This window comes from Erinaceus europaeus, chromosome 19, assembly GCF_950295315.1.
Source record: "Erinaceus europaeus chromosome 19, mEriEur2.1, whole genome shotgun sequence".
Lineage (NCBI taxonomy): Eukaryota > Metazoa > Chordata > Mammalia > Eulipotyphla > Erinaceidae > Erinaceus > Erinaceus europaeus.
Window position 1 is genome coordinate 38,508,558 of NC_080180.1, and position 62,764 is coordinate 38,571,321.

At 43.1% G+C, this 62,764-nt stretch overlaps 1 long non-coding RNA gene across 1 annotated transcript; it reads left to right on the plus strand.

Annotated features, from left to right (window-relative positions):
* The first annotated feature begins 31,529 nt into the window (after positions 1-31,529).
* Positions 31,530-37,479, plus strand: LOC132534638 (uncharacterized). Its single transcript, XR_009546365.1, has 2 exons — positions 31,530-31,995; positions 36,614-37,479. It is a non-coding gene; the product is annotated as an uncharacterized LOC132534638 (long non-coding RNA).
* The last annotated feature ends 25,285 nt before the right edge of the window (positions 37,480-62,764 follow it).

Genomic DNA, 62,764 nt, shown 5'->3' on the forward strand with positions numbered 1-62,764 from the left:
AAGACCAAAAGGCATCCACCATAATAAACAACAGCTGTGAGGCCACTGCCTGATTTATCAAAAGGAAAACAGACATGTGGACATCCAGCATTAAAAAAAAAAATGTCTCTATGACTGGAAGTGAGATATAATAGGTGGAAAATTCAAATTTTTGTAAATATTAAGAAGGTTTTCTGTAGTTACTCCATTAACACTTTAGCCAACTGAATATTGGGGAGGCAGTCCCCCTCTTATTTTATTTAATTGAGCCTAAAGGTTATAGTATAGGGAATATTGTAATGAGAGTAATGTTCAAAAGGGAACAAAAATACATTTAATGGGAATGTCTATTGAAGCAAACCAGAAGAGCATGTGGCTCATAACCTTTTTTGAGCTTTTTTTCAGTCTGAGTTGTAGTCTACATGAATTTAGAAAAGTTGAGACAAAAACGTATTTTTGTTTACTTTTCCTGAGGACATTGGTGTTTATGCCATGGGGGTTAACCCCAAGAGTCTGAATAGCAGGTGTCTTAATTAAACTAGCAAGGGAGGAGCCAGTCAAGTGCTCTCACTATGGCATGGGACGAGTTAAAAATTAAGAGGCTTATAAAAGAGGAGGGAAGTATATAAAACTTATGGATGAGAGTGACTTTAGGAGTCAGCACACACCCATGAATAAAATATATGAAAAGGAAAATTTTTTAGTTTTAAATCTTATAATATGAGCAGTTGGTTTTTATTATGTGAGCAGTTGTGAAGACTATATCTATAATCATTTACTTAGGAGGAAGAAAACTTGTACCAAGCTAAAAGTTCACTAGACTGGGGAATGTTATGCATGTATAAACTATTGTACTTACTGTTGAATGTAAAACATTAATTCCCCAATATAAAAAAGAAAAAGAAAGTTCATTAGAATTGATGACTCAATGGTTAGAATTGGCTTAAGTATCTTCATATGATTTTAGAAGGATCTCTGTTTATTAAAATATACCAGTATATTATAGAAAGTCTGTACCTAATATGTTGACATGATTAAAATGATTACTATTTCTTTAGCATTATTCTAATATCACTTAAAATTTGTAAGTAAAACATATTGCACCAAAGTAAAAGACTCTGGGGTGGGTGGGGGGGAGAATACAGCTCCAACCAAGAAGGATGACAGAGGACCTAGTGGGGGTTGTATTGTTATATGGAAAACTGAGAAATGTTATGCATGTACAAACTACTGTATTTCCTGTTGAATGTAAAACATTAATTCCCCAATAAATAATTTTTTTAAATTAAGTAAAATATTAAAACTTAGTTTGTTGTTAGGATCTTTACTCATCACAAATCTATCACATCCTTGGAGTGGCTATGAGCAAGGGTGGGTACAAGACTTTATTAATGGATTTCACACTTTGATTTTGATATGTAACTTAAAAGGCTAAGATAAACCTCATAGCTTAAATGTTTAAAATAATCTTTTACTTTTACCTCACTTTGAAATAATAATATTAGACTGAATAATTTTGTTAAATCAAGAATTGCCAAACATTAAAACTTTCATCAGGCCAGGAACACCATGTTTAACTTAAGTGCTTTTGTTTGTTTGCTGGTTTGTTTTGTCACTGCCCTGGCCCTGTCATGAGAACAGACTATCCCCCGCCTACCTAAGGGGGGTAAACCAGTAATGATGATTTCACATAAATACATATGAGGGTACACACTGAGCTGTCAAAATGACCAGCCTTCTCTGGAGTAGGCTGAACTCTACGCCTACTGAATTACTTTTTATGGACAGGCTAAATAGACTTGTCATTGCATGTCTGGGAACAATGTCTCCTCCTCCTCTCAATTTCTCTCTGTCCTACCCCAAAATAAATAAATCGGATAAATGTAGGAGCGGTGGATTCCTAGTGTAGGCACTCAGATCCAGTGATAACTCTGAAGGCAAAAAAGAAAAAAGAGAAAGAAAGAAAGAAAAGTCTGGCATTACATTTCAGGACATAATTTGTGTGAGTGAGGGTGATTTTCAGACACCTATCTTATATGAGAAAGTGTATTCATGTGCCAACAACTATATTATAAACCATTAATCTCACAATAAAAGAAAAGGACAATCTTCTTCTAGCCTTTGCCCTTCTTCCGTAGCCAGTCAACAGCATCAGGTTGAAAGCTGTCAGGAGCTGCTTGTTGCTGGCTTTGAAAGTGACTGGGATCCATGTGGTTTCAGTCGGCTAGGAAGGATCATCAGTTTCCCCAGTGAATGGGTACTCACGGGATGCACCACGAGAAGGTCTATCCAATGCATCCCGAAAAAAAAGGACAATAAGACACTACAAACCCAGATGACATTTGCAAATCAGACACTTGACAAAGAGCTTCATCCAAAATATGTAAAGACTCATGCAACTTACCAACAAAAGAACTAACAACAAACAGAAGATATAAACTGATGCTTCTCCAAAGAAGCTATACTGATAGTCTTAGACAAAGATGTAGATCCTTTCATGATATTACAGGGAATGAAAATTACAATGACTTATCACCTCACACCAGTGAGAATGGTGCTTTGCTTTATTTTACTATTATAGTCTTTCTCCCTACACAGATTTATTGTATTTTGTCCAGAGATCCAATATCCTAGGGCTATGGGTGGGTGGAGGCCAGAATCTTTAAAGGTCAAAAAAATTAAAGATGTCTTCAGATTGACGGCTCACAAGTTTGTTGTTTAGTTTCTTTTATTTAAAGTCTTTTAAAATATTTTTTATTGGGCGGAGGGTAGATAGCATAATGGTTATGCAAACAGAGTCTCATGCCTGAGGCCCCAAAGTCCCAGGTTCAATCCCCCGCACCACCATAAGCCAGAGCTGAACAGTGCTCTGGTTAAGAAAAAAAAAAAAATTATTGGGAGAACTAATGGTTTACAGTACATACAGTTTTTGATACATGTATATTCTTCCAAATACACTCATCTCCAACCTAGGTGCTCTTTCATCATCATGCACCGAGACCTGAAAGCCCCCCAACCCCTACCCTAGAGTCCTTTGCTTTAATGCAATACAGCAAACACAGTCCAGGTTCTGCTTTATGTTTCCCCTTTCTGTTCTTATTTCTCAGCTTCTTCCCATGAGTGAAATCATCCCAGACCTAACCTACCCTTTCTGGCTTATCTCAATTAACCTGTCTCCATGCCCCATCCAAAATGAGGTGAAGAAGGTGAACTCATCAGTTTTAATAGCTGAGTAGTATACCACACCTTTGTCAGCCGATCACCTATTGTTGGGCACCTAGGTTGCTTCTAGAGATACTGTTGGATAGTATGCCACCTCCCCCTGGCTTCTGCTTAACCATATGCCTATATAGGCATTATGATTAGTAAATCCCTATATAGGCATATGGTTAAGCAGAAGCCAGGGGGAGGTGGCATACTATCCAACAAGATACAAAGCAAAAGACTAGAGCACTGCTAAGTTCTGCCTTACAATAGTGCCAGGTATTAAACCAGGGACCACAGAGCCTTAGGCATTAATTCCTTCACATAACCTTTATGTTGTCTCCCCAGATCATTTTATACTTTCATATTAGATTATAGCACATACATGTTTGCATAGCTCTGTGTTCCCAAGGTGCTGATGAATCATTTTTAAATCCTAGCATCATAGACAAAGAAAACATTTTAATTGTCTATCCCCACACCACAAATCCAATACTTCATTTCGACCTCTCAACAACATTATTTTTCAACACTGGGAATTTTAACTTTGGTTTCAGAAATGTACAGTGTCATGCTATGTTTGCAGAACCTATATGAGAATCTCAAATAACAGCAACAAGACGTGTGTGTGTGTGTGTGTGTGTGTGTGTGACATGAATAGAGATGTAAAATTTATAAATATGAGAGGATTTCTATACTTACCTGGAACTCATTTAATACTTTTAAATTTTATTTATTTATTTATTTATTTATTTGCCTCCAGGTTTATTACTGGAGCTTTGGTGCCAGCACCATGAATCCAGTGTTCCCAGAGGCCCCTTTTCCCCCCCTTTCCCCATTTTATTTGATAGGACAGAGAAGTTGAGAGAGGGAAGGGAGATGAGGGAAGATTCCTGTAGACTTGCTTCACCACTTGTGAAGGGTCCCGGCTGCAGGTAAGGAATGAGGGCTGGAACCCAGGTCCTTGTGGGGATCCTTGCACTGATCCTTGCACTTAGTATTATGATATCCACTTACTAATCTATGTGCTTACCTGGTGCACCACCACCTGGTTCCCACTTTTTTTTTTACTTTTCTTCCTTTCTCTTGGGACATTGGCTCAGAGACTTTACATATGGGGAATGAGGTGCCATAAATCGACAAGCAAGAATCATATATATATTTGGCAAATCTGTCTTTCAACTATTTCCAGAACAATTATATAATCAGTTGATAAACTAGAGTGTAAGAAGCAGAAGATACTGAAATTGTGGAGTGTGTCCTTTTATGTGCTGTGTCACCATTAGGATGAAGGTCAAGAAGGGTAGGACACTGGCACTGACTAAGTATGCAAGAGTGGGGGAAATGAAGAACCACAAAAAACAAAAAACAGTGCTATATTTTATTTATGTATTTTATTTTCTATTGCCACCAGGGTTATCACTGGGCTCAGTGCTGGCACTATGAATCCGCTGCACCCTGCACCCATTTTTTTTCTAATTTTTATTAGTGATTTAATAACGATTGACAAGGCGTGAGGGGTACAATACAATCCCCACCTCCAGAGTTCCATATCCCATCCCCTCCATTGGGAGTTTCCCTATTATTTTTGTTCCTCTGGGAGTATGGACCAAAGATCTTTAAGGGCAGCAGAAGGTGGGAGGTCTGGTTTCTGTAACTGCTTGTCTGCTGGACATGTGTGTGGACAGGTGATCCATACACCAGCCTGTATCTTTCCCTAGTGGGGCAGGGCTCTGGAGAGGTGATGTTCCAGGACACATTGGTGAGGTTGTCTTCCCAGGGAAGTCTGGGTTGGCATCAGGGTGGCATATGCAACTTGGTGGCTGAAAAGCATTAAGATATAAAGCAGAACAAATTGTTTAGTAACCAGGAACCTAAAGGTAAGAATATAGCAGATGAGATTTGGGGTCTTCATGTTGGAAGAAGTTAGGAAGTCTATTTGAGGTATATTCCAAGGGGCCCATGACTTTACTAATTTTTGACTGAGCCCAAGAGCTAACATATAGCTGGGCTAGCAATATTGTCTGGTAAGCTGGTGTCAGAGTTGAGAATGGGACTAAAAAGCTGGATCAAGGCAGAGAGAAGCTCCCAAATATGGAAAAAGTATATAAACACCATGGAAAGTAAACCCCATCACGCTGACCTAGGGCCCCTGTCTACTCATATTTACCACAGGAGCCTCTATCACCCATGCATCCATGTCACTCTGTAACCTGAATTCCCTGATCATAGGTAGGAACATTCTAGGCTGCTCTCATTTCAGGCCAGTCTTCCTCGAGTAGCAGAGTATGTTGACCCATATGTTGGGGGCAATCTCTGATATCTCCTCAGCAGCCCTTCTCTTCTGAGATGTCCCAATTTCAAGTAGGAAGTGAAGCCCTTTCCCCACCTGCACCTATTAGATACAGAGAACTGTGGGGGTAGCAGTGGGCACAGTCAGGGGATTATATTACAGCTATGGGCACATTCTATGTGTGACACACATTCACTAAATATTAACAACTAGATGCAGTGGGCACTGAGCAACTTAAATCCATGCACCTTATCATTATTCCACCTTGGCTTCTGCACTAGCAGGTCTGGCTGATGGAACTATCCTGATTGGCAGCACTATGCTGAGCTACACATAAGACATGCTGGTGGATGTCCACTGGAGAAGCCAGTGCCTACTCTGGGCTATGACATTTAAAGAACAGCATTTCACCTGGCTTGTTACTTGACTTAATATCTGTGTGTTTATCTGTTTGACATCAGTAAATAGGTATGAATCCTCCTGCAGCTAATTCTATCTCTGTGTTTTTCAGGGATGTAAAAAAAAGAGGTTCTCATTAAACCCATCTGAGTTGTGTTTTCTCATTCTTTTCTGTGATAACTATAGTATAAGGTGCAGTGACTTATCCTAGATTGATCAAGAAATCAAAGTTAAAATATAAGCCTCCAGTCAGGAAGTGTCTAGTCAGTAGCACAGAGCTCTTGAATCTATACATAAAATATAAATACATATTTTAGTAATATCTGGAGCTTCCCTGCTCCTTGCTAACTCTTGTTCTTTACTTAAAAAAAAAAAAAAAACAGAGAAGCAGAATTGCAAAGAACAAGGGAAAGTGAGGGAAAGAAAATACAGCACTGATGCTTCTGTCAATTGGTGGACGCAGGGTTTGAACCTGGGTTGTGCTCATAGTAAAGCAGGGCTCTCTGTGCAACTATGAGAGGACTGTTTTGCAGACAGACACAATCAGGAACCTGTCCCTTCTGCAGAAGTCCTGGTGACTTTTCACACCTAGCACCCACATTTTATCTCAGGGTGTTTCAGGCAGCACTTTAAAAAAAATCTATAAAATGGAAAGAAATATTGACAAGACTATAGGATAAGAAGGATATATTTCCACACAGTGCACAACCCCAGAAGTCCATGTCCAATGCCCTCCCTTGACAGCCTCCATATTCTTTACCCTCTGGGTGTATGGACCCAAGATCATTATGGCACGCAGAAGGTGGAAGGTCTGGCCTCTGTAATTGCTTATCCGCTAAACATGGACATTGGCAGGTCAATCCACACTCCCAGCCTGTCTCACTCTTTCCCTAGTGGGGCAGGGATCTGAGGAGGCAGGACTCCAAGACTCATTGTGGGGTCGTCTGCCCTGGGAAGTGACATTGGCATCATGGTATCGTCTGGAACATGGTGATTGAAAAAGAGTTAAGATATGAAGCAGAATAAATTACTGACTAATCATGATCCTAAAGGCAAGAATATTGCAGAGGAAAATTTGGGGGTCTCCATGGTGGAAAACGCTAGTGGGTCTATTTTAGGTCTATTCCAAGGGGCCCAATGCAGGCAGCACTTTAAAGAGTCTCTCTTACAGGCATAAACATACACTTGGAATCCTCATTTTGTGGAATAAGTTGCATCTTAGCAAAACACAAATTCAAGCAACTCATGAAGCTGAGCTTCAGCTGAAGCTCTCAACAATGATGACTCGGTGCATAAAGTTTGGACTCAGAAATTGCATACTCCCTGCTCTTTCAGATGAAGAATCAAACTACAAGCTCTTCTAGTGTGTATGGAAGAAGTCACAGTGAGCTTAGAAGGATCAAGTGTTTTCTCTTCCCTCTTAAGAAAAGAGAAATACTTAATACTCAGTGATCAAAAAATAAAGTGTCCTCACATGGGCTTTTCTATTGAGTCTTCTAAGTCACCAAGTTCTGGAGAGGGCTATTTAATCCTGCAGAGCTAACTCTACCATGGGCTGGCTGTTGTAGCTAGTAAAATTTTGTCACAGGAAAAGCATTTATTGTGGTATTTCTAAATTTTTGTGGTGGTGGCGGTTGTTGTTGTTGATGATGTTGCCTCTGGTCCCTGGGACTCAGTGAGGGCACTATGAACCCTGCAAGCCACTTTGTTCTTTTGCATTTGGTTTTCCATCTTATTTGATAGGACAGAGAGAAATTGAGAGGGGTTTTGGTGCCCAAACTGACACAGGGACCTGCAGCACTGCATGGAAGTGAATAGAAGCCAACTGGCACATGATCCCGGGATCACTGAGGCTGAGGATGAACACAGCTGTGCACAAAGCAACCTAGGTCCTTTCAGAGTCAGCGTGTGCGACTTTGTCATGACTGACTGTGTGATTTCTCCTGGTCTCTAGGGTGAAATGGCGCTTCTTTGCTTGTATGTTTTTCCACATCCAGGGCTTCGTGGATAGAGAAATGGAGAGAGAGACCACAGCCCTAAAGCTCCACCCAGTGCAGTGGGGGCTGTGCTGGAACTTGGGTTGTGCTCTAGGCAAAGGGGGCACCTTGTCCAAGTGAACTACTACGCTGGGCTGAAGTGCTTTTGTTTGTTTGCTGGTTTGTTTTGTCACTGCCCTGGCCCTGTCATGAGAACAGACTATCCCCCGCCTACCTAAGGGGGGTAAACCAGTAATGACGATTTCACATAAATACATACGAGGGTACACATTGAACTGTCAAAATGACCCGCCTTCTCTGGATTAAGCTGAACTCTACGCCTACAGAATTATTTTTTATGGACAGGCTAAATAGACTTGTCATTGTATGTCTGGGAACAACGAACGAGGCAAAGACATTTCCCTATACTGGTCTTTTCTAGCTCTGATGGGACACTCACCTCCGACTGAAGCTGGGGGCTCAGGCAGGCAAGTCCTATGCTCTGTCAGCTGAGTCCCCTCAAAGCAGCCTGTGTCTACTTGGGCAGTTTTCTTGCTGTTCCTTCAGCTCAAGGCCTTCACAACACCTAGCTCACTGCTAGGAGGTCTGTGAAGGGGACATTCACATATTGTGACTTCTCTCCTGTGCTCATCACTCCTTGGCTAAACAACACAGACCCATGAAACACTGCACGTCACTTGACATACATTTCAAAATTCTATATATTTTTTATTTTGATTAGTGATTTAGTAGTGATTAACAAGATAGTAAGAGAGCAGGGGTACAATTCCATACAGTTCTCAACAGCAGAGTTCCATGTTCAAAATATTCTTTTTTTCCAGGAATGAAGACTGTGCATCCACGTGTTGGAACTGAGGTTTATACTGTATAGAAAGTGGCTTATTTCATCCTGAACATTTTTGCCCCTGGGGAAAACAAACAGGAAGATCAGCTTCCTGTGAGAAACCAAATCTTCTTTTAATTCCCGGCAAAACCATATGGCAGAGCTGGCCTTTCCCTCTCCCTTTCTTCCATCCTTTCTCTGTCTCTCTGACTCTCTCTGTTTCTCTCATAAGACAAAATGAGGAGAGAGAGAGAGAGAGAGAGAGAGAGAGAGAGAGAGAGAAGAGAAGGGCCATCCTGAGATGTGCAGTACCTCTTACTGAAGCTGGGGGCTCAGGCAGGCAAGTCCTGCACTCTGTCAGCTGAGTCCCCTCAAAGCAGCCTGTGTCTACTTGGGTAGTTTTCTTGCTGTTCCTTCAGCTCAAGGCCTTCTCAACACCTAGCTCACTGCTAGGAGGTCTGTGAAGGGGACATTCACATATTGTGACTTCTCTCCTGTGTTCATCGCTGATAGGGTAAACAACACAGACCCAAGAAACACTACACATCGCTTGACATACATTTCAAAATACTATATATATTTATTTTGATCAGTGATTTAATAGTGGTTAAGAAGATTTTAAGAGAGCAGGGGTACAATTCCATACAGTTCCCAACACCAGAGTTCCATGTTCAAAATATTTTTTTCCAGGAATGAAGACTGTGCACCCACATGTTGGAACTGAGGTTTATACTGCATAGAAAGTGGCTTATTTCACCCTGAACATTGTTGCCCCTGGGGAGAACAAACAGGAAGATCAGCTTCCTGTGAGAAATCTAATATATTCTTTTAATCCCAGGGAAAGCCATATGGCAGAGCTGGCCTCTCTCTCTCCATTTCTTCCATCCTTTGTCTGTTTCTCTGACTCTCTCTCTGTTTCTCTCATAAAACAAAATGAGTTGAGAGAGAGAGAAATAGGGAGGGAAAAGAAGAGGGAAAGGGAAAGGGAGAGGAAGAGCGAGAGACAGAGAGAGAGAGAGAGAGAGAGAGAGAGAGAGAGAGAGAACAAGAGCCATCCTGAGATGTGCAGTACCTCTTACTGAAGCTGGGGGCTCAGGCTGGCAAGTCCTGCGCTCTGTCAGCTGAGCCCCCTCAAAGCAGCCTGTGTCTACTTGGGCAGTTTTCTTCCTGTTCTGTTTTGAGAGTGCTATTTTCATTGTGAATGCTCGTCCTTGTTGTATCTATTCACAAGCTGTTTTTCTAACCTATGGCAAGTTTATTCTTTCAGAAGTTTGGCAAGTAAGCTTGGCAGCAGGAAAGAGTTTACTTGGATGAGGGTCAATTCTTGATTGGGAGCCTCACTTCCTCAGCCCCACCCTCAGCATCTCCTCACTTCACACACACACAGCACTCCACAGATCCTCCATGAGTTCAGGATCATGGCGGGGCGGGGGACAGGAGCAGAGTCTGAAATTCCCAAACAGCAAGTCCAGCAGCAGGAGAGAGTTTCCACACTGGGGTCCTGACTCTGTGTGGCAGAGATGACAGGGGAGTGTGAGTGTGACCCACCCAAGTGGCTCCGTGTCCCCTTCCAGGTGATGCTCTATGAGGCAGTCACCTCTTCTGTGAACCTGCTGAGTACACAGTCCACGGAGGGTGAGACAGTGAGGACATAGCAGAGCCTTCAATCCCTGGGACACAGCAGGTCTCTAGTGGAGGCCGGCTCAGCTCTGAAGTCAGCCTGTTGGGACAGAACCCTGCTCCACCACTCACTGGTACAGAGCTGGCATGACTAAACCAACCTGGCCTAGTTTGTCCATGTGTCTAATCATGACAACACCACAACAGTCCCTGCCTGACAAAAGTTCTCGTTATGCCTCCCTCACAGCTTCTCTGAAGGAACCACCTAAGTAGGCATTTCTGCTAACAAAAAGAGATCGGTTGTTGTCTTCTGTTTTTTCCACAAAGTGAAGACAACGATCACACTGATTAGAATGACTTGGTACCAGCTTTGACACAGGCAGCAAGTAGTGTAGCAGTCAGAGTGGTCCCTCTCAGCTCCTTCTCCAGAGTCCTGTGATCTGGTCTGTGTCTGTCTAACTCTCCAGTTTCTACTACATATCAGTGTTCTTTTAGGTCTCTGTATTAGTAGACAAGACGTGGCAGGATGTAGAGATATAAAGAGGGCATCTGTGAATACTCAGAAATATGTGTCTTAATGAAACTAATGTGGGGAATAGGTGGTAGCACATCTGATTAAGCACACATAGTCCAAGGATCCACACATAGTCCCTGGCTCCCCACCTGTAGGGGAGAAACTTCACAAGTGGCAAAAAAGGTCTATAGACATTTACCTTTCTCTCTCCCTCTCTGTCTCCCCTCCCCTCTCAATTACTCTCTGTCCTATATAACAAAATGGAAAAACTGGCTGCCGGGAACAGTGGGTTCATACTGCTACAGTGATAACCCTGGAGGCAAAAAAAAAGTGTCCTCGATAAATGCCCTTTTGACATAAGACAACTACATTTGGCCGTGGAAGTGGGTGGGAGGTTGGGAAGTGAGGGTACAGTCCCTAAAATGAAAATATTCTGTGAAGTCACAGATACAATTTGACCTGTAGACACACACACACACACACACACACACACACACACACACACACTTCTTCTAAAAGCATCCTATGTTTGATTAGAAAACAAGGTCTTTATTAAGATAAAGTTAGCCAAACCTAGTTCTCCTTGATGGGGTCTTCCGACAGCCATCAAGACTTATCCTGATGTCCTAAAGGTCCTCAGAACACATCTCTGCAAGGCATTTCCTCACTTCCTGGGTCCAAGTACCAGTTCTATGGCAGAGCTCAAGTTCACAGCCTATGGAGTTTCTATGTTCCAAACAACACCCATGATGTTTGCCCAAAGAAGGAAATAGTCTTAAACAGAAGGCTCAGAGGGGAGGAGGCTTCCACCACAGTGCCCCCTCATGCCCTGCCCCCAGCCCTGCTGTTGCCATAGTGTAGACCAGACATCATCAAACAGACAGGACACATGGTTCTCACCACGGAATGTGGAACAGACACAATAAATAGATCAGAGGAAAAGAAAGATTAAACAGAGAGAGAGAGAGAGAAAGGGAGAGAGAGAGAGAGAGAGAGGCAGCATGCAGCCCTTTGTGTTGTTGGCTGCTGATGGTAAGGCCCAGGCCCACATCTGGCTGCTCAGGTCTGTCTCCCTGCCTCCTCCTCCTCTTCCCCTCACTGCATGGTCTCTGCACCAACAGGGACACCAGGGCCCCTTGACTCTACACTCATGTCACAAGGTGAAGTGGGGACTGAGCAGAGACAGGGAAGAGCAAATCTCAGTCAAGGACTAAAGCATCTATTTCCCTAGCAGCTGGCCAACACTAGAAAAGAACTGAGTCAGGCCGGGTGGTGACACACTTGGTTGAGTGCATATATTACAGTGTGCAAGGACCCAACTGAGTTCCAGGCCCTGGTAGCCACCTGCAGGGGGAAGCTTCACAAGGAGTGAGGCAGGTCTGCAGGTAGCTCTCCCCCCGCCACCTCCTTCCCTATCTTTGCATTTTGACATCAATGATAACTACAAAAATAAAACAAGGGCAACAAAAGGGAATAAATAAAAAATAAATATTAAAAAAAAAACCATTCTCTAGGATGGTAAAATTGGGTAAATGTGTGTGTGTGTGTGTTTTCCCAACTTTCCTAAGTTCCCTAAATATCCTAAAGACTGGTGTGATGCTTCAGTTTTATGGATCCATTTCATTTGGAAAGGAGGCACAAGTGTTGAGGCAAGATGATCAGAGACTTTCCAACTAGCTATGGGAATGCTCTGAAGGATCCTACAGCTTTGGATTCAGCAAATGTTCATCTCTAGTCACTGCCAGATACTTTTGGTCACAGGGACATATAAGGGCCGGAGACCCCTATCATACAAAGGTGCTGGATTTTCCAACATTAAGGGCAAAACCTGGGGCTGACCTCCCCGTGACCCCTGGCCATGACTGCCCCGCCCAGGTCATGCCTGCCCTGCCCTGCTGCCCCACCTTGGCCATGCCTGCCCCACCCTGCTGCTGTGACCTCCTGGTGGCCATTATGATGGGGACCGACCAGAAACATATAAAAAGCGCAGCCGGAGCTGGGGTTTTTGTCCACATGCCCTGGAAGCCTTCGGTGACCTGTGGCGGACCCTAGCTAGACGACCTCCTTCTCCTCGCAAACACTTACACTCGCTCTCCATCTCTCTCTCTCTCTCTCCCTCTCCCTCACCCATGCACTCTCTGACCCGCCTTTCCCTGTACCTTACCCTCCACCCACTCCCTCTCCCTCTCCCTCTCCCTTACCTCTCCCCTTCCCCTCTCTTTCCCCTCCCCTCCCCTCCCCCTTCCCTCCCTCCATTCTCTTTGCTATTCCCCCATCCCCTCTTCACACCCCGTCCCCTAGCTAGTGTGTATATACTGTAAATAGTTTTTTGGGTTTGGGGTTAGGGTGAGGGGTGGGTTTCGGTTTGGGTGGGTTCTGTTTGTTTAACAGACAGACAGATTTAGTGAGTGTAGCTAGTGTAGTTACACTATGGACCAGCCCCCTCCTTTGGGAGAGGACATGGTCCCCAGGTACCTTGTCCTAGGTGCCATCGGGACAGGTACCTTTTCCGATGTGATGCTGGTCCGGCATGTCCGCAGTGACAGGCACTACGTTGTCAAGATGAGCAAGCCTGGAAGGTCAACACTGGCGGTGGCGCGCTGGGAGAAGACGATCATGAGAGGTTTGGAGCATCCCAATGTTATGAGGGTGCTGGACAGCATTGAGAGGCGAGGCAGGGTATGTTTGACCATGCCCTATGTGAGCGGGGGAGACCTGCGGCTCTACCTGAGTAACAACGCACCGGTGGGGGAGGAGGAGGCCAGAAGAATCTTTCTGCAGCTGACCTCGGCAATGCATTATTGCCATCACAAGGGCGTGGCGCATAGGGATTTGAAGCCTGAAAACATCTTGATGGACAGTGATAGGGGCAAGGTCATCGTCACCGATTTCGGAATGGGACATTACTTTCTCGAAAAACCAATGAGAGGCCTGTGTGGAACTCCTGGGTACATAGCACCCGAGGTATACCTGGGGCACAACTATGGACCCGGGGTGGATTTATGGGGCCTGGGAGTAATACTCCACGAAATGCTTAAGGGTCACCGGCCAGGATGCGGGCCATTTGAAGAAAAGAGTAACACCCTCTCCTCCCAAGTCCAGCACCTACTGGAGGGTTTGCTACAGAGCAGCCCAAGGCGGCGAATGGGGTGGACCCAGATCTTGTGTCACCCCTGGGTGACCCAGGGCTCCGGGCCAACAGGGGCTCACCTGGAACCCGAGCCCGCTGATGAGCCCACCGCGTCCAGCATGCCCTTCGTCGCCTTGTGGCAAAACCGTGATTCTGCACCACCAGCCCCAGCCTCGGAGGCCAAAGCCCAAGCCCGGGAGCTTGGCAGCCCCTACAGGAGATGGAGCATGCCAAAGTTAGGCAACTGGCACCTTGCCTCCACACCCATCTCCGACCTTGCCCCCCCGCCGGGGAGTCCCAACATTGGGTCCACTGCCCTCACTGCTGGCTCTGTCGTCCCCTCCTCCGAAGATGTCCCCCGCTCCAGCCAAGGCCCAGCAGCCAGCCACACCTCGCCCTCCACCTGGATCCCAGTGCGCCACGGTAAAGGCCGAAGGCTGCTCAACGGCTTGCTACATCTCTGCTGTTTCTGCTGCTCTGGACCCTCCCGAACAGGCAGGAGGGCCCGGGTCCAGCCGGCCAGCATTTGAGGACACAGAGCCCCTCTGCAGGCTGGTGAGTGCCCACAACCGCAGCCCCTGGTGACAGCCCCCACACTGAGTCTCAATGGCCTGTTCTCTCCTCTGCAGGGGTCACGCTGGGAGCAAAGTGTTGGCCCTGTCCCCAGCTCAAGCAGGGGCTTCAGCTTCTGCACAGCTGGCCAGCATTTGAAGACCCAGAGCCCCTCTGCAGGCTGGTGAGTGCCCACAACTGCAGCCCCTGGTGACAGCCCCCACAATGAGTCTCACTGGTCTGTTGTCTCCTCTGCAGGGGTCACGCTGGGAGCAAAGTGTTGGCCCTATCCCCAGCTCAAGCAGGGGCTTCAGCTTCTGCACAGCTGGCCAGCATTTGATGACCCAGAGCCCCTCTGCAGGCTGGTGAGTGCCCACAACCGCAGCCCCTGGTGACAGCCCCCACACTGAGTCTCACTGCTGCTGGGAACTAATTAATGGTCCTGTATCCAGCTCAACCCCTGGCCTCAGCTTCTGCGGAGCTCTGTCAACTGCTTCTGCTGAGGAGTCTGCTGATGGGTTGTGGGGCTGAAAGTAAAATCAAGTAAAATAAAAGATGATTATGCTTTAATCTGAGTGGTGGTGCTTTTTTTTTTTTTTTAATTTGAGCCATAGGGTGGGTGGCACACTTCCTCTCAGGCCTAGGGTTTGTCCAGCACTGCCCAGCTGGCTTCCTGGTCCAACTTGTGTGTTTGTCAGGAAGATGCCACAGTGCCCGAGTCAAAGTACAGGCTGCACACATCATGATGGCCATGACACATGCAGTCCTCCCTCACTGCTCAAAGGGTCTCTCCTCCTGCCTCAGACCCCAGCCTGGCCCAGACTCAAGGCACCTTCCATCTGGCTCCCAGGGCTCCAGTGGCTGGTGCAGGTCTCCATCAGTTTCAATAAGTCTGTGTGATTACATACTTGTTAGTAGGGGGTATTACTAGTTTATTTGTGCTCAGTCTTCAATACACAGCTTCTGCAACCACTCACCTGTCTTTTCCGGTTAATGTGTCTAAGCCCTGTTAAAGTTTTTTTTTTTTTTTTTTTTTTTTTTTACAGATAGCATTCTATGGAATCTGCTCACATTCTGAAGCCATGCAACAACCATGTCCTCTTTTCCATCTGATGCCTCTCATTTCACTTAGCACATTTGATATTTAACCAGGATGTTGCATATCCAAAGAATAGTTATCTTTTCAGTGCTGAGCCATGCTTAATTTTAGAAGTGCCTCCATTTCTGCACCAGCCTACAAAGTTGAAGGGAGCGTGGGTACCTTAAAATGTGTTGGCAGTTACAAATAAAATGCTATCCATATTTCTGTAAATGACTTTCCATGAACACAACGTATTTGTCTTGGCTAAAATCTTCTGGGTGGTTAGTAACTCTGAATTCATTGACCAGCCAAAATAGTTGCCAAAGTTCACGTATCATTCTCATGTGTGGCTTGAACCCAGGTCCTAGCACACTGCAATGTGTGTGCCTCCCCAGGTGCATTACCACCTGGCCCTTATGCATTATCAAGATTTTCAAGAAAATAATTAGTATATTTACATTATAGCAATAATAAGCTAAGAAATAGCTGCATTCCCAGTGTCTTCTAGCTACATTACAATTTATTAAAATGGGTTCATTGTTCTTAACAGCTGCATAGTATTCCATTGAAAGCTGTGGTATACAGACACATAGGAATACTACGCAGCTATTAAGAACAATGAACACACCTTCTCTGACCCGTCTTGGATGGAGCTAGATGGAATTATGTTAAGTGAACTGCAGTTGGCGTATTGCACCCAAGTAAAAGACTCTGGGGTAGGGATGGGGAATAGAATACAGGTTCAAAAAGGACGACAGAGGACCTAGCGGGGGTTGTATTGTTACATAGAAAACTGGGAAATGTTATGCATGTACAAACTATTGTATTTACTGTCAAATGTAAAACATTAATTCCCCAATAAAGAAATTAAAAATAAATAAATAACATGCTCTGCTAAGATTCATTTGATATTTAAAATGCATTCACTGTAACTTACAGGTAGGTCAGTTGATTTTGATTTTACAGGTAGGTCAGTTTGATTTTGATTTTGTTATTTTTGAAAATAACAATTAAAATTATAAACCATCTAGGGCCTCTTATGCTTTATTGATACCTTTGTCCTTATCATTCCTGGTCAGAAATAATTATAGGTGATACTGATTTATGTCTGTACCGAGATGGATTAGAAAAGTTTCATTTTAGGGGCTGGGTGGCAGTGCACCTGTTTAAGTACACATATTACCAAGCACAAAGACCGAGTTCGAATCCCCATCCCCACCTGCAGGGGGAAAACTTTACAAGTGATGACACAGGGCTGCATGTATTTCTCTGTCTCCTTCCCTCTCTTTTTCCCACTCCCCTCTCAGTTTTGCTCTGTTCTACCAGGTAAGGAAAATAGAGGTGTTTTTTTTTAAATTTAAAATATCTTTCTTTAAAAAAATAATGCATTTTATCTGTCACTGGTTAGAGACAGGGAGAAACTGACAAATGAGGGGGCCATAGAGAGATAGAGACTCCTGCAGCCCTGCTTCACCACTCACGAAGTTTTTCCCCTGTAGGTGGGGACCGGGGGCTTAATCTAGGTCCTTGTGTCGTGTAATGTGAGTGCTTAACGAAGTGTGCCACTGCCTGACCCTTAGAAAATTTTCTACATCTTATCTAAATTAATTTAGTGCTCTAAGTGGCCATAGTGTGCGTGTATTATAATACCCTTCCTGACATGGATATTCTGGTACTGAACAGGGTGCAATCCCGAGGGCACTGTGCAGTGACCAGGCTGGTGAAGAAAGCTGAAGCTCTCAGTTGGCATGGTAACAAAATTTATATGGACTATCACAGATCTAACTTACTGAGGGTCAGACTTTGAAAACTGTTCTTTTGAAGGGAATAAAAAACTGCATATAATAAGCAAAGGAGTCATCAGTGTGAGTTTTTGAGGCTCTGAATGTCAGGTTTCTCATTCCATTTGTTGTTCAGTTTTTGTGTTCAGAATAACAAATCCATGCCAGTCACTCTTTTAAGTGTGGTGGGTTTGACTCGGTGTGCATAGAGATGGCAGTGTGAACATGAATGCCTAATGAAGGGCTAGAATATCATGAGAAACATTTTGAGAAACATAAACCCATAGGGGTAATGGACATAATAGAAAGTATATGGATTTTTTTTTCAATTTTTCACTCTCGTGTCTGTATATAAAAGTTGATATTCATCCCGCAGTATTTTTTCAGACTTAATCCATTCAAGAAAGCTAAAGCATAAGAAACCTAAAATTACCACCATATATATATATATATATATATATATATATATATATATATCCCAGGAAAGCCCTTGATACTGTTCTTGTATTCCTGTTTCAATAAAGTTAAAATAAGTGTGATATCAAGGTCAAAGGAGATTAGCACTATTTCAGTGGCACTTTCTCAGACTAATCTGAAGTCACAACACATCCAAATAGTAAGCGTAATGACACATGTCTTATGAAGAGGCCATCCTGTAAATTGGGTATCAGGATAAACCACAGATGAGTTCACCAACATTGGAACTAAAATCACAGCAGTTACCATACAGTTTATCCTGTTTCTGAATAGGCAGTGAGATGAGAGAAAGGGTCATACGATGCAGTGTTATGGCTGACAGGATAACAGAGCAATCTGCTACCTTTATTTCCTATCCAAACCTTGCTGAAAACTGAGGTATACAGTTAACTCTCCACTTTCCCTAAGCTCTTGATTCCACGGGTCGGTATATCCCCAGGATGTCTTCAAGATCCACACACATTCTCACTTTAGACAAAATCATTGATTCTGATGTTCCCAATTCCTGTCATCATTTAAATTGTGAAAAATGGCAGTGTAGACTTTCCCACTAAACAGAATTTACGTGCCCAGTAATTCTTGTGGTGGATACCAGCTTTGTTTATGTGTTTGTTTGTTTTTTCTCTTCTTTATTTGTTGGACAGAGACGGCCAGAAATTGAGGGTAAGAGGAGATAGAGAGGGGCAGAGAAAGACACCTGCAGCTCTGGCACTGCTTCACCATTTGTGAAGCTTTCGCCCTGCGGGGGGGGGGGGGAGCACTGGGGGCTTGTGCATTGTAACATGTGCAGTTCACGAGGTGCACCACTGCCCAGCCCCACCAGCTATTTTCATTCCACAGGTTTCTATTCCAACACTTAGCAAAACTGAGTGTTGTGACCATAGAGATATATTACTGCATATTGTGCCTGCCTTGCCTTGCACTTGGCCCAGATTTGAAGCCCCAGCATCAAACAGGAGTTAATATGCTATCAGAAGAAGCGGTGGTGCTGACGGAACTCTCTCTCTCTCTCTCTCTCTCTCTCTCTCTCTCTCTCTCACTGTCCCTCTATCTGAATTATGAAGTAGACTATAACGGTGACATCCCACAAACACCAAACCTTGTCTCTAGACACACAAACAAGAGTGCTTATATTGTCATTCTGCTCAGTTCTTTCATATATCAGTACATATTCCTTATGCTTATTTAAAAATAATTACCTCATTGCTCTTAAGTAAACTTTAAATATAACTTTTTGTCTTTAAAATCAAAATATAATATATAGTAAAAATGCAAAATATTGTTAAAAAAGCAAAATGTGTATGACACTCAGATGAGCTATCATTCTATTTTAAAGCAGTTACTATTCAAAAATGGCTGTTTTTTAATCTTTTGTTTATTTATTTCTCCCCTTTTGTTGCTCTTGTTTTTTGTTGTTGTTGTAGTTATTATTATTATTGGTATCTTCCTTGTTGGATAGGACAGAGAGAAATGGAGAGAGGAGGGAAGACAGAGATGGGGAGAGAAAGCAACCTGCAGGCCTACTTTACCAACTATGAAGCAACTCCCCTGCAGGTGGAGAGCTGGGGGCTCGAACCCAGATCATTATGCTGGTCCATGCGCTTTGCTCCATGTGAGCTTAACCCACTGCACTACCACTGACCTCTCCGCGTTTTTTTGTTTGTTTGTTTGTTTGTTTTAATAAATCTAGAGATCTAACTCCAGAAGCTATTTACTTAGAGGGATATTTTATCTCATGACCATACGTTCATTTCTCCTATCTCATTATCAAGGCTATGACACTTAGCATATAAAGTATTTGTCAGCAAGGGAGTATCTCTCAGTCACATAAATACATAGAATCTTATACCTTCTTTTAAACATTTTTACTAATTCTACTACACAGTTTTGATATTTTATAAGTATAGTTAATTCTCATTTCTATGCTAATTTTATATGTTCCAGTAAGTCTGACTTTTTAAAAAATATATTTATTTATTTTCCCTTCTGTTGCCCTTGTGTGTTTTTTTTTTATTTACAGATATTGTAGTTATCATTGTTGTTGTTACTGATATCTTCATTGTTAGATAGGACAGAGATAAATGGAGAGAGGAGGGGTAGACAGAGACGGGGTAGAGAAAGACATCTGCAGAACTGTTTCACTACCTGTGAAGCGACTCCCCTGCAGGTGGGGAGATGGGGGCTGGAACCGGGATCCTTACGCTGGTCCTTGTGCTTCGTGCCACATGAGCTTAAACAGTTGTGCTACCACCTGACACCCAGGTCTGACTTTTTACTGTTATTTTCACTAAGGGAGGGTACTGTCATGCTTAGAAAAATCTTTGCTGCTTGAATTCTTTAAATTATATATCTGATAGAGACAGAGAGACATACAGAGGGGAGGGGAGCTAGAGAGGGAGAGAGACACGGAGAGACACCTACAGCAGCACTGCTTCACAGCTTGTGAAACTTTTCCCCTGCAGGTGGGGACTGAGGCCTTGAACACCTGCAGATCTGCCTCACCGCTTGCACATTGTAACATATGTGCTCAACCAAGGGCCTCACCACCTGGCCTCTGGCCCTGCTTGAATTTTAACTATATTTTAGGCAAGAATCATTAGTAGAGTTATACTTGAGGCAAATATAAGTTATTATCAGTCTCTCCTTCAAATGACCACAGATAAAAACAAACGGCATGTCAAAAACAAGACAAAAACCTGTGAAAGGATTGCTGACCTTTAAGACCTAATAACATCAGTCTGGCGATGAAATTAGCTTCTGCCTTTGCTCTGCCATCACCCAGATCCTCTCCTAACCCTTTAGTGTCACCAGGTTCCATACAGTCTCAGCTCAGGACTCTGGTCCAGTCATTTATTGGACCTTCATATTCATTTCTCTACTCATGTGTCATGCATGGTTTTTCTTTCTTTCTTTTTTTCTTTCTTTCTTTCTTTCTTTCTTTCTTTCTTTCTCTCTCCCTCTTTATTTATTTCTTTCTCTCTTTCTTTCTATCATTCTCTCTTTCTTTCTTTCTCTTTTTCTTCTTTCTATCTTTCCCTCTTTCTATCTTTCTCTCTCTTTTTCTTTCTTTCTTTCCATTTTTCTGGCCTACAGGTTTATCACTGTTGTTGTTGCTGCTGCTGCTGTTGTTGGATGGGGCAGAGAGAAATTGAAAGAAGAGAGGAAGACAGAGATGGGGAGCTCTGCTTCACCACTTGCAAAGCTTTCCACCTACAGGTGGGGAGCCGTGAACTCGAACTGGGATCCTTCCGTGGTTCCATGCAGTTCACATTATGTGCGCTTAAGCCAGTACGCCAACTCCAGACCCACAGTCATGCAAGCTTTGCAAAACACTCTGTCTCCTGATGTCATGAGAATCAGATATGGTGTCTACTTCTGTTTGCTTTCCTTATTGCTCTGCATCATTTTAGAGAGTATAGCACAGTAACTCAGCTTTAGCTCACCAGAATTGTTTTCAAGTGAACTACAAGGTACAGACAAATGTTTTTAGGGCAGCAGGATTCTCTATTTTAAGTAGGCTGGAAAATATGAAACTCAGCGAAAAGCGATACCAAGGACTGTGAACAGGGTGATGCCTATATAGTATTTTCATGGAAAAAATGCAAAAGTCTATACAGTTATGAAGATATACACATATTTATAACTTGTATTGTGAGATATGGCCTCTATATTTTTTCTCTTAACGTTTTTTGCTGTATTACAATGCCAAAGTGCTTTCCAGGTGTGTTTCTAGGAAATTTTGTCATATGTATTCTAGAAATACTACTTGTCATAGTTTATTACACATAGTGTTTTATCAAATATATGCTAGAATTTACTTACAGGGGCTGGATGGTGGTACACCCGGCTGATGGCACACATAGTGCACAGGACTGTGGTGTAAGCCCCTAGTCCTACCTACCGGGGTAAACTTCAATGCTACAAGTCTCTCTATCTGTCTCTGTTTTTTTTTCTCTCTCTCTCTCTGGTCACGTCTATCTCTTTTCCTCCCCTCTTAATGTCTCTCTGTCCCTATAAAAATAAATAAAAATTTATTAGTTACGTATCCGAGATTGTTGTAAATTAATATATTCACATTATCTAAGGTATGCTCAATGTCATAACAAAACAAACAGCTTTTCAATATGTTACATGCTTATTTTCAAATTCAAAAGGTAGTTAGTCAGTACCGTTATACTAGTGAACAAGGTTATCCTTATTATCAAGAAACATTCACCTAGGCTTCTGATCATTGCTATTATAGTTAACTGTAGGATGACTTACTTTGTAAATTATTTTTAAATCATCTAGAAAAAAATGGCAATAATCAACATTGCTCTATAATTTTGAGAATGGATAAACTCTGCTGCATTGGGTAATTATACTCTCTCGCCAAACTATTTTCCAAACAGTGTCTTGACACAGTGCTAAACATGTCCCTCAGACTCATAGCCTACTAACTACAAAGACAAAGGAGATTTTTAAGCCTAAAACAAAAGTATTCCATTATCCATTTAAATTCACTTGGACCAGATAAAAGTAGTCTTCCTGTTAGTGTTTCAGTTGATGGCCAATAGTGTTGCCTGATTCCATAGTGCTGTTCCTCTGTCATTTCTGTCACTAGTTGTCTATGTCCTATCTTCATTCTGGGTTAGCCAGGCAAAGGTGCATGTTTCCCCACACATTATCCTTTCAGAGGATCGATAGTGGTCCCTCCACTGAGGAAAAGTAGCTATAAACATGTTTCCATGGGGATATTTTGAAATTTTGTACTTTGGAAGGAGTGCATACTTTAGTGCCTAGTCACTTTGTGGCTTCTCACTTCTCATCTGTTTTTTCCCTCCGTCACATTCTCTGCTCCTTATGGTAGGAGTCCTTCATGTTTCCACTCTCATTCAGCTCCTCCATCACTTGTGACATTAACAGCTGGCAGTGCAGAGCTTTTGGCCTGCAAGTTCTCCATTCGGGGGCATCCTAAGTAATTACCTTTGAGATTTCCATTTCCTCAGCACCCCTCAGACTCCTTTCCTCATGAAATATGAGGTACATTCTCTGATTTCAACTCAGCTGAGGTATCACACTGGAAGCAGCAACTTTAATTATTCAGACGTTTGTGATATTATCCTTGAACACTAACTTCTACAAATCCAACGAAAGAGAACTATGAACTTGTGTATGATACCAATGTTGAGTAACCTCTCACTGTCTCATCTTTTCAGAGAGTGAGAGAGATAGAGAGAGGAGGGGAGATGCCACAGCAGTTCTCTCCCATCCTTGTACCTCCCCCAGTGCCAGCCATGGTGCTTCCATGTGGTGTGTTGCTGACGCTTGAACCCAGGACTGCCCTTGTTGTGAGACATTCACTCTCTTAGGTAAGCTAGGTGCTTGCTCCAGTCCTCTGTTTACGCCATAGGAGAGGAAGAAGTGTGTAGAGGATGAGGACTTATTTGTTTTCACAGATGGTTTAATCCAAAATCTGAGGGAAGGCTTTGCAAGTGGTGAAGCAGTGCTGTAGGTGTCTCTTTTTCTCTCTCTTTTCTCTACCTCCCCTACCCTCTCAATTTGTGTCCATCCTTATCCAGTTAATGAAGATAATTAAAAGAGAGAGAGAAATAAAAATGCATAATTTATGATCAGCATGAAAAAAATGCCAGTGGGGGAGTCAGATGGTTGCTCAGTGGGATAAGCGCAGGTGGTACAAAGCTCAAGGACCAGCATAAGGATCCTGGTTTGAGCCCCTGGCTCCCCACCTGCAGGGGAGTCGCTTCACAAGCAGTGAAGCAGGTCTGCTGGTTTCTGTCTTTCTCTGTCTTCCCCTCCTCTCTCCGTTTCTCTCTGTCCTTCTAACAATGATGACATCAATAGCAATAATAAGAACTACAACAACAATAAAAAACAAGAGGGAAAATAAATAAATATTTTTAACAAAGGATTTAAAGAAAAAATCATGCCATCAAAGAATAGCTTGTATTAGGGAATGACATGCATAACACTGGTGGAGGCATAACTACATACTCATAGACATTTAAATACAGATACAGAGATGAATCAATATGATGACGGCTAGAATAATAAATAGACATCTAGCCATATTGTCGGGTGGATCACTGTGTAAGAATCCAATGCAGTCGGGGCCACGTGGTGATGCACCTGGTTGACTGCACATTTTACAATGGGCAAGGACCCAGGTTCGAGACCTTGATCCCCACCTGCAGGAGGAAAGCTTCATAAGTGGTGAAGCAGTGCTGCAAGTGTCTCCCCATTTCTCTTCCTCTCTATCGCCCCCTTAACTCTTGATTTCTGGCAGTCTGTATCCAATACATAAATAAAAGTAATTTATAAAAAATTAAAGAGCCTAGTGGGGGTTGTATTATTATGTGGAAAACTGTGAAATGTTATACACATACAAACTATTGTATTTACTGTCAAATGTAAAACATTAAACCCAATACAGAAATTTTAAAAATATAATAAAAATAAAAAGATAATATGAGAAACACATTTTTAAAACTAAAAAAAAATTTAAAAAGAACCAAAGCAATAATTTCTTTGAAACGTTTTAGTAATTTAACATCTAAGAATCCTAAGTATTGAGGCTAGGTGGTAGCACACTTGGTTGACTGTATACATTATAGAGCACAAGGACTCGTGTTCAATCCCCCATCCCCACCTGCAGGGGGAAAGCTTCACAAGTGGTGAAACAATGCTGCAGATCTCTCTCTCTCTGTCTCTCTCTCTCTCCTTCTCTATTTTCCACTCCCTATCTATTATTCTCTGTCTCTATCCAATCATACATAAATAAACATGTTAACAATATGATCTTAAATACTTAATTTTGGGGGGGAAAGAAGAAATGGCCAGTTTCTGGTGATGTTCTTTTTCCATACTTGGCACCTTTCACCACATTTGGAATGCAAAAATACTTCCACCTTCAGTGTTCCTGAGAATTTGAGAACTTGATACTTTCTGATGAAATATGTAAAATCCACTAAGAAAGGCTTGTTAGAAATCCTCCTTAGCTTTGGGGCAATTTCTTAGGTATGTGCTTCATGTTTCCTGGATGTTGATTGAGAAATGGATTTTTATTTATGGATCACTTTCCCTCAAGGAAAATGAAGGAATCTCAAAAATGAAAATGGTTATTCTCTTTTAATTTTTTAAAATTTATCTATGACTGGATAGAAACACAACTATTGAGTAGGGTAGGAAAAAGACAGACAGACACACAGATAGATAGAGAAGAGGGGGGAGAGAGATGGAAAGAGTGAGAGATAGAGAGAGAGAGAACTGAAGCCTTTCTTCAACAATTGTGAAGCTTTCCCCCAAAGGTGGGGACCAGAGGCTTGAACCCAGGTCCTTGAGCCTGGTGATGTGTGCAGTTAACTAGGTCCACCACCACCTGGACCCCAGATGATTATTCTCTACGTAGTCATTCTAGAAGATACTAAAGGAGACTCCTCATGATATTACATGCTTTAATGAACCCTAGTAGTCTTCCAAATAATCTTATTAGAACATGGACTTTTTGAAAACATCCCAGCATTAATCAAGGCATTAATCAATGCATCCTATGCTAGACTTTTCCATGAATAAATTCAGAGAGTTGATAATTTATGGACAGAGTGAGCTAAAATGTAGTCAGCAGCAATGAACATTGTTGTGATGCTACACACTAACTCACCATAGGAATGTGGACACACTTAGCATATGTCTGATGTCAGGCTGGCAGACTGATGTCAACCAAGTTACTTAATTGCAGGTGGCTGGAAGTCCAGCCCTTTCTTTTACCTGAGCTGTTACTGCACTTCACTGCTGTAGTTACTGGTGGTTCCTGTGGTCTGTTGGTCCAGCTCCCAGCTTTCCTAGGTGCTCGCCCAGTCATGACTGCTTCTCCCATGGCTCGTACACACATGAATCGGAGCTTTGAGTATTAACTTTTCTCATGGCTCTGCCCTATTCTTACCCCTGCCAATGATTACGTATTTTGCTGTGCCTAAAATACACCATTCCATACTGCTGAACCCCCCTGTACTAAATTCTGTTTTAAGCCATGCCAACAGCTTCCACACTCCTACCAAAGTCCTTTAAGTTTTTAATTACAGCAAGAGCATTTTCGTCTTTACTTATGTAAATTTATTTAAGATAAAGACTAATCACCGAAACCTCCTTCACTATGGTGGTGGCTGATTTTTTTTGTTTTTTTAGATCTTATTTATTTATTTATGAGAAAAAGAAGGAGAGAGAAAGAATGAGGCATCACTCCAGTACCTGTGCTTTGCAGGGGTTGAACTGAGGACCTCACTCTTGAGAGTCCCATGATTTATCCTTTGCACCACCTCCCATACCACAAAGGTAGTGGATGATTTCGAACCTAGGCTGTGTCCGTGACAAAGCAATACACTACCAACTGAGCTATTTTACCAGGCCATCAATGGGGATTAAAAAGAAAAAATCACGGGAGTTGAGCGGTAGCACAGCGTGTTATGCTCACGTGGCGCGAAACACAAGGACCTGGGTAAGGATCCCAGTTCAAGCCCTGGCACCTCACCTGAAGGGAGTCGTTTCACAGGTGGTGAAGTAGGTCTGCAGGTGTCCTTCTCTCTCTCCCCTTCTCTGTCTTCCCCTCCTCTCTCCATTTCTCTCTGTCCTATCTAAAAATGGTGACATCAATAACAATAATAACTACAACAACAACAGGCAGCAAATGGAGTATATATATTAAGGGCAACAAAAAATAAATTAATTAAATTAAATAAGGAAAATAAACAAATTAATTAACATGCATACACTATGTCAAAATGTTACAAGTAGAAGGTATTTCTCCAACAGCACAGGCCATTGTGTTAAATAAAGTAGCCTCGGAGGTTCCAATTCTATATTTCACAGCAATGCGTCCTACCCCTCTCATATATAAATACAAATATTTTAAAATTAAAAAAATATGATCTTGGCCATTCGCTGACCTCTTTGTAAAACCATATCCTCAAATATTCTCTGAGTGTTGCCTCTGTCTTTAAGCTCAGTTCAATAGTTAATTCTCATTTCTTTCTTGACCTTTGATTTACTTAGGGTGACTTCACATGTCCAGCTCAAGAATTTCTGATTCCTCACTCTTAAATAAAGCTCTTTTCTTTCTCACTTAACTGTGTGATTCATTTTTCATTGTTTTCGTGAAGCTTCATTTTAGAGCACTCTGAGATTCACAGCAGATTGAGAGAACAAAAGACTGTGCCTAAATGTAATAGACTCATAAAATCACTAAGAGGGCAGGAGAGAGATCACAAGGCTAGAGCTCCTGTCTTCCTGCCCGAGGACACAGAGGCTCAGGTCCTGTCTCCACCACCACCAGGAGCCAGAGCTACAGGGTGAACTCCTCTCCCTACAGCCCCTTCTCACTTCCATCACTACATATATTTTTAAAATACTTATTCATTCCCTTTTGTTGCCCTTGATATTTTATTATTGTTGTAGTCAGTATTGTTGTTGGATAGGAGAGAAAGAAACTGAGAGGAGGGGAAGACAGAGAAGGGGAGAGAAAGATAGGCACCTGCAGACCTGCTTCATCGCTTGTGAAGTGACTCCTCTGCAGGTGGGGAGACGGGGGCTTGAACCTTGCACTTTGTGCCGCCTATGCTTAACCTGCTGCACTACTGCCTGACTCCCCATACATTTTTTTGTACTTGTATTGTTTTTTTGTTGTTGTTGTCCATATTTTTTTATTTAAGAAAGGATTAATTAACAAAACCATAAGGTAGGAGGGGTACAACTCCACACAATTCCCACCGCCCAATCTCCATATCCCACCCCCTCCCCAGTAGCTTTCCCATTCTCTATCCCTCTGGGAGCATGGACCCAGGGTCATTGTGGGTTGCAGAAGGTAGAAGGTCTGGCTTCTGTAATTGCTTCCCCGCTGAACATGGGCGTTGACTGGTCGGTCCATACTCCCAGTCTGCCTCTCTCTTTCCCTAGTAGGGTGGGTCTCTGGGGAAGCTGAGCTCCAGGACACATTGGTGGGGTCTTCAATCCAGAGAAGCCTGGCCAACATCCTGGTGGCATCTGGAACCTGGTGACTGAAAAGAGAGTTAACATACAAAGCCAAACAAATTGTTAAGCAATCATGGACCCAAAGCTTGGAATAGTGGAGAGGAAGTGTTAGGGAGAAGAACCTTGCACTTTGTGCTGCCTATGCTTAACCTGCTGCACTACTGCCTGACTCCCCATACATTTTTTAAAGGGAGAAGGTAAAATATATCTTAATTATACAAAATTGAGTATACTGCTCCCATTGCTATTTTCTTTTTCTTTCCTTTTTTTTTTTTTTTTTTTTTGGTACGCATGTTATTTTCAATGTATTAAACAAGTTTAAAATAAATGGAAAGTCTTTATGGAAACTTCACATTTCTGTTTACATTATATACAGGTCCTACTTTCTGGCCTGCACTGTGTTCACTTTTTTAAAAAATATTTCTTGAAATGTTAAAATATTTGTAACATTTTCTCTATTCTATTTTGCTTGCATGATTTATATGAAGCTAGATATTAATTCTATATCTGCTTCTCTCTTAATTTTTTTCTAAATATGTGATTTAATTTAAGATTTTTTTCTTTTCATTTCTTTTTAAATATTTATTTATTCCCTTTTGTTGCCATTGTTGATTCCTTGTTTTAGTTATTTTTGTTGTTATTGATGTCACTGTTATTGGATAGGACAGAGAGAGACATGGAGAGGGAAGAGACAGACAGAGAGGGAGAGAGAAAGACACCTACAGACTTGCTTCACCACCTGTGAAGCGACTGCCCTGCAGGTGGAGAGCCGGGGGCTCGAACAAGGATCCTTGTGCCAGGCCTTGTGTTTCACACTACGTGCACTTAAACGGCTGCTCCACCGCCCAACTTCCAAGATTTATTTTTTCACTTTGGCTTTTCTGAAATTTGAAAATGCTGAGCCTTGGTATAGGTTTTGGAGTATTTATCCTGATAAATTTTTCTCTGTGATTTCCGGAATGTGGTTTGGTATTTGATATTAACGTGGGCCAATTCTTTTGGTGTGTTTATTTCATATTGGAGGATTAATATTTTTAATTAAATTTTTATTTATAAAAAGGAAACATTGAATAAACCATAGGATAAGTGGGGCACAACTTCACACAATTCCCACCATGAGAACTCTGTACCCCATCCCCTCTCTGATAGCTTTCCTATTCTTTAACCCTCTATGGAAGCGAGTCAGCTATGTAGGTGACCCTATAGTGATTATTTTCAATGTGTTTAGTTTCTTACTAGTCAAAAATCACAGAACACGTTCTTCTTGTGTTCTACAGGTATTTTCAGTATGCCTTTATCTTTCTGATTTATTTTCAACTTGGTGAGTCACTTACTCAAGAGAAAAATCTTGGGGGCTGGGTGGCCATGCACCTGGTTGAGTGCATAAATGATCGTGTTCAAGGACCTGATTTTGGGGCTTCACACCCCACCTCAGGAGGGAAGCTTCATAAATGGTGAGGCAAGTGCGACAGGTATTCTCTCTCTGTGTGTCTCTCCTTCTCTGTTCTCGCTGTTGCTTCTCAATTTCTCTCTGCCATAACAAAAATGAAGAGGGCAAAATAAAAGCAAAAATCGTCATTCAGGAGAGTGGATTTCTCATGCACACTGACCCCCAACAATAATGTTAGTGGTAAAGAGACAGAAAGTGAGGACTTTTAAATATTTCATGTATGGTTGAGGATTTAGGTTTAATGTATTGCATAAGGGGTTCATTTAATTGTATTGTGTTGTGTTGTATTGTATTGTGTTGTATTGTATTGTATTGTATTGTATTGTATTGTATTGTATTGTATTGTATTGTATTGTATTGTACTGTATTGTATTTAAAATCTCCTGTCAGTACCTGGACTCCAATGCCCTAGGTTGCCACTTTTTTTCCCTTATAGACAAACTAGCAAAGAGGGAGAGAGCCAAATAGACCATGGAACAGAGGCTTCTTCCAATCCAGTGGGCCCCAAGTTAAAGTCAGGTCACCAGATGGCAAAGCGGGGCACTAGCCCATTAACCATTCTGGCAAGCTTCTAAGAAGTGAACACACACTTGGAAACTTCCTATTTAGGTTCACATCCATTTAAGATTATCATAGACAGTATCTTTCATTCTTTTTGTCTCTGATAACCTTGCTCTTCTTGCTCATAATACAGCAGAAGAAGACACATCCTTATGCTTAAACTACATCTGATAATGATGTAGCTGAAGCCTTTTATTTTATCTCTATGTTAAAATCAAGTAGTTTTCCTAATCATGTATGTTAATAAAATGTTTATATACAAACTGGGTTAATTATGTATCACATATAGACAGTCCTTCAGTTTTTCAAATCTGAAAATCTTTGATTATTTTAATAAATATTTTTCATGAAGGAAATGGGTGGTGGTGGTAAGACAGAAAGAGAAGGAACAGAAAGAGGAAGAGGAGGGGATGGGGCGTGGGGAGGATGAAGAGGAACCTGTGACATCACTCTGCCACATGTGATGCTGTGGACTGAATTTAGGAAACTTGCTTGAAATTCCAACCCTTAATCCCCTATACCACCTCCAGACCTCCTTATTTTCCTATTGCTTTATAAGCTTCCCCTAAGGAAAATAGAGATATTACATGTGTTAGCTTTTATTTTCTAATTATCTTTATTTATTTATTGACAGAGACAGACAGAAACAGAGAGGAAGGGTGAGATAGTGAGATACCTGCAGCCCTGTTTCACTACTTGTGAAGCTTTCCCCCTACACATGGGGGCTGGTGGCTTGAACCCAGGTTCTTACACTTTGTACCAGGTGTACTCATCCAGCTTCTCCACCACCCACACCAGATTTGCTTTAGGACCTACCATTTTAGTAATTCTTTTATATTTGCCCTATATATCTCCCTTTCCAATGGATTTATTTTGTTTTATTATTTCTTTAGTCTCATTAGGTGGTTTTTTTGTGTGTGTCTGTGTGACACACTCTAGAAGTACTTGTTAGGCTTATGGCATTTCTCTTTAACTTTCTACTGTTTACATGAAGTAATATACCACATGATAAAATAAGAATCTTATTACAATATAATTTTATTCCCTCATATATTTGTTTTCCCAAACTGTCTGTATCAAATTCTGTAAAAAAAAAAAAAAAAAAAAAAGTACTACAAAGATTTATCCCTTAAGTAGTCACTTTTTCTTTCTATGTTAATGGGAAATAGGATTCAAACTCATGCCTAGGAGTGAGTCATGTGCTCTTATGCTGAACTCCCACCTTAACTTAACTTTAAGCATAATTTCAAAAATATGTATTAACATCAGAGAAAGATGGATGCAGTATAAGAAGCAGAGCATTAGTCTGTCACATGTAATACTAGGATTGAACTCAGAACCTGCTTTCATATCCAATGTTATAAGTGTAAAAGGCAGTAGCCTTGAAATTCCCTTTTTATGCAGTTGTCTGTTAAGTGCTTTTAGTATGAGTTGCTTGTAGTATGAGGTGGAAAATTCCTTGCCCCTTCCCCCTTGAATAAGCAGGACCTAATCAGTGAAGGCCACCCATTGTTCGAAGGACCCTGCCTGGGGACAAGCCTTATCAGGACCTCATCAGTGAAGGCCACCCATTGTTCGAAGGACCCTACATGGGGACAAGCCTTATCAGGACCTTTGAACAGACTTTGTGGTGTGCTGCCTACCAGATGGGTGGTCATAGCCGATGGCAGGAGGATGTGGCGACCCTGCCTGGTTGAATTCTATTGGTTGTGTGATCTTACTATATTTGAAAATAGCCCGCGCTTTGCTTTATATGGACCCCGCTTTTTGCTAAGTTTGAAATGATTGGATCTTGTGTTTGCTATAGCCTGTTATTGGATGTAGGTTGATAAGGTGATGTGCTCCCTCTCCCTGAGTGTAGTCTGAATTCCTATAAATTGTATGGTTTGAGCCCTGTTCAGGGTCGAGTTTGGTAGACTAACACCAGTCACCATCTCGGCCCGGATTGCAATTCGTCAATAAACATCTTTGCTTCCTTACAGTGGATGGTGGTTTGATTTATGCTCGCTAACATTTGGAGGCTCCAGCGAGATCCCTCAGACGGGTATTCCTGAGGACACCCCATCCTGGGTCCGGACCCTCGGAGGCCTTGGAAGTCCTGCCCGGCGCCGGTAAGTCAGGCCTGAATTTTGCATGGTACCATTTCTTTTCCAGCTCTGCACCTCCGGAGGATCAGTGAGTCAAGCTTGATTTTTGTGTAAGTCCCCGCGGGGCCTGGGGGTCTGTGGATTGCGGGACGCCGCGTTAAAATCCCAGACTGCAGCGCTGGGGAGTGACGACTCCCAGGCTGCTGGGGTAAGGATCTGGAACAGGGTCCGCCCCGGGACCTGAGACAGGGTCCCCTAAGGATCTGGAACAGGGTCCGCTTCCGAACTGTCTCTCGTGGCCACTCTGTGTTTGTCTCCTTCACCCTCCTCACTTTGGCAATTCGCGAAAAGGCTGAGCCTGTTAGTGCAATTGAGGGGGTCTGGCCGGAGCTACTCTCCGGTGACTCCTGAAGGCCTAACTGGCAACATTCCTTAGTAGCGGCGGCTGGAATGGTAATTGCCCAATCTTGACTGAATGGATGGTCTGCTGCGTGTGTGTGAATGTTATGTGCCTCACGGCCTGAAAAGCTACGGGGCTTGAGTGGGCTCTAACCTGCGTGTCCGTGGGGTCGTTTCAGCTAAGTGGGGGTTCTCAATGTAGTTGAGACCTAGACCGGGGATCATACGGTCACCCCTAAGCTAAGACCCCTTAAGGTCCCGCGAGGGGCCCGGCCAGGCGAGCATCGTTGTGTGCCTGACATCCGTCAGATGTCAGTTCCTTTTCCCCACTTACAATCTTCCTTGTTGGTCTCGCAGCATTTGCGGTTTGTCTTTTTGTTTGTCTCCTTCCCTTATTTTGTGTTACGGTACCACAGGAGGTTAAAGGTTAAAAAATTTTAGAAAAACTGGAGTCTCCATTAATAAAAACGTCTTGCAACCTAAAAAGGGAAGAAGGTCCCAAGTGGACACCCTTTGGGTTGATAGGGAAAAAGTGTGTGAGAATGAGAAAATGGTGTGCCAGCTGGCTGTAAGAAAGAGTATAAAAAGAACCCGTGAAATCTGGGGTGTTAGGTATTGTCTGGACATTTGTTAAGCGCGCTTGTCTGTCTGTGTGTGTCTTGTCTGTTTGTCAGTCTGTGTTTCGTGTTCACTTACTTTCACTTTGCAGGAATGGGCCAGGTGGCATCTACCCCACTGGACCTGGTTACTCATAGTTTGGGGGTAGGAGTGCATAAATATAAACTCATGACTTTTTGTTCCTCAGAGAGGCTCACCTTCGATGTAAGATGTGTTTCTGTGCTTTTTTGTGTCCCTGTGTCTTTTTGGTCAACATTAAGAAATCATCTCAGAGCGACGGGACCAGATTTGGTTCCGGCGTGAAGTTGCCAGCTGAATTTTGCCTTGTCTTTGTCTCTCTTTTAAGCCTGAGTAGCAGAACCATGTCCTCAGGCTAGTCCAGGCAGGACCCTGAGGGTGCCACCCCGCCCTCACAGGAGTCAGGCTGGCTGGTCACAGCAGGGGCCTGGAGCTGGGCCAGGCAGCAGCTCTAGTGCAGGGGCGACACCCCGCCCTGCCTCGGTGTGGCCGTGACCTGGGACGGGCCCATGGGTGCAGATGGGTGATAGTGCTAGCATGTGTGTGGCTTTACCCATGCCCCTGGAGCTGACTGGAGCTGTCTGAAAACTGTCCTTGGTCCTCTTGGGCTCCTCGTGGAGAGAAGCTGAAAGAATTTGTTTCTTCCTCTTTGTTTATTTAGGGCTAGTTAAGGTTGTCCTAGGAGCTATTGGATAAAAGAAAAATCTTAGTATATAAATGTGAGATGTTTCATCTTGAAAAATTGTGTGAGTGCAGATCTAAATTTGTGTTTGACCAGGTATGTTGCTAAGATGTGTCTGTACTGGTTAAAAGCTGCTCTTTTCCCCTAAGCAATCAGCCCAGATATATAAATGATAAAAAGGTGGCTATGAGATGTCTTACATGTTTATATGTGTGTTTTAGGTTTGTTTTTGTGGCCTAAAAATGTTAATCTTAAGGTTAAAAGTGTAAGTAACTTTAAAGCTGCATTCTTATCAAAGTTCTTTAAAAAAGAGTTCTCAATACAGTTCTTATGTGGTAATATAAGGGTAAAAATTCATTTGCTAAGACAGCTAAAGATTTAAAGTCTTAAGTATTTAATGTGACAATTCATCTTCTCCAAATTGATATGCAAATTATCTATTTTATAGATATTGGTCCACAGCAAATTTGGCATTTGTCTGACATTGAAAATGCTTTGAGAAGTCACTAGTATGTGTTAACTCTCTAAGTAATTAGTTTGTTTAAAGTTTAAGGAAAAATTTAGTTAAACTGAATTTGGTTTAGAGATCCTGGTCATAGAAATTGCTACAGTAGGTTAAAAAAATAACTTTTAAATGTATGCTCTTTAAAATTCAAACAGAGTCTCTCAAGTTAGGTATCACACACTGAAGATGTGTCTCTATCTCTTGTGTGAAAAATGGCAGAAAGGTTATTGACATGTAAACATTTTAAAATACCTTCTCAACTAAAGAAGTAGAACTGGCTTAGGTGAGTGAAAAATAACACAGTGGTTATATTAATGATTTTCTAGCCTGAGGCTTTTGCTCTGGTTTTCCTCTTTATATCTTTCTGCTTTTAAAAATTATCTGGTTTGTTTTAAGACACTGTCAGAGATTTATTCTTGACAAATGGTATTTTTGGTCTGATAGAAGATTTGATTTGGCAAATCCTGATTTAACAAAATTATTATTTTGAATATTTAAGTTATGAGGTTTATTTTAGCCCTTTAAGTTGCCATATTAGAGTTCTAAGGGGTAAAATCTATTAAGAGTTTTATATCTACACTTATTCATGATAGCTTTGTGATGAGTAAAGATCTTAACAAAAACTGTTTTGATATTGTGCTTAAATTGTCCAAGCAGTTTAAAATAATGCTAAAAAATGGTGATCATTTTATTATGTCAACACATTAGATATTGACTTTATATACTATACTGGTATATCTGTTTGTTAAAAAGACCTTCTAAAATTACATAGAGATGTATAGGCAAATTCTGGTCATTAGATTGTCAGTTTTGGTAAACTCTTAATCTGGTTTTGTGTATGTCTTACTGGTTACAAATGTAAGAGTACGGCAGTGATACCCCTTCAATCATACTGCCAGGTTCTCTTAGGGGGTCTCCAAGAGGCAGTAAAATGGCCCACAGATTTCTCTAAGGTAAATAGAATGACACTAAATTTGGCCTTTTGTTGCTCAAATCTGCCCCAGGTGTTAGAAAAAAAGTTACAGAAGACAGAAAGATTTTAAAGAAAAGCTGAGAGATTGCTCAGAGGGTTTTTAAGAAGTTGGTAAATGTTTTGACATTAGACTTTGGAAAGAAAGAAAGGAAGAAAGAAAGAAAGAAAGAAAGAAAGAAAGAGAAAGTTGGGGCAGTGCCCAGAAGGAAAAGGAAAGTCAGAAAATTGGGGGCTAAGGGTAGAGAAAGATCAGTGATGTTACTGCAAAGAAAAAGGACACTGGAAGAAAGGCTGTTTTATCAACAAGCCATTTAGACTGCTTGTGGATGAACTTAAAGGCATAAGCCGGGGAGTGCTGACCCAAAAACTTGGGCCATGGCACAGACCTGTTGCCTATTTGTCAAATATTGGACCCTGTAGTTGCTGGATGGACAAAATGCCTGAGGACAATAGCACCTGTGGCACAGCTGGTAAGGAAAGCAGACAAGCCATCACTGGGGCAAGTCCAATGCCCACCTAACCTGCTACCAAGTTCTGTTCCTAGACCAGCCATGAGTGAAATTCAGTGCTGCCACTGGCCTGAACCCTGCCACCCTGATGTTGGAGACGGATCCTGAGGCTCCCTACAAAAGCATGACTGCCAAGAGGTATGCCTTTGCTACATGGCGTGTGCATGGAGCATGTGGGGAGAGAAGATTCCTGACTCCCACCGGGAAGATGATCCAGCAAAAGAACCTACTGGAGGCCGCATGGACCCTGCAAGAAGCAGCCGTGACCCATTGTTCCGGACATCAGATAAGAAACTAGAGGGCAGATGAAGCCACTTGTGCAGCTACACAACAAGCAGAGCCAGCCTTGACATTGATTCTACTAGGCTCCCTGCTTCCAAAGGACCCTGGATACAGTAAGGAGAAATAAGATGGGCAAGAGATTAGGACTAGAGACTAAATAGATTTTACAGAAGTAAAATCAGAGACTTTTGGGTATAAGTAGTTGCTGATATCAAGTTGGGTAGAGGTTTAACCAATAAAGTCTGAGGGGGCATAGATAGTGAGCAAGAAAATTTTAGATAAAACAGTGCCCAGGTGGAGAGTTCCCTCTCACCATTGGTTCTGGTAAACAGACATTCACTGTTTTTGTGTCTCGGTTAGTGGCCCGAGAAATGGGAACAAATTGGAAATTTCATTATGCTAACGAGCCCCATATCCCTGGGCAGGTAGAGAGATAAATTAGACCTTAAAGGAGACTTTAACTAAATTAACCCTTGAAACTGGCAGGGGATGGGTATCGCTCCTGGCTCAGGCCCTTCTGAGAGTACACTGTCTCCCATTGTAAACAAACTGTCTCCCTTTGAAATGGTTTTTGGCAGACTGCTGCTGTCATGATCTGTGATGCTCTTGTCTCTGATCTATCCCACAACTGTTACCAAGTTCTTACAGATCTCCAGCCTATATTGCAGGACAATTAGAATGCTGTGCTACAAGCCTTTGGGAAGGACCCTGTCACCTGCTGCCTGCTCCACAAGGCACACCCAGTGAGAAAGACCTTATATTGTGATCCTGAGTACACCAACTGCTGCAAAGGTTGCCGGAAAGTGCCACTAGATTCATCACACTCCTTTGAAGAGGACAGTTGCTGATACCACTGACCCAAAAGAAAAAAAAGATGAAGATGAATCAAAGATTTGATTCTCGGCTAAGACAAGTGGGGAATGTAAAAGGCAGTAGCCTTGAAATTCCCTTTTTATGCAGTTGTTTGTTAAGTGCTTTTAGTATGAGTTGCTTGTAGTATGAGGTGGAAAATTCCTTGCCCCTTCCCCCTTGAATAAACAGGACCTAATCAGTTAAGGCCACCCATTGTTCGAAGGACCCTGCCTGGGGACAAGCCTTATCAGGACCTCATCAGTGAAGGCCACCCATTGTTTGAAGGACCCTACATGGGGACAAGTCTTATCAGGACCTTTGAACAGACTTTGTGGTGTGCTGTCTACCGGATGGGTGGTCATAGCCGATGGCAGGAGGATGTGCCTGGTTGAATTCTATTGGTTGTGTGATCTTACTATATTTGAAACTAGCCCGCGCTTTGCTTTGAATGGATCATGCTTTTGCTAAGTTTGAAATGATTGGATCTTGTGTTTGCTATAGCCTGTTATTGGATGTAGGTTGATAAGGTGATGTGCTCCCCCTCCCTGAGTGTAGTCTGAATTCCTATAAATTGTATGGTTTGAGCCCTGTTCGGGGTCGAGCTTGGTAGACTAACACCAGTCACCATCTCGGCCCGGATTGCAATTCGTCAATAAACATCTTTGCTTCCTTACAGTGGATGGTGGTTTGATTTATGCTCGCTAACAATAAGCATGCCGTCAACTTCCATTCTCCCTCAGTTATGGTTTTCTTTTTCTTTTCTCTTTTTCTTCTTCTTTTTTTTTTTTTTTTTGTGTGTGTGTGATTGCTTCACTACTCGATATGAGCATTGGCAATCTCATCAATACCCCTAGCCTGTTTTTTTCTTTCTATTTATTTACTTATTTATTTTCCCCTTTGTTGCCCTTTGTTGATGTTGTTGTAGTTATTGTTGTTGTTATTGATGTCATTGTTGTTAGATAGGACAGAGAAGTGGAGTGAGGAGGGGGAAGACCAAGAGGGAGAGAGAAAGATAGACACCTACAGACCTGATTCACCACCTATGAAGCAACTCCCCTCAGGTGCGGAGCCAGGTGCTCGAACCAGGATCCTTATGCCTAACCTTACGCTACGCGCCATGTGCGCTTAATCCACTGTGCTAATGCCGACTTTCAGTTGTGGTTTTCTTCTTTCTTTTCTTTTTTTTTTTATTTCTTTGTTTATTGGATAGAGACAACCAGAAATCAAGAGGAAGGGGCAGTGATAGAAAGGGAGAAAGACAGAGAAACACCTGCATCCCTGCTTCACCACTCGTAAAGCTTTCCCTCTGAAGGTGGGGAAGGGGGCTGAAACGGGCTTCCTGTGCATTGTAACATGTGCGCTCAGCCAGGTGCCCCATCACCCTGCCCCCAGTTGTAGTTTTCTATCAGAGAGAATGAAAGACGCCAAAACCTAAGCATGACTCCATGAATTCCATGATTTAGTCTGTGCTGGTTTCAACTGTGGTCCCAGCTCTCAGACACAAAGCTTGGAGCATTCAGGCACATGCTCTGGCTTCTGGTGGTGCTGGGTATTGAGCCTGGAAACTCAGGCCCTCAGGCATGAAAGTCATTTGCATAAACATGATGCTCTCTCTCCAGCCCAGGTTCACTTCTGTTTCAAAGAGATTAAGAAAAAGAAGAGATTGGTGGTGGGAATTGTGTGGAGTTGTACCTTTCTTATCCTATGGTTTTGCCAATGTTTCTTTTTTATAAATAAAATTTTTAAAAACGAAAAAGAAGAGATTGCTCAATTTCTTCCTGTTTTCAGGCATTTGCATGACATTAATCACATATTGGCTTAGAAATTATTTTTCTTAGTACCATATTCAGTGAACCAGAAGGGAAAAAAAAGTTGTGTTCTAGCCTGAAGAAAATAATTTTTATAAGGCTTTGCTTGAAAAAAAAAGTTTTTCCTATTTTGAAGAAAAAATTAATTTAACAGAAGGATTGATAATTTAATCTTTATATTTTAGACCTGAGATCTCATTCCTTTTTGGTTTATAAAATTCCAAGGACAAAGAGTTGACTCCCTGGTAGTAAGGGTACCCGCATTGCTTTGTAACCCCCAGCTGACCGCTCACTGCATGGAGAAGAGCTATGGCACTGGGCACTCCCTGGAGCTGTGATCTCGCTCTTTTATAGATTATGTTTTCTGAATTACTCTTATCTTAGAATTAATTAGTTGGGTTTGGGGGCCGGTGGCGAAGCACCTGCTGGAGCGCATATGTTACAATGCGCAAGGACCTGGGTTCCACTACTCAGTCCCCTCCTGCAGAGGGAAAGCTTCACAAGTGGTGAAGCAGTGCTGCAGGTGTGTCTCTCTGTCTCTCACCTCTCTATCCCTCCCTCCCCTTTCAATTTCTGACGGTCTCTATCCAATCAATCAATAAATATAATGTATTTTTTTAATTTGCTGGATATTTTGCCACCTTTTTCATTGAAAGTGAAAAAAGTATGTATTTGCACAATGAAAGAGCTAATAAATAAATCAACACACAGTATATAGGAATTAAGAATGAAAAGTAAGAAAAATAACATTTCCTAAGATTTTCACTGAGATGTTTACAGAGAAAGTCTGATACTCAGTTTGATATAGGAAGGAAAAAGAAAAGAATAAGGAAGGAAAAATATATGGCTCTGGAAATTAAAAAATACTAGCGGTGGGAATCCACAGTAATAATCCTGGGAAAACTTAATTCTGAATCCCTTCATCTCCCCCCCTTTTCTCTCTCTCTCTCCATATATCTCTATCCCTTTCTATCTTATCGCATTAGTATATATTTAAATAAAGTGAAAATTTCCAGAACTCTTTGAAAAAAATGACTTTTGATTATTGTAATATTCATATTCTATATACAATTAAGAACATGGGCTTCATTTCGGACAATAATGAGTATATTCCCTATAGTTCCCTTGTAGGGGTTCACTGGGAGAACACAACACTTCCAAGAGTGAGGTTCTGAGTCCAGTCCTCAGTACCTCACGTCCTGAATTCTGAGTCTCCCTATCCATCTCCCACTCTTTCTCCCTACCTTCTGTAATTAAATCTTTCAATAAAGTTGAGAGCTACACATCCATCTAACATAGATCTATATTAAAACTCATCTTAATACTTTTGCTACTTAAAATGCAAAATAAAATGCAAATGTCTAACTCACTGGAGTTTAGAGGCATATGCATTGGGAAAAGCTGAGTAATAGTTTAAGTACAATTATACAGACACAGAGGCTCTCTAGCCAGTTTGGAGGCCATGGTTTGTGATGACTTCGAATAGCTTGAAATACTTGAATTGTCTGGATAGTGGCCTCTGGGAGGTTAGCAAAGAAAGACAGATGTAGTTACAGCCTTGTCTTTCTAGCAGTGTTTGTTTGTTTTGTTTTTGTTAGATTTTTGTTGTTGTTGTTGTTGTTTAAATGAGGGAATCTTCCAATTATAGCTTTTAGATTTTTCAATATGGATAGACTGAGCTTCCAATAAATTGAATTCTGGCTGTTGTTTAATTGATTCTCCTAAATTCACTCAAACCACACGTTTCAAAAATAAAAAGGACACACCAAGTTGTATGTGGAAGCAAATGACACTGACAGAGGAAACCTGGATATAAAAAATGATCAGGTGTACGGAACTACTTTGAAAGATGGCTAGGCCACTCTGAAGACTGAAAGACTGTAAAAAGAGCTCATTTGGATCAAGCTAGACATTCTGGGAAGAAAGCAAATTCTCCGCACAGGTTCATTGTTTCTGTTGTCCTAATAAAAGTGCTGTTCAAGGGCACTGAGGGGATTAAGGCTTTCATCTGTTGTTGGACACCTGGATTGCTTCCAGGTTTGAGCTATTACAAATTGTGCTGCTACAAACATAGCTACATGTATCTTTTTAGATGGCTTTGATTGAATCCTTAGGATATAGCCCTAAGAGAGGAATTACTGGGTCATAAGGAAAGTCAGCTTCAAGACCGGCTAAGGTTCTCCAGACTGCTCTCCACAAGGGTTCAACCAATTTACCTTCCCTACAGCAGGGCTGGGGGTTTCCTTTGTGCCCACAACCTCTCCAGCATCTGTTGATGCTGTGGATTTTTGATGTATGAGCTTCTCACAGGGATAAGGTGGTATTTCATTGTTATCTTTATTTGCATTACTCTGACAACCAGTGATCTGGAGCAAATTTTCATATGTCTGTTGGCCTTTCGTCTTTCTTCTGTAGGCCAGTGCGCCGCTATGTTCCATCGCTGGGGAGCCAGAGACGACCTGAACTCCCCCTGCGGCTACAGACAGACTATGACCCACATAGTCAACGATTGCCACCTCTCCAGATTCAAAGGAGGTCTCGAAACTTTACATCAGGCTCAACCTGACGCTGTTGACTGGCTACGGAAGAAGGGCAAACGCTAGAAGCAGAAGTGAATTATCTGATGTTATGCTCCCTCCACTTTTGGATTGGGTCATTTGCTATTTAGAAGCTGACATTAGTGAACTCTTTATATATTTTGGTTAGTAGCCTCTTGTCTGATGTATGGCTTGTAAAAAGATCTTTGCTCATCCTGTGAGGGGTCTCTTTGTTTGGGGGATGGTTTCATTTGCTGTGCAAAAGCTTTTCAATTTGATACAGTCCCATTGATTTGCTTTTGATTTTGTCTTCCTTGCAATTGGGTTTGAATTATCACAGATGCCCTTGATATTTAGATGGGAAGTGGTCCACCAAGATTTCCTTTAAGTATTTGATAGTTTCTGCTCACCATCCAGGGCCGTGATTCATTTGGAGTTGACTTTTGCTTCTGGTGAGATAAAGTGGTTCAGTTTCATTCTGCATATTTCAACCCAGTTAAGGCAACAGTGAGATTAGGTAGATCTCTCTCACTTTCTCTCTTTCTCTCTCTCTTTCTTATCTATGCTGATTGCACATTTATTCAACAAGAAGAAACTGTGCTCTAAGTGTCTTCACGACGACTCAGTCTGATCATCAGGCGAAAATGTCATGGCATGTGGAAAATAACACAGACACACAACAGCACACTGTCCATCTCAGCTATAGATAATATCAAATTAACCTGTAGTTTATCATTTAAGTGGGAACATGTGTATTGGTCCCATGTTGATTCCCTGACATAGGCATTTTAAGCTCATATTTCATCTCTGTTTATCAAATTCAAATAATTGTAGCATTGGACCAACTATACCTGGGCACCTGAGAGGTGACTGGAAAGGTCTTTGTGCCTTCAGGATTGTGGTGTGGAGAAGCATCATGAAGACTGGCCTAGAAGCTGATGGTCTCATAAGGGGTTATGGCAGGCCACCTGCACAAGGTTCTCAGGTGTCTAAGCCCACAAGATTGTGTAGATCTCCATAGCCGCAGGGAGACCTAATCATATCATATACTATCAAAGAAAGTAATGTGTTAAGGGGCATTGAGTGGATTATGGAGAAATGCAAAGGTGTATTATGTAAATCTCCTTAGCTACAGGGAGGCCTGATCCCATAAAGGGGAATGAATCCCTCCCACAACCAAGGTCATAACCCTCTCAATCTCAAGCCAGCCATGCACACACCCTGATGCTGAGCCAATAGCTACTGAAGGTGGGTGTCAAGCTCCACCCAATGGTTACACATAAATACTCTGGTGAAATACAAAGAGAGCACACTTCAGTTCCAGACTGCCTCATCACTCCAGCCTGTGGAACACAGCTCAGGAACCTGCCAGAGACCTGCCTTGAAGACAGAAGAGTCACCAGCACAGGTAAGGAGGCTGTGGAAACTTTGGGCACCCATCATTTCCCCGAGACTCTAGGGTGTCCAGGGTGTACATTCCCATAGGAGATTTCATGTACCAAAGCTCATTTGTTTTCCTCAGACCTAGTCCCATCTTGTGTAGTTGATGTGGGTGGAAATGGCTCCAGGGTGTAGATTAGTGTGGAAGATTTCACTGAGCCTCTGAGGATCAAGTACCAGAGCTCATTTACTTTCCACAGACCTAGTCCCATCTCGTGTAGTTGGTATGTGCAGAGATGGCTTGGGAGGAGAAGAGAAGCTCCACTGATTCCCTCAATTGGAGAGTGAGCAGGCTGAAACAAACCCAAAGCATTGTTATATCTTTGATCTCTCTCCTTCAGGTGCAGTGGCTACTTTGGAGGACTGACTGCCTGCAATCAAATCCCTAAACTGAACTTAATATTCTAGCAGCTATCTGAGGTAACAAACTGACTGAAACAGAGCTTCTGGCATTGAGTAGAAATCTTGGCCACCAACTTCTGTACTTGGGGCCACTGTGCTCGTAGTTCAGTAGTAGCTGTGCTTCCATCCCAGGGGTACTGAGCAAAGAGGCCTGACACTGCCTCTTGCCACTCAAGTGAAACCTCAGACCCAAAGTTGTTGAAGAAAAGCAGCGTGTCCTTCTCACCCAATGGAGGCATCTGGAGTTCTGCCAGCCATGAAAGCAGAGTTCAACTGCCCCATCTCTTGACCTGTATGAAAGAACCTGCCACCATTGAGTGTGGGCACAGCTTCTGTTATTCCTGCATCCAACAGTGCTGGGAGGGTCCTCAGGATACTTTCTCTTGCCCTGTGTGCCGGCACCTATGTCAGAAGAGGCACTGGACTGCCAACAGGAAGCTGGCAAATATAGTGGATTTCATTCAGCTCATGGACAACGGAAGCAAGGAGGTGAGTCCACAAGAGGAGAGCCTGTGTGAGAGGCACAGCCAGGTGCTGAGTCTCTTCTGTGAGGATGACTTGGAGGTGCTCTGTCCTGACTGTGTTGAGCCCCATGACCAACAGAGACACCATGTAAGGTCTCTGGAGGAGGCTGCTTCTTATTACAGACACAAGACAAATGATTCCATCACACTCTTGAGAGAGGACTTACGGAAATTACAGAAAGTGGAAGAGAGGGAAGACAGAAAGTTCCAGGAGCTGAGAGACCAAATACTTAAACACAAGTCCAAGTTAGACTCTGGTATAGAGAACTTGAAAGAATTTGTGGACAGACAGCAAGAGGCAGCTCTATCCAGACTAGCTCAAGAAGAGAAAGAGCTTCTGCAGAGAATTAAGATAAATATCACTGACTTTAAAGACCACATCTGCACCACCAAGGCTCAGCTCCAGGAAGTTTCTGAGAGATGTGTGATGCCAGACATGAAGCTTCTGAGTGAGGTCAAGAAGATTCATCATATCTATGAGAGCGAGAGGTCCCAGCTGTGTGCTTCTCCCAGCTACGGAGGGAGTTATATCATCTGCCTCCACTGGAATCAGCCCTGGAGAAGATTCAACAGAAATTCTGAGCAGAGGTGACCCTAGATCCACATACCGCAGATCCTCATCTGTGCGTGTCCAAGGACAAGCGATCTGTGACACTGAGGAAGAGAAGGAGTAAAGTTCTCCAGAGAGAGCAGAGGATTCCCTTTGATCTGGAAGTCCTGGGCTCCCAAGAATTCCATGCTGGCCGCCATTACTGGGAGGTGCAGGTGAATGACAAGCCCAGCTGGGCCATAGGGCTGTGTAGCCACTCCCCGTCCAGCAGGCGGCAGCAGCAGCCAAGGTCTGGTCAGAACAGGCGCTGGACCATTCACCTGCAAGATGGAGACTATGTGGCAGGAGGTGCCCGTCCTGTTGTTCTGACTTTGAAGAGAAAGCCCAGAGGCATTGGAGTTTACCTGGACTGGGAGCTTGGGCAGATTTCCTTCTACAACTTGAGTGACAACTCCCACCTCCATTCTTTCCAGGAGACATTTTCCCACTCACTGAAGCCTTATTTCTGTGTGGGACCAGATTCCATTCCTCTCTCCCTCTGTGGACTAGCTGATCTTTAGAATGCTGTACTATGGGTTTGGATTCTTGTTCTGAATTGTTTAAATGTCTCATCTAGAAAAACTGCCTGTATGAAAACTTACAACTCTGTACAGGAAAATTGCTCATGCTGAAACCTACATTCAATCACATCATGCTTTGTGCTAATAAAAGTTAAAATTTATGTGTTAGGCATGTACAAACTATTGCATTTTACTGTGGACTGTAAACCCTTTATCCTCCAATCAATAAATAAAAAAACAATTAAAATTCATGTAATCATGCAGTAAATTTTTGTTGTTCTTTTTAACTTCCTTCTTTTTAAAATAAAAAAAAACTATTTATTAATGAGGTAGATAGGAGGAGGGAGAGAAAGAACCAGCCATCCCTCTGGTACATGTGATGCCGGGTATTGAACTCTGGACATCATACTTTTGAATCCAAAGCTTTATTGACTGCACCACATCCTGTACCACAGTTTTCCCTTTTCTTCATTGTGACTAGTGCTGTATGTAAACTTTTATAACAATGAGGTGCTTACAGCCTCTCAGCAGGCAAAGTAGAGAAACCCCTTGCCTCATCAACACTGGCTCCTGAGTTTGGGCCCCACCATTGCTTGGGTGAGTCTGGTTCTCCAGTTTCATCTCCCTTAGTGAATAAAATAAACTGGAAGGGAAAGAAATTGAAGGTATTTTAGCTATGCTCGGATGTGAGTATGAAAAATTGCAATTCCATAACTAGAGTGGTTCTCATGTATCCTACACAGTCCCCCTTTCTACACCTGTTCCTGATTTGTACATAACTTGTATCTTCCACGTTAGAGCAAAGTGAATATTGCACACACAGCTCTGAGAGGGTCTCTCCCACTGCTCTATGGTTTTGGAGGGATGGCGGACCTCCCCAGATTAGCACTTCAGATGATAATTCTGGGCACAACCTTGTTCAGGCCAAGGGCTTGTTTGTTGTTCCTGATAGAATCAAATAAGATTTTTTTTCCCAGGAATTGGGAGATAACAGAGAGGTTTTGCAAGGAAATTTTCATGCCTACAGCTCCAAAGGCCCATTGCCTTTTCTCTTTACTTTTTTTTGTGTGTTTGTATGTGTAACTTAATAATGAACATGAATATTATGAGAGAAGAGGGTACAGTTCCCACCACCAGAATTTCCATATTCCATCCCCTTCATTGGAAGATTCCCTATTTTTATCCCTCTGGGATTATGGGCCAAACATCTTTATGTGGTGCAGAAGGTAGAAGGTCTGGTTTCTGAAATTACTTCCTTAATAGACATGGGCATTGACAGGTGGATCCATACTCCAGCAAGGCCCATTTTGATCCCCACTGACAGTATGAGCCAGAGCTGAGAAGTGCTCTGGTGAAAAGTAAAAATATTATTAAAGTAACTTGCATTCCAACATTAAAAAAAAAAAGTAAAAATATAGTAGTCTGGGAGGTAGCACAGTGGATAAGAATTAGATTCTTAAGCATGAGGTCCTGAGTTCTTTCTCTTCTCCTCCTCTCTTTCTCATGAATACATAAATACATTTTAAAAAGTAAAAATATAGATAATAAGTAAATAATTTACATTAAAGGGTGGAGATAGGTAGCATAATGGTTATGCAGAGACTCTCATACCTGACACTCCAAGGTTTCAAGTTCTATCCTCCACACCACCATAAGCTAGTTCTCTGACTTAAAAAAAGAAGATGAACAAGAATTTGTTTTCAACACACACATGTCAGTTCACACTCCATGGTAAGCAATTTAGTTTTTGTGGACTACCTATTGTGTATCCTCTACTTAAGCTCTTATAAGCTCTTACTTGAATGTGACGTGAAGTAAACAGTCAATTGTTACATAGGGTTATTTGGGCACACAGAGGTGATACACAAATTCATTCGTCATTTCTATTTCTTTATTGTGTATTTATTCTTGTCATCAGCATTCTCTCTGGGGGTCGGGAACTGCCCTAGAAATCTGCCACTCCTACAGTAGGTGATGCAAGAGTGGGCATTTCTCTGTACTTTTCACGCCTTCACTCAAAACAAATTCAAAGAGAAGCAGACACTGCAGATGAAGGGATGTGGCACAGCTTCAATTTGGGTCAGACAGCTAAATTACCTGAATGCTAGTCTATTTCTTTCCTTTACAACTGATTCTTGGTAAATGGATTAACAAGAGTCAGAAGTCACTCCATATCACATTTCAGCCTGTCAGGACTCATAAAAGCAAACCCGCAGCCCCAACACACAGACACACACACACATGCACGCACGCACACACACCACTCCAGCCCCTTGAAATGATGTGGCCTTGTAGGGAGAATGAAGAGGAAATATTTGAGAGACCTAGATACAAGGAGTCGCAGAGCAGTGACATCCTTTCCTCAGCTTCCTTGTATTTATACTGTTTACCCAGAGTGCTGAGAGCCCTGGCCAGTGGTAGCACTGGGCATTGGAGCAGGAGCCTCTGGAGGCTCAGGCATGATGTTCTGTGGGGTGACCCATGGTGTCGTCACCCAACTCAGTGACAATATTGATTACTAGTATTAAGAGATCTTGCTGTTGGATAATTCTGAGGTTAAATTTAGGAAAATTCAAAGATATTTCTTTCTTTATTTATTTATTTATAAAAAAGAGACATTAACAAAACCATAGGATAAAAGGGGTACAACACCACACAATTCCCACCACCAGCTCTCCTTATCCCATCCCCTCCCCTGATAGCTTTGCCATTCTTTATCCCTCTGGGAGTATGAATCCAAGGTCATTGGGAGATGCAGAAGGTGGAAGGTCTGACTTCTGAATTGCTCTCCTGATGAACATGGGTGTTGAGAGGTTGATCCATACTCCCAGCCCACCTCTCTCTTTCCCTAGTAGGGTGGAGCTCTGGGGAAGCGGAGTTCCAGGAGACATTGGTGGGGTCCTCTGTCTAGGGAAGTCTGGTCAGCATCATACTAGCATCTGGAACCTGGTGGCTGAAAAGAGAGTTAACATACAAAGCCAAACAAATTATTGAACAATCATGAACCTAAAGGCTAGAATAGTGCAAATGAAGTGTTGGGGGATCCTCCATTTTGTAGATAGTTAGTAGGCATATTTTAGTTATATTCCAAAGTGCCTGTGACTATACTATTTTGTTGTTGTTTTCCTGAGTCTGATATCTAATATGCAGGTGAATCCAACTTATTGTCTGGGCAGATGATGTCATGGCTGGAAAAGGGACAGAAAGCTGGATCAGGGAAGAGAGTAGTTCCCTAATATGGGAAAGGTGTATAAATATTGTTGACTATAAACCCCATCAATTGGATTTGGCCTGGGGCCCATATTTAGCTTATGGGGCCTATGTGACCTCAGCATCCCTGTAGATCTGAGCTCACTTTCTGTGATCATGAGTAGCAACGTTCCAAGGCATGTCAATATCAACCCATCTTCCTCAGGTGTAACATAGAGTATGCTGTCCATCCTCCCTTTGGAGGATGGACCATTCTCTACCATTGTTGATCCAAGTTGAGGGCAAAGTCCTATAGGGGGACCCGCAAAGGGGTCCATTTTATTGTTCCTGATAAACATGACCAGTAACAATGGGGAGAAGCATTTATTTGTGATCTTGGCAGAAACAGACATGATGGGCCCAGAACTCAAATAATTCCCATTCAAAGATATTTCTAAGATCTCTGAATTGGTACTTTCAAAGGTCTAGAGAAATCGTCTAGGAAATAGTGTAATTGGTGATACCAGGACTACCAAACTTCTCCCCTCCCTTCTTTCCAAAGTCTCTTGCTTTGGGGAAATACATCAAACCCACTTCAACCTTTAATTTGTTGTTCTCTTTTCTGGTATCATAACACCTGCCTGTGAGTTAGATAATCACAGTCATTCTTTTCTTTTTGGCTTAACAGCGATGTGATTTTTCCCCCAGTTCTGCCCAATCTCATCTGATCTCAAGCAGAGTTCCTTCTCCTAGGGCTAACAGAATTTCAGTCCTTAAGGTGCTCCATGTCAGCTGGGAGAAATCTCAGAACTAATATTAATGGTGCTTTGCCTCTTGTCCTGTGTCACCATGTTCAGGTCTTGGCAGCTTGTGGAGGCAGCCATCTCCAAGGTATTTGCATTTCTGCTGATTAGACACCTGACGGGTCATTTACTTTCTTTGATTTGTAGCAGCCCCTCACAGCAACCCAGAGACTCTTGCCCTGCCAGTAACTAACAGAATTGTTTGAAAAAGCAGGCAAGATGGGATAAATAAACCTGATCCTTTTGAATAAACACATATTTATAAATAAGCAAAATGTATGAGAGCACATCCCAGGCGTCTGCAATGTCAGAAATCAAACTCAAAAACTCATGCTTGAGAGTCCAAGGCTTTATCTACTCAGCCACTTTCTGGACCACAGGGAATTATTCTCAAGTCTTAGTGAAAAATAACTTCAAAATCCTCTAGAAGCTCTGTCAACACCTGTAGGCTATGAAGGGAAGGAGGTATCCTGGGAATCTCTAACATTTCCATGGTGAGAAAGAAAATTTGCCTCAAGCACACACTTATTTCAATTCTACTCATTTCCAAGTCAGTCTAAAAGGCATAGAGAGGATTAAGGCAGATCACCATCATTGTTGTGTTAGGAAAATCTAATCAATCCAGAGCCCTCTTTCAGCCCCAGGCCAAACAAGCTCTCCTTGTTCCTCACTCTGGAACTTGCATCCCGAACCCCACCTACATGGTGGCTATACATGTCTCTGTCTAGCTGACACCAGATTATCTTCCAGACTGCCTCACAAATTCTGCACAGAGACATACTTCAGAACCAACCCAGCAAATCCACCCCACACACCTTTCTTAACAGACCAGAGTCACTAGTCTACGTCAAGAGGAAGAGGGGAATTAGTGGGCACCGGAGGTCCCTGCAGTCACTTCCTGGCTTCTATTCTCTGCAGAGCCTGAGATTCACCTCAGAGGACAGACAACATTTTCTTTAACCTCAAGCCTCATTAGCACTTGATTTGAGCACAAGTGGTCTCTCCAGTAAACTCAAGTATAGGAGAAATAATAGTAATTTTACAGATCCTGGGAACACTGTCCCAACACTTTCTCTCAGTTCAGTGTAACACCCTGTGCGTTGATTTGAGTGGAGGTGAATCCTGGGGAGAAGAGATCAATGCCTGTCTCAAGTGTGGGGTGGGAGAAGATGATGATATTAACACTTTTTTTTTCTTTTCTTAAATCCCAGAGCACTGATCAGCTCTTGCTTTTAGTGGTATGGGGAATTGAACCTGTGACTTCACAGCCTTAGTCAAGAGAGTCTCTTTGTATAACCATAATGCTAACTAGCCTGCCTGGCTTCATATGTTCTTTGCCCTGCACAGATGTTTTCTCTCCCTCACAGGAAGTGGGCACTGACTGTCCTGTGAACAGTACAACGAATTCTTAGCTGAGCTTCACCTGTTTACAGCTGTCTAACGCAATACATCTGTGCTGAGCTGTGGGGGCTGAGTGCAGACCTGGCACTGACCCTGCAGCTGAGGACACTTGTCTTATTCATCAGGGGCAGCCCTTAATGAACAGGCCCATTGAGGCTTAGCATACAGATTCCAAAGCACTAAAACTTACCAGATAATTATTTATTCAAAACTCTAGCATCAACTTTTATAAAAATCTATGAGCATAAAGCTTGCATAAAAATTTTTAAGGAACAATACACAACAAATGTAGAGCTAATGAATGCATGTGCAGACAATTTATAATCTCTCATACAAATGAGAATTACATACTTAGATGAAAAATCCACATTGATAGTTTAGTTTTTTTAGTAGTGATTTAATATTTCTTAAAACAGTATTATGAGAGAATAGGGGTATGATTCCATACTGTTCCTAACCACCAGAGTTCTGTGTCCATATTCCTTCCATTGGAAACTGGAAACTGTTGTAGCTCTTCCAAGGCCACAAAAGTGGATTGACTGTTTTGCATAACCATTATGCTATCTCCCCAGCCTAGGAAAATGAATAATTAATGTGATGTATCTAGTGACATGTACCCATAGTACCCATGTCACATCAGAGGGAAACTGAGAAAAAGTATTTGACTAAAAACCTGAGAAGTTATAAAATTCAACTAGGACAATTCAGGACAGTAGAAAAAAAATCTGACATGCTTTTAAAATACTGGGGCACATTGGAAGAGAAGAAGTCAAACTCTCCCTATTTACAGATGACATTATAGTATACACAGAAAAACCTAAGGAACCCAGCAAGAAGCTTTTGGAAATCATCAGGAAATACAGTAAGGTGTCAGGTTACAAAATTAACATTCAAAAGTCAGTGGCATTCCTCTATGCAAACACTAAGTTAGAAGAAATTGATATCCAGAAATCAATTCCTTTTACTATAGCAACAAAAACAATAAAATATCTAGGAGTAAACCTAACCAAAGAATTGAAAGACTTGTATACTGAAAATTATGAGTCACTACTCAAAGAAATTGAAAAAGAGACAAAGAAGTGGAAAGATATCCCATGTTCATGGGTTGGTAGAATTAACATCGTCAAAATGAATATACTACCCAGAGCCATCTACAAATTTAATGCTATCCCCATCTAGATCCCAAGCACGTTTTTTAGGAGAATAGAAAAAATGCTACAAATGTTTATCTGGAACCAGAAAAGACCTAGAATTGCCAAAACAATCTTGAGAAAAAAGAACAGAACTGGAGGCCTCACACTCCCAGATCTCAAACTGTATTACAGGGCCATTGTCATCAAAACTGCTTGGTACTGGAACATGAATAGACACACTGACCAGTGGAATAGAATTGAGAGCCTAGAAGTGAGCCACCACACCTATAGACATCTAATCTTTGACAAAGGGGCTAAGACTATTCAATGGGGAAAGCAGAGTCTCTTCAACAAATGGTGTTGGAAACAATGGGTTGAAACATGCAGAAGAATGAAACTGAACCACTGTATTTCACTAAATACAAAAGTAAATTCCAAGTGGGTCAAGGACGTGGACGTTAGACCACAAACTATCAAATACTTAGAAGAAAATATTGGCAGAACTCTTTTGTGCATAAATTTTAAAGACATTTTCAATGAAACAAATCCAATTACAAAGAAGACTAAGGCAAATATAAACCTATGGGACTACATCAAACTAAAAAGCTTCTTCACAGCAAAAGAAATCACTACCCAAACCAGGAGACCCCTCACAGAATATACATGCCATACATCAGGCAAGAGGTTAATGACAAACATATATAAAGAGCTTGCCAGACTCAACAACAAGACAACAAATAACCACATCCAAAAATGGGGGGAGGACATGGACAGAATATTCACCACAGAAGAGATACAAAAGGTTGAGAAACACATGAAAAAATGCTCCAAGTCTTTGATTGTCAGAGAAATGCAAATAAAGACAACAATGAAATACCACTTCACTCCTGTGAGAATGTCATAAATCAGAAAAGGTAACAGCAGCAAATGCTTGAGAGGGTGTGGCATCAAAGGAACCCTCCTGCACTGCTGGTGGGAATGTCATTTGGTCCAACCTCTGTGGAGAACTCTCAGAAGGCTAGACACGGACCTACCCTATGATCCTGCAATTCCTCTCCTGGGGATATATCCTAGGGAACCCAACATATCCATCCAAAAAGATCTGTGTACACATATGTTCTTGGCAGCACAATTTGTAATAGCCAAAACCTGGAAGCAACCCAGGTGTCCAACAACAGATGAGTGGCTGAGCAAGTTGTGGTACATATACACAATGGAATACTACTCAGCTGTAAAAAATGGTGACTTCACCATTTTCAGCCGATCTTGGATGGACCTTGAAAAATTCATGTTGAGGTAAATAAATCAGAAATATAAGGATGAGTATGGGATGATCTCACTCTCAGGCAGAAGTTGAAAAATAAGATCAGAAAAGAAAACAGAAGTAGAACCTGAAATGGAATTGGCGTATTGCACCAAAGTAAAAGACTCTGGGGTGGGAGGGTGGGGAGAATACAGGTCCAAGAAGGATTCAGAGGACCTAGTGGGGGTTGTATTGTTATATGGGAAACTGGGGAATGCTATGCATGTACAAACTATTGTACTTACTGTTGAATGTAAAACATTAATTCCCCAATAAAGAAATTAAAAAAAGAAATACAGTGCACAGACAGCTAGAAGACTGAAGGCCTGTGACAAGCCCCACTGGCTCATATCACTGACAGTGGCACTTCCAATAGGCCCTGAAGATGTTGAGAAAGCCCAGCTCAGTGGTGCCGGACAATATAGTGGGAACACTGATGATATCTCAATTGAGGTCAATATTTCATTTTTTTAATGGAATGCTTCATGAGTTTGCCATGATCCTTATCAGGAGCCATGTGAACCATCTCTGTTTTATTCAGTTTTAGTACAAGTGTTACTGAAGTGAGCATGGAAGTTAACATTTGTTTTACTCCGAGAGCAATACTTAGCTCTTGTTCTTCAGGCTGAACCTGAAAACTTATTGCCAGGCCTGAAAGGCTTCCACATAATCCCTGTGCTCGCTCTCCAGCCCTGAAGTCAACATTTTATATACATTCCTTTGATCTCGGAGGATTCTTCAAAAAATCACTTGTGTCTTACTGACTACTATATTGTAATAGTGTGATTTCATATGTATATCGCCTCCAAGGTGATTGCTGGGGATCAGTGCCTGCACTGTAAATCCACTACTCCTGGAGGCTGTTTTTTCCTGTTTGTTGACCGTGTTATCATTGTTGTTGTTGTTGTTATTGCTGCTGTTGTTGGATAGCACAGAGAGAAATCGAGAGAGGAGGGGAAGACAGAGAGGGGAAGAGAAAGACAGACACCTACAGGCCTGCTTCACTGCTAGTGTAGCGATGCCCCTGGCAGGAGGGGAGCCAGGGAGGTTGAAACTGGGATCGTTGTGCCAGTCCTTGCACTTTGCACCAAGTTGATTTCATTTTTTTAATGCAGATAGGTTTGTTCTTATTTTTTATGAGGATTAGTTTTACTGAACTACCTTCAATCAATGTTGAAAAACAAAACAAAACAAAACAAACAACAACTACAATGAAAGAAATGTTTTTCTTTTAATTTTTATTTATTAAAAAAAAAACATTGACAAAACCATAGGATAAGAGGGGTACAGCTTCACACAGTTCCCACCACCAGACCTCCGCATACCATCCCTTCCACTGACAGCTTTCCTACTCTTTAACCCTCTGTGAGTATGTGGGATGAAGAAGGTTGAAGGTCTGGCTTTTGTAATTGCTTCCCCACTGAACATGGGCATTGACAGTTCAATCTATACTCCCACCTGTTTCTCTCTTTCCCTAGTGGGGAAGGGCTCTGGGGAAGCAGAGCTCCAAGGCACATTGGTGGGGTTGTCTGTCCAGGGAAGTCTGGTCGCATCCTACTAGCATCTGGAACCTTGTGGCTGAAAAGAGAGTTAACATACAAAGCCAAACAAATTGTTAAACAAAGAAAACTTTTTAGCGTGACCTGGGAAGTAACACTGGATAGTGTTCCATCTTCTTTGTATTGCATGTGTCAGAGTGATGTTCTAGTTCTCTCTCCTTCTTGCTTACATTAATAATTGATGAATATTCCCAGGTTGAATTGCCTGAACCATCATAAGACAGAACTGAACAGTATTTTGGTTAAAAATTTTAACAAAAAACTTTAAAAAACAATAAATAATGAATAACTACTAAAAGAGTTAATGTTAAAAACCTACTTCAATCTTCTGCTTTAGTTGAACACAGGATTAAAAATCACATCAAAGGGAATTGGTTGGTAGCGCAGCAGGTTAGGTGCACGTGGCACAAAGTGTAAGGACCAGCATAAGGATCCTGGTTTGAGCCCCCAGCTCCCCACCTGCAGGGGACTCGCTTCAGAAGCAGTGAAGCAGGTCTGCAGGTGGCTATCTTTCTCTCCACCTTCTGCCTTCCCCTCCTCTCTCAGTTTCTCTCTGTCCTATCCAACAACGATGGCATCAATAACTACAGCAATCAAACAAGGGCGACAAAAGAGAATAAATAAATATTTTTAAAAATCACATCAAGTATTACATGAGAAATCTAGAGAAAGTCATAACTCCTTTAGTGCTGGGTGGTGGTGTACCTTGTTGAGCTCACATGTAGCAATGCACAGGGACATGAGTTCGAGCCTCCACTCCCCACCTGCACTGGAAAAGCTTCATGAGTGGTGAATCAGTGCTACAGGGTTCTTTCTCCTCTCTATCTCCCCTTCCTTCTCAATTTCTGGCTATCTCTATTCAATAAATATATAAAGATGATTTAAAAGATAAAAAAGAAATACTCCTTTATTGACCTTCATAACCATACCCTGAGCTTACTGCTATTATTTGTTTGGTGGTGTTGAGGATAGAGCCAGGGAGCTCAGAACTTAGGCAAGAAAGTCATTTCCCTCAGGGGGAGGCAATAGCTGCAGGTACAAAGCCTCTCCCACCAAGTGGCCCACAAATGCCCTGATCCCATCAGGGTAGGAACACACGTGTGCTCCACATCGGCTGTGAAGGTGCTGCTTGGGAGAGCTGATTCACCAACCATCCCCAGGACTGACTTGAAGAAAGCAGACTGAACAGCCCAGGTATGTAGGCAGTGAGGACTTGGTGGGCCCAGAGCTTCCCCTGGGCCCCAGGATAGGGTGACCTCTCAAGGGAAGATCTCTCTCCGCCTCTGTGCATGTTGGATCCAAGTGGCTGAGTATAGTCCCTAGGCAACTGGGAGTGGAGGTGGAGGAAGCTAGCTGCCTGGTGGGGAGCACAGTGGGAAGGAAGCTTCCAGCTAGCAGGTTGCATCCAGCGGGGTTGTGACCAGGTTCTGAAAGGAATCCTTAGTGGTTTAACCCATGGACACATCTCTTTTCTTTCAGGTGATGTGGCTGAGCACGGTGGAGGCTGTCTGGCCATGACCCAGAAAACATGGGCAGCTGAGCTGAAACGTCTTCCAGCCCACTGAGACCTGCTGGTGGTGCCCTGAATCTTCCTTGGGCACTCCCTTCTGCACCTGATACTCTTGTCCCAAACTCTTCAGCAGCTGTGGCAGCAACAGCAACAGTAGCTTCTGGAGCAGAGCCACTCCAGCCTCCCAAGGACACTCAGCACAGGGAGGCAGAGGCCTGAGCCTCCTGTGAGCAGAAAAAGCACCAAGGAGGAGACTCAGCTGAGCCAAGGCAGCAGGGTGGAGTCCGTGGACCCGGGCCCCATGGAGGCATCCAGTGTCTTGGAAGCCATGGTGGCAAAAAACAAATGTGCCATCTGCTTGGACTGCTTGAGAGAGCCTGCCACCCTCGAGTGTGGGCACAACTTCTGTCACTCCTGCCTGCAACAGGTCTGGAAGGAAGCACAGGCTCCATTGCATTTCCCCATGTGCTGCAACCCATGTGGAGAGAGGCAACGGGTTGCCACATCTGCTGGCCAGGGTGACTGCCCTCACCCAGCTTCTCCACAGCTGCAGCAGCACAGAGGAGAGGCAGCAGGAGGACCGCCTGTGTGAGAGGCACAAGCAGGTGCTGAGTCTCTTCTGTGACAAGGACCTAGAGGTGCTGTGTTCTGGCTGTGTGCAGCTAGCCCTGAGCACCAGCGCCACCCTGTCTGGTCTGTGGAGGAGGCTGCTTCCCATTATTGACTGATGACCATGGGTTTCTTCACTCCCCTGCAGCAGGTTCAAGGCTTCTTACAGGGGAAACAAGACCGACAGAAGAGAGGCCTCCAGCAACTGCTGGAATGGGGGAGAAGGCAGAGCTGGGAGCTCCACTCGGACTTGGAACACAGGCTCCAAGTTGTCAACAGGGAACAAGAGGCAGCTCCCTCCAGGCTAGCTGAGCAAGAGGCCAAGATTCAGCAGAGACTGCAGATTCACAAGAGTACCTTGAAAGACCAACTCCGCACCACTGAGGCTCTGCTCCAGGAGGTGGCAGGCAAGACTGTCATGCCAGACAGGAACCTGCTGCCTGAGGTGGGAAGGATCCCTGAGAGGTGTGAGGGCCTGCAGCACCCAACTCTGGGCTCTTTGCAGCTGAGGAGGGAGGACTGCAGTCTCTCTCCACTCCATTCAGCCCCGGACAGGTGACCCTGAAGAAGAGAAGGAGCAAAGTTCTGCAGAGACCACACAGCATGCTTGTGTGACTCCAAAAGCTGGGCTCTGAAAAATTTCATGCTGGCCGTCATTACTGGGAGGTGCAGGTGGAGGACAAGCCCAGCTGTGGGACTGTGTATCTTCTGCCCATCCAGCAGGACACAGCAGCAGCTGGAGCAGCAGCAGATGATGAAGAAGAACCGTGAGAAGGACAACGAGAAGGACAACAAGGAGGAGAAAGAGGTGGAGAAGGAGCAACAAGCCCCACTAGTCAAGGACAGGTGCTGGACTATTCAACTGCAGCAGGATGGAGACTATGAGGCCAGAGGTGCACTCTCTGTCCTTCTGGCCCCAAAGACTAAGCACACATTCATTGCAGTGTACCTGGATCGGGAGCTGGGGCAGATCTCCATTTGCACTTATGACAGGTCTCTCCTCCATTCTTTCCGGGTAGAGAGATTTGCTCAGCCCCTGAAGCCTTATTTCCCTGTGGGACCAGATTCTCATCCACTTAACATCTGTGAAGTAGGATGTCAGGAAGGGTGAACTGGGTAGAGGTATAAACAATATTGGGGGGTTCTCACACTTCTTTGGACCTCCCTAGACAATAAGAAGTGTCTTCCCTGACTCAGACTTGTTCTCCAAGAAGTGACACTTTAGTGCTCTGTGTTAGTTCTCACTCGTCAGACAGTCACAAATGCCCAACTGCCCAAGAAACTGAACATCAGTCTGCTGACCAAGGGTCTGTCATTTTGTGTCTCCCTTGTATTTGTTTTCCCCTGTTTCTTCACTGCACCCACTAGTACTAGGAAATGTGATGTCAAGGATTCCAGCCACAAGGTGGGCTCAGGAAAAAAAGTTTTGCTTTATTCTCACTCAAGCCTTGCTTCCCTGCTGGGATCTCCACCCTCACCTGTTCCCTGTGAAGCTCTCATCCCACCTCTCATTATCTTTGTTCAATAAAAAGCATGAAAACTACAAAGATGTGGCTGACTTGAAGTTATTCCTGGCCTCCTGTCTGAAACCTCCTTTCAGGTGGTTCTGCACACTGATGTCTCTTACATGCTCTTGACTAGGTAGCTCATGCTGGGAGACTGCCAGGAGGGGGCAAAGGGATCATTTGCAACACAAATCACCCATGGCACAGAGTTCAGGAGAGAGCCACAGACCTCCTCCTCTTTGACCTCAAGCCAGGGGGTAGAAATAGACAGGGAGGAAAACAATCCCTGTGGACTTCCCATGGATAGCCAGAGGAAGAACTGTTTTCTTGAGCGGAGACGGGGCAGCAGCAGCAGCTTTGTGGAGCTCCTTAGCAGTTTGCTGGGTGCAAGCCAGTGGGCACAGCTCTGTGACCAGGCCAGCTCCACAACTGCCAGAGTCCTAGGGGGCTAGGCTGGAGCCAGGGTGCCCTCAGCTTCTCAGAATGGGCGATGCTACTTCTGGCTTCATTGTTGTCTGGGACCATGTTGGGTCAGAAGTGCTTCATGGGTAGAGGGGTGCCTAGAAGTGCCAGGGGCTCCTATCTTCTATTGCCCTGGGCAGGACATTTGAGATGGGATCTTGAAAAGAGGCTGAAAGCTTGAAACGTGGGCTCAGGTCCTTGGGGGGAGGGGGCCAGAAGGCATGGTAGGGAGCCTATGAGTTTTGAGAGGTCTGGGGGCAGGCTGGGGCATCCTCCTAGCTGCAGTGGTGTTGAAGGATTTGGTCCGGAGGCCCTGGTGTGGAGGATAGATGACCTCTCCTCTTCGTCCGTCCTTCCTTGCTCTACACTGAGAGCCAGGCTCAGAGCCTCTTGCCACGGCACCCCAGCTTCCTAAAGCAGAGGACCAGCCTGTCTTGGCAGGAAACAAGCGCTTGGCCAGGATCTCTGCTCAGGGAAAGGAGCTGAGCTTCCCAGCCTCCCCAAGCCCTGCTGGAAAGGTGTCTTGTCCTCATACACACAAGCTTCTGGGATGGATGTTCTAAGCAGTGGTGGCTCAGCTCACAGAGTCTCTCTGCCACTGGGTGCAGACTCGATATCTCTCTTTCTGACTCTATCCTCAGGTGACCCTCCTCTCAGCAGGACTGTCCCAACCCGGCACCAAGTGGTCCATGTTGGGCAGAAACAGGAGGAAATGTCAGCTTAAGAGCTGCTAGATGGTGCTAGCCAAGGAGAAGCACACACATTGCTTTGCATGTGTAATGACCCGGATCTTTTCCTTGTTCTCTGTCTGCCTTGAAGTCAATTACTTCAATAGATAAGTTACAAATCTGTGGTAGGATAGCAAAGGCTCTCTCTTCAGATGTTGCATGCAACACTTTCACGGCCTCAGATTTAGAGTGAATCTACACATGGACATCACACTTTAACTTGTTTATTGATTGATTGATTGATGACTGACTTCTGTATGTTTCACCAGAGCACTGCTCAGCTCTGTCACATGCTGATAGGAGGGGATTAACATGTGTGCCATTGCCTGAGGCATGAGTGTCGATTTGCTTAATCATTATGCTCATCCTCCCATGCACAAATCCCATTGGACCTGAAAGATCAAGTGTCATGCATGCCCTGCAGAAGACATAACTTTCCAGCTAACCATTCTGGATAGGATTCTTTTTTTTAATTTTTTTGATATCTTGTAATATTTAACTATTTTCCCTTTTGAAGCCCTTGTTTCTTTAATTTTGTAGTTGTGATTGTTGCTGTAATTGATGTCGTCATCATTGGATACAACAGAGACAAATGAATAGAGGAAGGGGAGACAGAGAGGAGGAGAGAAAGACGCCTACAGACCTACTTTACGGCCTTTGAAGCGACTGCCCTGAATGTGGGGCCTGGGGCTGAAACAGTGATCCTCACAGTGTTGCTTGTGCTTTGGGCCACCGGCACTTAACCCACTATATTACTGACAGACTCCACCTGATATGATTCTTTTCACTGGAAAAATTTCATTGACTATGATTCTTATTCGAGCACAGCTATTGTGATCCTTTTAATTGCCAGTAAGCTCAGAGGAGAGCTCAGTGCTTTCTCTTGGGAGACATAATATTTCTTCTTTCTTTCTTCAATTATTTTACTTTTGCCCAATAGGTCAGAGAGAATTGGATTGGGGAGTGGGTTCTGGAGAAGAAGAGAGACAAAAAGACACCTGTAGTGCTTGATTCTGGTCTTGGGAAGCTTCCCCATGGATGTGGGGAAGAGGGACTCAACCCCAAACTATTGTGCATGGTAATCTGGAACTTCAGCAAGCAAGTGATCAAGCATCCATCTCCTCCTTCTCCCCTCCTCTTCTTAATTCTCCACCTTTTTCTTTTTTTTTCTTCTTCTCCTCTTGTCATTGTCACTCTTCAATTCATTGTCACAAATCTGTTCTTTATTTTTCTCTTCTCTTCACTTCTTCTCTTTTCTGTTCTCTCCAGGATTATTGTTGGGGCTCTGCTTATGACCTGGAATGCACTGCTTCCAGCAGCCATATTGTTGAATAGCAAAGGACCTAAAAACACTGTTGATACACACACCAGTAGATTTAAAGAGCCCACCCAGTTTATTTCAATGATCTTAAGTATTTCTTTGAGAGCTAATTAGGCTGTGATAGAACTCTTTTTCTTCCATTTGTGTAGTATTGATTTCTTCTTTTATTCATTGAATTGATGAGAGCATTGCTTGGCTCTGGCTTATGATGTCTGGGAAAAGACCCAGGTCTTGGATGCCTGAGGAATGACAGAAATTTTTGCATAGGCAGTCTGCTATCTCCATATTTCAACTAGACTCTATTTTTCCTCCTTTTTCTTTTTAATTTCCACACTTATTACCTCTCTTGTTCATTGGATTTCATTTTTAATTGCCAACAGGGTCTTCAGGGATTGGCTTGTATGCACAACAGCCTCACCTCTCCAGTCTCATTGCTCACACCTGTCCCCACCTGTTTATTTTCAGAGGCTCCAGCTGGCCGGGCTAGCTTCACGGGCGGGTAACAGAGACGACCAGAGACATACGGCTGGGCAGGGAAGCTGTATTTCTTTATTCAGGAACAACGATTCATAAACTAACCCAAACTAATCACCAAACAGAACTCTCCTGCCTCCTTCCCCCGCGGCGGCGCCAAGAACTTTCGAACTCTGTCTCTCTGGAACTCTGTCAGGGTACCTCGGGGCGGGGACAAGCGGGCCCGCCAAACTAGCAGGACTAACCCAATTTCCCTGGCAAGGGGAGACCATATAACACCCACCCACCTTAATCCCTTCTTCATCCTTCCTTCTTTATCCCTTCCTTCCTTAATTACTTGGTTCCTAATCCCTTCCTTTCTTCTCTGCTTTTAATGCATGATTTTCATGCTTCTTTCCTTCATGGCATCCTTACTTCTTCCTCCAAACTTTCTTTTCCTCTCTTTCTCTCTGTCTAGCTGGCTTGATTTCTGATACATACTGCAGAATTTTCATACCGGCTGGTTTGGCCCAGTGTCATGCACTGGGTTTCTTAGTGTGTAGAAACACATGTGCTCTATGAGGTGTAAATAGCTGTGTTTCTTTTCTCTTTTTCTCAATATTTCTACCTGAAAAGGAGAACAGCATAAGTCAAAAAGAATAAGAAAATACCAAACAGTGGACTGCAACAGAGAATCCATCCCCCATTTCAGTTTGCAGAGGCTCTATTTTCTCCTCAGCATCAAGCCCATCTGGATCTCCCTCTCTCTGGTTGTAGGTCCATTATCTTGCAGGCATCAAACCCAGGGATGACCCTTGACACTGAAAATCAAACCCATCCCCAGGGAAGAGACCCTGAGATCTTGGTCAGCATGCTCTCCTTGTGTTCTGGGGCTCAGAGCCCCATGCCCACCCACTACTCTCCAAAGACCAGTAACTTCCAAGGACACAGAGCCTCAGCTCAGGCCTAACCTACCCCTCTAAGCCCACCGTCAGAGCTGAGGCTGTCCTTAGTCTCTGTACCAACAGTTGCAATGTTGCTAGGCCATGTCCCATGGCTCACCCATTCCATGGATGAAAGCAGAAGGCCAGGATGAATGGACAACATGAGACTCTGTCCTGGAACCCTTCATCCCAAGCCATGATGGGATTAGAGATGCCCACTCCAGGATCCCCTAGTGAGCCTACCAGTGGGAGTGATCCCTCAGGCCACAGCCAATTGGAGCCCTCTTCTCAGGTCCAGCCTTCCTTTCCCTCTGGGGGAGCCAATAGCTGCTGTAGGCAGGTACCAAGCCCCGCCCACCGAGTGGCCCATAAATACCCTGGTCTCAACAAGGAAGGAATACATTGTGCTCCACATTGGCTGTGAAGGTGCTGCTTAGGAGAGCTGATTCACCAACCATCCTGAGGACTGACTTGAAGAGAGCAGGCTGAACAGCTCAGGTATGTAGGCAGTGGGGACTTGGTGGGCCCAGAGCATCCTTTGGACCCCAGAATGGGGTGATCTCTCAAGGGAAGATCTCTCTCAGCCTCTGTGCATCTTGTCTCCAAGTGGCTGGAATATAGTCTCCAGGATACTGGGAGTGGAGGTGTGGGGAGCTAGCTGCTTGGTGGGGAGCACAGACGGAAGGAGGCTTCCAGCTAGCAGGTTGTATCCAGCGGGGCTGTGAGCAGGTTCTGTGGTGGTCCCAGTTCGGGGTGGGTTAGGTCCCACTTTGGTAGGGCACCATAAGCTGGTCCCAGTTTGGGGAGCCATATGCAGGGTTTGAAGAGGATTTAAGTGAATTGGCATATCGCACCAAAGTAAAAGACTCTGGGGTGCGTGGGTGGGGATAATACAGGTCCATGAAGGATGATAGAGGACATAGTGGGGTTGTATTGTTATATGGGAAACTGGGATATGTTATGCATGTACAAACTATTGTATTTACTGTTGAATGTAAAACATTAATTCCCCAATAAAGAAATAAAAAATAAAAAAATAAAAAATAAAAAAGAAGAGGATGTAAGTAGGAAAGGGTGTGGGGAGAAAGAAAAAGTTTGTAAAAAAGTGGGAATTTAACCAGTGCTAACAATGATTATGTAAATAGACCACAGGATTGAGCAATGACCTCTCCTCTGTGTCTGTCCTTTCTAGCTCTAAGTTGAAAGCCAGGCTC